Source organism: Perna viridis, chromosome 4 (assembly GCF_037379345.1).
Source record: "Perna viridis isolate PV_CMFRI_1.1 ecotype Kerala chromosome 4, ASM3737934v1, whole genome shotgun sequence".
Classification (NCBI taxonomy): Eukaryota; Metazoa; Mollusca; class Bivalvia; order Mytilida; family Mytilidae; genus Perna; species Perna viridis.
This window is the reverse complement of record NC_142448.1, coordinates 9,812,737-9,884,825: the sequence shown is the minus strand read 5'-3', so window position 1 is coordinate 9,884,825 and position 72,089 is coordinate 9,812,737. Positions and strand designations below refer to the sequence as shown.

General features: G+C 32.9%; 2 protein-coding genes across 5 annotated transcripts; one reads left to right on the top strand and one right to left on the bottom strand.

The window, feature by feature from the left end:
- Nucleotides 1-10,094: 10,094 nt before the first annotated feature.
- On the top strand, nucleotides 10,095-12,886 carry LOC148618777 (uncharacterized). Its single transcript, XM_088577982.1, has 2 exons — nucleotides 10,095-10,224; nucleotides 11,085-12,886. Exon 2 carries the CDS (start codon nucleotides 11,092-11,094, stop codon nucleotides 12,733-12,735), a length of 1,644 nt encoding a protein of 547 aa, XP_088434108.1. The 5' UTR covers nucleotides 10,095-10,224; nucleotides 11,085-11,091; the 3' UTR covers nucleotides 12,736-12,886.
- A 26,201-nt stretch (nucleotides 12,887-39,087) lies between these two features.
- On the bottom strand, nucleotides 39,088-49,954 carry LOC148618776 (somatostatin receptor type 2-like). 4 transcript variants are annotated; one of them, XM_088577978.1, is made up of 2 exons: nucleotides 49,628-49,954; nucleotides 39,088-40,490 (listed from the first exon to the last, which is right to left on the bottom strand). In XM_088577978.1, exon 2 carries the CDS (start codon nucleotides 40,469-40,471, stop codon nucleotides 39,263-39,265), a length of 1,209 nt encoding a protein of 402 aa, XP_088434104.1. In that variant the 5' UTR covers nucleotides 40,472-40,490; nucleotides 49,628-49,954; the 3' UTR covers nucleotides 39,088-39,262. The 4 variants fall into 4 exon arrangements, with proteins under 4 accessions (XP_088434104.1, XP_088434103.1, XP_088434106.1 ...); XM_088577977.1 differs by lacking the exon at nucleotides 49,628-49,954 and adding an exon at nucleotides 46,920-47,116; XM_088577980.1 differs by lacking the exon at nucleotides 49,628-49,954 and adding an exon at nucleotides 46,248-46,434.
- Nucleotides 49,955-72,089: the final 22,135 nt, after the last annotated feature.

Below are 72,089 nucleotides of genomic sequence, written 5' to 3'. Positions count from 1 at the left end.
TTTCCATGGCATTATTTAAGTGTACAACACAAAAGCCAAAACTAAATGATATATAATTGACTTAGTATCATTTCATGTTATTGCTGAAACAATTTGTTTTCGTTATCGTGATCATAAGCACGTAATTCTCTAGAGAAATTTCTCATGGTGGTGGCTGATGCTGTGGTTTGTATTGATTTACAAGCTATTTATGAGACTTATTGGTAGAAGAAAGGAAAAATAAACTGTATGCATATTTCGATGATAAGATGTTCTGAGTACCTTCAAGTAAGATGATGGTGGAGGAGTTCAAATGAACTTCCATCATTGCCCCATTGCATTATAAAGGTTTAAATTATCTCCATCACGCACAGTTTGATGTATTGCTTAGAACATGCCATGCCTGTTGATTGTATTGTCCTAATCTTTGGAAGTACAGGAAAACCTTTATAGACTTTATTTAAAGAAACACATATTATTGCCTGATGGTTTAATATTTTGGAGATTGTTTTTTCAATATAAAAAAAAGAAACTGATTACATCATACAATGTAAGATCCCATTAACATGAACTTACTATACCTGATTGGTATTATACACAGTTATTACACATAACAAAACTAGGAACAAATATTAATGTTTAGATTTAGTTTACAAGATAAGAATTCGGACCTAAGATATGAAAAGTGGTATTATTTAAGATTTATCAAAAAAGGGGGATTATGTGGATTATTGAAGTCTTGTTAGGAACATCCAGAAGATAAGAAACAGAACAAGTAGTACAGAGTAAAGCTGTATCACCTCACTGAAGTCATGGTTGAACTAATGTGCTATGCTCTACAACACTTCAAATGTGTTGCTTGTTAAATATTAACAGGGAAAATGGAAAAAGTTTCTATGACAGGTGGAGGTTGTCACTGTAGCTGAAATATTGCTGCTCGGACGTTAAACCCAAATAATCAATCAATCAATCAATCAATCCAATTTTACACAGACACTTAGTATCAGATAATAGTTGCGACTCCTTTATTGATTGATTTTATGGTGACGATGTATTCGGTTATAAGAAAAACTAGCGAATTACAAAAAGGAACATTTATATAAACAAAAACAGGTAGTATGACGTTTTGGGTAGATAAAGTCAAATTGTCAAATCGAAGTTGATAACTCTGCAATTATTCCTTCAGTCTGCGATAACTATTTCATAATGAATATTTCCTAGTACACGCAACTGCTAAATTTCAATGCCATAGTTAATCAGTTTAACAAATGTGTTTGATCTTTATGGAATGAAATTAAGTTTGACCAATTAAACAACATCATATAAACAGTCATGGAAAGGTTAATATACACCCTAAAATACCAAGAAACATTCAACGCTATCGACACTTAAATAGAAATAATAAAAACAACGAAAAACAGTGAGTTACAATTGTTTTACTGTTCCATTTACCTGTGATATCCGCCCGTCTTGTGACATGTGCCGCCCCAAACTAGTCTTGGTATCCAAATGGAAACCAGGAAATGTTATTCTCGAACAGACCATATGGACTTGTCGTTGCTTCATACGACTTAGATTAATCTCCTGCAGGACTGTGAGCTAAGAGCAGCAATGACCCAAGAATATACAGTAAATATGTGTGCTGATGTGTAAATAAGTCGTAGTACCTGGTTATGTATTACATTGAATCTGAAGGCAGATCCTTAGCATCATCTCATATGGGAGCTCTATTACATAAAAAAATCATTTTAATAATCGACACAGCAGAGACGCTAGACAAAAAAGTATTTATTTAATACGATACTAAAACGAGAACCGGTTTTTTATGTTACTAACATCAAGTCCCTGGAAGAAAGTACGATTTTACAAGTAGGTAATTCTCAACAGGAGTATTAAACATGCAGCGACCTATGCGTCTATAAACAAATTAATTAGGCAGTCTTCAACAGCAAGACCATATTAAGATCGCGCCTTAACCAACTGTAAGAATTTTGACAATAAAATGAACAAGGATGTTGGTGATGACGATTGAACTTCATTTCAGCAAGATTAGGAGTTTTGAACTTCATTGAAAGCCCGATGGCTGTTTTGAAGAATAATCATGGGAACCAAGATTCAAGCGGAAATCAAAAGAACAGAATAAGATGCAGTATAAACAAACTAGATGAAGTGTCTCTGTATTATATTGATACTATATGCAAATAAAAATGTACATTGTTTACTGCTTATAAAAAAATCTAATTCCTTATACCCTAATATACACAAATCTTTCCTACAAATCCTTGCGAATCACCAAAAGGATTCGTAGAACTTATACAAATCCTTGCGAAATAAGCATCATTTACGAGTGACGTGAGTGCTTAACAATTGGTAACTAGTAAGTAAGAACGATCGCTTTACGATTTACTAAGAATTAATGCGATGCATTTACGATTGAATACAAACGATTTACGAATGCATACGATATTTATCTTCTTCCTTTTTCAATATTTGCATATAAAAAAGTATTGTAGGCAAGGTATTTTTGGTTCGTAGGAAGCCGGAAACAGCTTTTGAAAGAGAAATAAATCGATGGATATTTGATTATAGAATACAAGGTGGCAGTTCAACATTCATTCCAACTTTCAATGTTCATTTCAAAATTTCACCGTTTTAGGTGCCACTGAGTTTAGAATGGTTAACACAGACTCGGGAATAGTCAAAGTTTGGCTTTCTTTTTCAACATTCCTTTCAACATTTTCCATGTTAGGTTGTACATACTTGGGAATTGCGGTTTATTCGGTTTGGATCAGGGGCCAAATTGCAATATTCATTTCAATATTTGCCATTTTAGGTCTTACAGAGCTGAAGAATTGTTTGAATCCCAACTTTCTCGACAGACAGCTTAAATCAAAGTGCTAACATTTTTATTGTTGGATTTTTTCAGATAAGGTCAGATAAGGTCAGAAAGGTCAGAAACGAAATACACAAAGTAACTCTGTCTAATAATACATGCTCTTGTGCTTAAACTAATTACATATTGTACTTTTAGGTTTAAACAACACTGGTGTTGTAAATTATGTTTAGTTTTGTGGTAGCTAGCTACATCTGATATTTCTTACCATTTCTTTCCCTTGTTCTTAAATTCTTCTATTTTTATTGTAGAAGTTAGCAGTAGTCTAGATGGTAAATAAATAGTGTATCTTCATGTGACAATCACTCAATCAATCAACTCAGTGCCTAATAATACTTCAACTAGCATAATCAAAACCCTTCCTTTTAAAAATGGCCACTGTGGAAACATATTTTACAATTAAATACACTTAAAAATCAGTTTAAAAGTTAAAACAGAAATAAACTGATTGTACGTTACACAAATGCACAAAGAATGGAATATTACCAGTTAACAGACATACCAGCTCCAGACAATTTAAAACCTACAAAAGTTATGTCCTCATCTAATGTAAACTTTGGCGACGTCACAACTTTAGAAAGTACACCTGAGACAAAAAAATGATACTTTTTATGAACCTATATGACTATACTTTTTTTAGAATACAACAGCAGGGTTCATTGTTGTTATATGCAAATAAAATTGTACCTTGTATTACTTCTGATAAACACTTCTTTTTTTTCAGTAAGTTTTTAAGTAAACAATGTAGCACTTAATCGATAGAAAAACATGTACATGTAATTAAACAAGTTTCGCATGCTTATTTTTATCATTCAGTTCATCGTCGAGTTATATTGTTTATAATTAAAATATATATGCATCGGCTCTGTAATCGGCTGCTGGCTCATGCCCGACTATATGAGATGGAAAGGAGGGAATACGTCTCGTATGGATGTCAACCAGAGCTTCCTCGTGATGTTTATGTCACTGAATCCTCAAGCCTCTCCGTTGTTGTTGACGAGAACGGTAGTTTCAATGTTTGCAAGTCTCTTCAATAGTTACAGGTATAACTACAAAAGTGACGCAAACGTTATTGCAATATGAATGGTCTGATATAGTCTAAAAAATGACTCGATACATGAGCAATGTTTTCTACAATTTGTTCCGCTTTTATTTTCAATCTCACTGGAAATATATGTTTAACACTTGCATACAGCAACAATGAAGTAATGGCATACTTTGTATTATTAGGAAAAGTTGCAAAATATGTTAGAAGCTGATGATATCTTTGATTGCCAGACTTGTTATCTGATAATATTGGCATTCAGAATACAAAATATATTTACTACACGTATTACTATACACTTCTAAGCAATGTGCAGTCGATCGTTCGTGTGCAATTGCTACCCTTTGCATAAAAAAATGGGAGTACAATGCCTGAATCAATCCGTCATCACCCAAAGGAAAAGCTGAATGGTAAAAAACCAATGGTAACACATTCTATAGAATGAAAACATACATATTAATATCCAATGAAACTTGTATCTTCCCTCAAATTCACAGAGAAATGCAGACTTCTATTCAAAATACAAAACATACCAGTTTTATATATTGTAAATTTCCATATGCTGTACACGTGTTTCAAGGAGTAACCTCTCATCAGCAGCATTAAAATCAAATATGTAGGAAGATCAAAGTTACTCATCTTCAAATGATACAACCTTAAAGAACTTGTGATAATAACTACTACATGTATATTGAGACGGTCAAAAACTACGACTCAAATTGACGTAGACTCTTTATGTCTAATTGAATAAGCAAACGGCTGTAGTCAAACACTCTGAAGATGATATCAACAGAAAGTAATGTACTGACGTATTCAATTCTCAATTACTCACAAGCACATAGATTTGATCAGCTCATGCAACATAGTTTAATAAAAAATCTGATAATTACACACTTAACCTGCCCTTACAATGAATACAAATTCATGCATGCATTTTATCGACAATGCATCATACAACACTCATCAACCATAATCCTCTCTACGTACTGATCTAGTTTGCTCCCTCCCACACTTTACAAAAATTAAACCAATTCTCACTTCTCAATTCTTACTGAATCATACTAATATCGGATCCTATCCTTAATAAATCCACTCATCAAATCATACAACTGATGCTGAATTATATTACATGCTGTCTAGGAAGTCACATTGTTGTCTCTGAATCACACACTCACGACACGCTTACAGGTTACAGACCACCAATTCAACCAATGCGCATTTGGAACGTACGCAAAAATAATCCTACGCAGAAATTACCCCTGTTCCTCGTAGTGCTGTGAAAAAAGTTCTCATCTTATTAAAAAAAAATTAAACAGTGTCTGAAAGGAAAAACATTTATGTACATTTTATTGGTGCATTTTGCTTCTTGTGATGTGAAGCCTAATCTCCATAATGGTTTCTAAATATACCCCTATCTTTTGAAAACACTGGGATTTCCCATGCTATTTATAGACCCTTCACTTCCGGTGACCAGTACTGCACTGCAAGTTTGCTAATCACACATGCCATTCTGAGGATTGTGAGCTGACATATGTAGAATCATGCTGATATATAGTCCTCTGCAGGTTAAAGTTAAGGTAAAGTCCAGAGAAGCCTTGAATATTGTAAAATTAGCGTAGAAGCCTATGGGAAGTGAAATTTGTGGTTTCTAGCGTACATGATATTATAATCAATGGCATTCGCACAATTTAAGATACGCAAGCACAACAAGTTCCTGACGCTCACACACACACACACACACACACACACAAACAGAGTCATGCACAAACTCAGTGTTACAATATACATGCATAGAAAACTTATAAATTACGTACAAAATGTCAATGAGACCCGATATCAAACAGTTTTGTTTACAGTCGGCTGTTCTGATAGATATAGATATTGTTTAACAGTGATCGACAAGTTTCTGTAATGTTCCGCAAAAAGTGTATACATAACGAATGCATATACACTGAAATTTATCCATATTGTCATCATCCAGTTCGAAATCTGTACTGCATGAGAGTAGAATTATACATACATCATCATCAAGTTTAGAGCCTAGATGTGCAGCAAAAGCTATTGCGTCAATGTCCATCACTTCAATCCAGAACTCATCATGAATGTCAGTTAGGTACTCGCAAGATGAATGGTAAAACTTAAGATTGATTGGCAGTATTGGCCACAGCTTTATGATTATCATTATTAAAATCAAATTAGATAATATATACAGATAATAGATTTGTTCAACTTTAATTAACACATATGCAGATAACTATACTATTATATTGAAATAAATGTCAACTCTAGTTAGATAATTAACTCATTTTTTGGTTACCTCATCGCTAAGGCAAGCTATAGATGCTAACTAGATAAAGACAGATATATATGATCCTGGGATACAGCGATCCATAAAATGTACTTTATCAATACAAACTAAAGATTAACTGTAACTATAACTTATCACACGCAGCGAAGTTGCCATATTATGATTCCAAAAAAAAAAAAATAATAATAATGAGTTTGCAACGGTTTTAAAACTTCAAAGTTTTCATCATGAAATTCCATCGTTACACTGTCGACGTGAATGTATTTGGAGCCATCACTCTCTACTATTAAGGAACTACTGCATCTTACACTGGTACCTCCATTTTACCTGAAAATAAAGAGCAAACCCAAAGCAGTATCTGACCCAATACAAATGAAATATATGGGAGGGTGTGGTGGGTTTCATTAAAACTTCTCTAACAATTGTTCCGTCTTTTCTGTCCCAAGTTGAACGCTGAAAGAACGCTCCCGTCGAATTAACGTCACAATTCTTTAGGCAATCTTATTACCATATGCATGACAAATAATCTGAAGCACAACTACGGACGGATGAAGTATTCCCCTTGAATAACCAAATTTATGTAGAATTACATAAATTCCATTATTGCAATTTTGACGATTGATTTCCAAACACGGCATGGCGGAAAATGTCCATTTCTGACGATGTCATCTCAGAATTCTAACAGATTGTATTTCGCCATTATGTCAAAACAGTCTGCTGCAAAACCTGGAGTGATGGTATTACGATTAATGAACCGCAAACTGAAAAGCCTTCGAGCTAAAACCTTTGTTGTAAATATGCAGTTTCGACCGAAAAATAAAAGTTTATTTCATTGCCTCTGGTGAAAACCATCCTATTAATGATAGGCACTTGTCCGTTATTGTGAGTCTCGGAAGGCCCTGAATAAATTTACAGATATGTATAGGCAGCCATATACATTTTTAATGGATTAAAAACACAAGTCATTTCGAGCACAATACACTAAAGAATTAATATGCTGTATTTCCATTAACTGATCTTAAATGGTTTTAGAGAAGAAGATTTTCAAAATATCATATGTACATGTGGAAAAATTAGGAATTGTTTCAGGAGCCATAACTCCTACATTAGTAGACGAATCGTTTCGAAAATGTCGGTATTGGTCAATGATGATTGGGGGTTTTTACGGTCTTGACTATCCTTACGGATCTCACACGCCACGTGGGTCTGAGAGCTTTTCCCCAATCTAACTGTTTGGGAGTACGTCAACATGAAGAGTGAAATGTTGGCCAATCTTATAATGCTGAACTATATAACCCTCCAAAAAGGGCAACAACCTTTGAGTTGTTTGCAAAAAAATGCCTTCTGACACCTATGTTCTATTTTTAGTAACAGGGCTTATGTTTTTGTCATGGACCAAGAATCCCAACATTTATTTTGTGTGGAATACCTTACAGAATAATTGTTTTTGAGGAGAATATTTTCAAAGTTGTATATACGAGGAATGCCAAAAACATTTATAGGGGTCATAACTCCTACATCAGTTGTAAATATCATTTGCAGAATTTCGGCAAACTATGTTTTCTCTTAATCCTGGACAATATTATCCCCTGCCAGAATTTCGCTAAAGGCAACGGTTTTTTAGTTATTTAAAAAACAAATACCTTTAGACACCTATGTTATATTTCTAGTAACGGCGGCTATGTTTTTTTTTACGGATCATAAATCCTAACGGTCATTTTGTGCACAATTATCTAGAGGAGGAGAATTTCGAAAATTTGTCGATGACGAGGGACGCCAAGTGATGGCACAAGCTTACTTGGCCTTTGCCAAGGAAAGCTAAAAATAACAAATGTTTGTTTACTGGCCGTTACCCTACATCTATTACATGTAGCTGTCTAGAAACTATGTGAGAACCAAACATGGGTAACCTAAAATTATACATTTCATTTTGTAGTGGCATTTAAGAATAAATTGCATAATTATAAAGTGCGAACTACTTTAATTTATAATCAACAAGTTTACATGATCTTCCTACTTATTATTGCCCATACGTGAGATCAGGAGTAAACTTTACTACACTCTATGAAATGTAAAATATAGGTTGCAGACTTCGTTTGGATGCTGATTCAATATCCTTGATGCATCCCCATATGACTTCAGTTATATAATCCTGCCTTTTATATTTAATGAGGTATGATACCAAAAGTACTAAATCGGGATATTTGTACAAAAAATCAAGTTTTTTTTGTCTTCTTTGGCATATTCCTTTATATATTTTTCCATATATTAACTTTGTTTCCCTTTTCAACATTCGTTTAAAGATTTTCTTTGTTAGGTGGCACATACTTTGGAATGATTTCGATGTTTTCGAGTGGGATATGAGGTCAAATTTCAATATTTATTTTATTATTTGCCATCTTTGGTCGCACGGAGTTGAAGAATTGTTTGAGTCCCATTTTTCTGTACAGACGTCAGCTTAAAGTTTAGTGCTAAGACCCTTAGTTTTTGGTTAGGTAAAGTCTGCAATAAAACTTGTAAAGTAACTGTTTTTAAAAAGTCATGTTCTTGCGCTTAAATTGCATACAAGCGTATAACAAACATATTATGGCTTAAACAGCACTGTATCCATCGGTCTGAAATTTGAATGATTGTCGATTTCTGATCTTTAAAATGTAAATCCGACACAAAGAGAAAACTTTGTATGAACCTTAATGACCACGAACATGCTCGAAAGCAGGCAAATCCAGAACAAAAGCTGCCTATTGACTATAGTTAAGAAGTATGATAATAATATAAACAAGGGTATTGTTGACGATTGAAGCAGGATGAGGTTTTGTACTTCATTGTTAGTTGTAATGTTGTTGGCTGTTGAGAAGAAGTATAAAACTAGATGAGGTGTTTCTCTGCTTCATTGTTGTTATGTGCAAATAAAAATTTTCTTTGTATTACTGCTGATAAAAATGTAATTTCTTAAGCTATAAAGTAAAAAAATGTATCACTTAATTGATAGAAAAACATGCAATCAAACATGTTTCGTCTGTTCATTTTATCATTATTCAGTTAATCGTCGATGATATATGCATCGGCTCTGTGATTGGCTGTTGGATCCTGCCCGACTGCATGCGTTAAAAAGGAGGGAATACGTCTTGTGCGGATGTCAACCAGAGCTTCCTCTTGTCGTTTATGGACTCTCCATTGTTGTTGACGAGGACGGTCAACTAGTCTTATCGATAGTTATAGATATAACTACCAACGCTTGTAAAAGAGGTCTTCTTAAAACGTTACTGATGTTATTGCAATATGAATGGTCTGAAAAAGTCTCTAGAAAATTATTCGATATACATGACACAACGTATTACCGACTTGTATTTATTTGTTTTAACCCGGCGAATACGATATATTGCCGTGTACACCGCTTGTCAGGTTAGAAGCAGTTTTGATTATTGTGCTCACATACTTTAAGGGCCTATAGAATGTAGCTGATATAGAAAAAACTAAATGTATGACACCACAAACAAATAAAAATATATCATTCATGAAAACTGATTTGTTCATCGTGTCATAGTTTTACTTTCCTCTTTCGTCTACTCCAGACGGGACTTTTTTTTAAGAGAAACTCGGCGGGTTTTCTAGAAAAGCAGAGGACGCTTTCCCTACCGGTGCACCTGGTCCATGCTCCCAGTTTTTAGTGGAGTCCGAGTTTCTCATTTGCTTTTGTTACTTTGTATGTATGATTTTAGTTACTTTATGTTCTTTGTTGTGTGTGTCTGTTTTCCATGTCTGGTCTTCGTCCCTGGATTACATTCTTTTGATTACCGCTATAACCTTGGTTCCCTTGGTTACTTTTAAATATAAAACCAACACCATCTGATTACAATTCTAAATATAGAAAATGATGTATATGTATTTTCCTGTCAAAGGACGTGAGAAGGGGAAATAGAAAGGGAAATTATTCTCTACTTTCGACAAACAAGGAAATTTTTAATTGCAATTCTCTCGTTGTTCTGAAATAAACGGGTGAGTTACCGATTTGACTATGAAATCATCAAATATTTACTTATTTCGTTGATTATGTTTTTTTTTCTGCTCTGTTAATATCATACATTGTATATTTTATTGCACTGTCATAGCATAAGTTTGGTCGAATGGAAGAGAATATAAAGTACATCACTCTATGATGTCGTTCTGATAACATGCAGTTTGCTTGTTAATTTCAATTCCCAATTGGCGAATGACTAATAATGTTTAAACCTACTTCTTAGCCCGTAAATATAGTGTTCATTTATAAAAAAAAGTTCATAAACTAATGTGTGATGATTAAATGAATTGTAGAGAGATATTTAAATTCTTGGAGTCAATATTTCATTGCCCTTTTAAAATTTATAAGTATCTGCGCATGTGATGTCTGAAATCATCTCCATACCGTTCCTATGAAAATTGTACAGGAGATTACAATGGGAGGACCTACCAAAATTATCCTGCACAATTTTTGTGTACTTACCAATTAAGTTATAAAAAAACTTTTAGATATGAATAACTAGTACAAGTTAATTTTGGTCTAAGCTTGTAGACTTCTCTGTACTGTCTGTCGTGGATTAAACTATTTTGCTATGTATTACTTCTAGATAATACATTGTCTAAACCTTTCTTCTGTGATCGGGGCCTTATTATAGTTGTATTTACACTTGCTGGAAACCTTTTAGTGATCTCGGAAAGTATTTACTATATTGTATTTAGGTTATACGTTTGCACATATGTTGCGTTTAACTATATCTGTTCTTTTTTTTTCGCTTGTCTCTTGATTTTATCCTTAATAATTCTGTTTACCAATGTTTTCTTATATGAAATTTTAAGTAGAAATGTTCTTTTTATTTCAGATGAAAAATGCTTAGAATTGTTAGATCAGTTTTTGTAATTCCGTTTACCGCTGGTCAAACGTTTCAAAGAAATGACGGAACTTTTTCACGTGACGGAAGTATTTCCGGCATTGTTTTACTTCTTGGGATACTTGTGATGGTCGTAGAAGTACTTCTGGCTGGGTCATCTTCAGAGGCTGAAAAAATAAGTTCCGTTGATATTGTACAAGTAATTTCAAATATCTGGACGATCTTAGCAACTGGCTCCTGTCTTGTTGTAACTGCTTACTTCTCACACAATAGGAACATTGTCATGAATAATACAAACTGGGATACTTGTACCAAAATAAAGCTTCGATTCCTGTGGATTTTTACCCTTGCTCGAACTGCACATGGATGTTTGTACTTGACTTCATCTGTCGATTGTCTTCATATGCGATACTCAGATGAAAAAAATGAGCAAGAGATAGTTTCCATTGTTTTCATTGTGATTTTTTCCCTTATTCAAACAGGTTTTTTGACTTTCTTTTGTCAATATAAATTTCACAGTAACCTTACTGTCTATTACTCACTTCTGGTCATCTTTATGGGAAATATTTCCATATTTGTAAGTGCATTTGTCAACACATTGAAAGAAATACAAGAGGATACAAACAATGTTACAATAAATTCGCATACAGATAATATATCGTGTAGTGAAACTTCATCTTTCCACAAAGTTGTTCAGAAAGTCAGACCGTTCTTAGAGCCGACAGTTTGTGAAAATGCCTTGTTATCCATCCTTTTTTTAATTGAAATGTGGCCGAATACCAACATACACTCCTTTACATATGATCAATTAAATCGACGACCACATGACTCTCACACGTACCTCACCATTAACGAGACCCATGGCGGCGATGAAGATCCATATGAAGAAGTTGTTATTGATGAGAATAGTCCAATTTATAGGAGACATTCGTACAAAAGAAATGATATACTGTCAAGGCATTTCTCATATGTTAACTCAAGCCATCGAACCAGGAAATTTTTGGGTATTTCTTTTCCTGTGTTGATCAACATTCCAGCAATCGTCTTATATGGCTTAAAAATCAATGGTAATAAGAACTTGACAATGCCTCTGAATGTTTACAACGATGTGGCTTTAACTCTGACATTTATTTTTGTTGTTAAGTGCTTTTATGATATGCAGGCACAATGCATACCGACATCAAACTTCCAAAGCCTCAATGGACATGATAAAATGTTGATTACAAGTTACCTAGGAACTTTGGCATATTACACGATGCGGTTATCGTCAAATATATTCCTAATTCCCTCTGGAGACATTCGTTATGCTGTCATTTACCAGTATATTGTGTACATATTTTCAACGTATTTTCAAACTATATTCTTACTTCAGATGAGAAATTACGAGAAGATTGGGTCCCGCTCTACTCTGTTCTCCATTGAATATACCACTATCTTATTGTCATCTGACAACCTTATCACATGGTTTATTGATACCTTTATATCCTCTCAGTATGTTTTCAGATCCGACGCTTCCTTTCAGTTATACGGACGTGCAATGTGGATAGGGTTTTATACATTTTTGTTTCCGTTTGTTATATTTTTCAGATTTAAATGTTTTGTGTTATATTATGGATTGTTTGATAGATTGCGACAACGATGAGAAATCAATTGTTGTCGATGCTGACTTCAATGTTCACTTTATAAGCATTTAACAAGTAAATATAGTATAAATAATGTATACAACACACGTCGCGGAGTAACAAATGATAAAACAATTTTTTTTACTTATTTTACGTAACTGTTTCAAATTTACGATCAAGCAACAATGATAGTTCCAAGACTTACAATTTTAAAGATTGGTAGCTCACATGACCAAAATTTTACAAAAGGTAATTAAATTGTGAAGGTTTCGTCCACAAACATATGTAAGTTGTATTTTGATGTATGACTTATTATATCAGACAATTTTCATTTTTTAGTGTTTTTACAGAATGATAATCTACTAAACACGTTTTGAATTTGAATCTTAAAAGTCAAGAAAGGTCTACGCTACCCTGTAATTTGTGAATAGCCTAACATATTTTATTGTGTTTTAGTGAAGATATCCTGGCTTTTGATATCAAAAAATAAAATAAAATAAATAGATAAATAAAAAAAAGGCAACAATACTATAACTTCTTGTATACATCCAGTACACTGGGTAATTTAAGTTGAACGAAGTCATATAACGGTTATCAATATATACGAATTAAACCTTACAACCCTAGCAATGAGAGCCTGATTTCAGTCTGACAGGAAGGAATCTAGTTATACACCAGGTGATACTAAAATAAGGATCTTTGACCTTTAACTAAGAAATATATTCAATTTCGTCTTATTACAAGTTACACCTGCCCCATATTCAATTATCATTTTAAGATTTGTACGATAATGCCAGTTTTTAACGCCCTTTACCACTCTTTTTAATCACACATTGACTGTCCAATTTAAGTTGAATGAAAGTATGCATGCCCCAATATTTATGAATAGTCATTGCCAGTTGCTTAATCTGAATCCTTAACCGATTCCCAGGTCAATATCATAAGCGACCCAAAAGATCGCTACAACGTTCCTCTTTTAAAACACATAAACGTGTCTATGCGTGTTTTTTTTAATGTTTGTATTAGAAGTTTACATTAAAAGATAAAATGATCGGTTAGCATTGAATTTATGTTATATTACCCAGTTTCCGATTCAAACACAGAAGTAAGTTACAATTGACTATGACATAGCGTACGGTGTTGGTGTCATTGTTGGTAACGTCGAAATCGACAAAATTTGACGTCTTTTTTTGTATTGCGACGTACATCGTTCTATAATTGTCATATGTAAAAAGAAGTGTTCTTATTTAATTGTTTACATAAAATAACACACACGACATGTTTTATTATTAATTATCCGATTCGACATTAATTTTTCGTACGTTTTGGTCACCTGAAATGATCAGATTACATCCTGATATGGTAAATGGTTTGGCATCATTTGAAAATGATTTGAAGGAAATTTTATCCTATGAGAAAAATGTTAGGAATTATGAAAACAAATTTCGTAATGCGCTAGTAAAAAGTAAAGCACCCTCACTAAAACAGAAAGCCAAAACAAACCTACAAGCAAACAAGTCAGTAGCACCCCCCCTCCCCCCCGGAAATCATATTGCGAAAGCGTATAAAGTGCGTCTTTCCTTTTTGGTTTTATATCTCTTATGTAGATGTATGGCAAATCTCCTTCTTTGAGAAAATTTGAGAGCGAAATTTCCCGTTTTTATTATACGAAGAAAAAAAACTTGAGGTCGTATAATGTTATGGCGCAGTCGCCGTCAGCGTCGTCGTCGTGGTCTGGAGACACTTCATTTCCGATAACTTTAGTTGTGGTTGATATGATTTTCCCAACGACTTATTTAATTCGGACTCTGTTGCCCCTGCCGCTTTAGAAAAAGGGGCCAAAAAGGGTAGAAATACGTATTTTATTAAAACCCATGTAGATTGGTTTCTTTTTCGATTTTAAATATTCTGTTTTTAATGTGTTCTTTATTTAATTCGGCTAAACAAATGTACAGCAGATTTTATGTGTTTTGGACCGTTTTCAAGTTATAGGGGGTCAAAGTTGGGCAACGCCTAAAACATTTTCATAACTTTTTGTCTTTTTTTTCTTGTCCGATTTCGAAATTTTTTATTTCATTGGATTATTCAATGGATTCCTCAATAATAATCCAATCAGATTTTGGATATGTCTTACGGTTTTCGAGTCATAAGGGGTCAAAAAGACCACACCAGAAAAAAATATTCTTTAGTTTTGTTTTTGGTCCGATTTGAAAAAAAATGAAAATAATAAAAATGTTTTTGCAATATTTGTACAGCTTATTATATCTTATAGCTAAACTAATGGTCAAGAGGTAATTAGGCGATCATGAAATACGTTGACTTCACAATATTTTACTAGCGCACGTCTACAGATTTCAAAATACTTTGTTGCAGGCACGCTGATCCCGATTTCACCAGGACATCATTGCATATGAACAGATAGGACTGAGCGCAAAGGGAGGGGGGGGGGCTTTCTTTTTCCTGTTTTCTTTTCAACATTTCTTTCATTATTTCATCAGATTCGCTAAAATCGTGATTTTCTTTTATTCATTACGTCCACAGTCGTAATTATTTAATCTAGAATCATAACTTTTCAATACTTTTTATTGTTTTTACAATTGACGTTAAAAGAGTTTTTACGTCGCAAAACAGAACGTTACTTTGGAAACGTCAAAAATGCGCTTTGTGACATTTTTGTAAGACATGATTTACATATATATATACACAAATTTTAGGTGTTGCGACATTTTGGTTTGACACAGACAAAATGCTGGGCTTAGATACATGTTCAAACAAGTACAGTTATTTTTAGTATAAACTATCTGCAACATATATACATGTAAAATTCAAAATTTCATAGTTATTAGTTCACTCAAAGCTAACAAAAAAAGCTTTTGATGAAGACTGGTAGAACGCAACGTGTAGAAAACGTCGGAAAAAAGACAACGTGACATCACAACATACATGCGTATTTATTTACTATTAGACAATAAAACTCATTATTTTTAGAACAAACATGATATTGTGAATATTTATACAGTCCTTTAAGCGTGAATATACTTTGGTAAAAACACTATTCGTTGTTATATTTTACAACCGTAAGCAAGAAAGTAGCCAATGGCCAACGTCGAAAAAATTAAGATTTGTGACATAATTGAAATACGGACAAAAAGGTTTTTAATAAAAAGACTGATTGAACATTTTATATATATTTTCATTGGGGTTATGTAATAAATTGTCAATATAGATAACAAATGTCCCGATTTAAAAAATCTGTTCGCATAACTTTAAAAAAAAAATATTTAACATTTTGTCTTCAAATCGCTTTCTTTTCATTTTTACAATGTCAACATCAAAGGGGTGACATTTTTACAATGTCCACATCAAAGGGGTGACATTTTTACAATGTCCACATCAAAGGGGTGACATTTTTACAATGTCCACATCAAAGGGGTGACATTTTTACAATGTCCACATCAAAGGGGTGACATTTGTAATATTGTAATACGCTTTGGTCTTATCATTACGCCATGAAAAATATGACATAGTCTGCAGCACAAACTGATCTTTCCAAAAAAGTTTGTTTTATCAAAATACGTCAAGAAACAACTTAGATATATTGGTGAAATGGGAAACAAGCATTTCTTAATGTTACCCGTCCATATATGGAAATGGACGTTCCATCCACAATTAACGGCATCTTTCAAAGATTTATGATTGTAATCTTAAAACAACAACCATTTTCGATCATTTTAATACATTTATTGCCTTTGATAACTCCACATTCTAATAGCAATATTTCGGTTTTCGTAACCAGCCCCGGTGCAATCGAAAGTGACACCAACAATGTACACAACGTCTATATACTGTAAAGGTCAAATGTATTATCAGGACCCGATATCTATATGTAGCCATTGCCAGTTGTTCATTAATAATCTTCTTCCGGATGATTGAAAACATTCGGGTCATCACGGTTACGAAAGAGTACGCAATCATATCAAGAGAACCAAGATTTTAGCGGAAGTTACCAGATTTTAGAGCATATCACATTCGTACAATTTCGGATGTTGAAAGTAAGACAAAATCAGTGAAAGTGAATATTTGACGATTAGCGACTTCGAAGACTTCAGGTTAATACATGTTCATTGAAAATCTTATTTCATTTTACTTTACCCTTGGGATTGATTATTATCAATTAAATTATATAAAAAGCAATATTTTCTGTATTGTTAAGAACATTTATATACCAGTTGATCATACTCTGGATACAATTGCCTGGTTTATGTAACAATATACTGAGTACTATTTTTCTTAGCAGTCTATTATATTAAAATAAACCGGTACATTAAAAAATTAGGCCTTGTTATATCATCATCACTAAACAAAACTGGTGCAAGTATTTACGATTTTTTTGTGAAAAGACTGCAGTTGTATATATTCTTGATCGGTAATCAAAGTACTGACGTACTGAGTCAATGAAGGCCTTCATAGGTTGCTCAGTGCAAAGAAGACTACAATTATTGTACATTGATTGTATAAAAAGTTTTCCATAATTACAATATTTTATAAATTGAAATATAGACTGACTGACACAATGCATGTACTTGAAAGTATTGCAATTAATTTTAAGTTGATGTTCTCTGAAAAGGTATTTGAAAAAAAAAAGAAATGGCACATTTGTTCAAAAGTATCAAAGTACAGTACTGTCTAATGAAGTAGACATTTTCTTACCGAAGTAGAGAATTATTTAAATGGTATATTATCAAATAAAACCTGTTATATTCATATATGTTGCATCATATTTCAACAATTTAGCATTACATTTTCGCAGAAATTATGTTGCGTTATTTGCATAAGAACCTTTGTTTAAGGCCGTTTATCATCCACATCTTGGAATAATCCGGCAAATTAAAACAAAAAAAAAAAAAAAAAAAAACATCAAAATTTGACATGATGCTCATCTGGTGAAGGATGACGCGAAGGTACTAATTAACGGTGGCCACAGGTGTAGATAATTAAAACTTGTTCGCAACTCATGGAGCATTAATGAAGAAAGAATGATGTCTACATTAGGGATGCTTTTGTGAAGTTACCGATCTTAAAAAAAATAGTTGCAACTTTTCTCCTTAACCTAGCCTGACAACCCGGTAATATTTTTGTTCCACAAGTTTCTCTTAAATATATATATTTAGCGATCCTAGGGTCGCTTATGATATTGACCTGTAGGGAACCAGTGAGATTTCCTTTCTCCAAAGGTCACGTGATAAATTAATACGCATGGGATGGTTGGCGACTGTTCGACTGTCACCACGTGATCAAACAGTCCGATGAAATAAGTTGTAAAATAGTGCGAACTTATTATACGGACTTCTAAATGAAATGAAAGATGCGGAATTTCTCTTGCATGCTCGTTTTGATAAACTATGTATGTTATGGTTATTTTCAATCCTTTCCAATTCACATTTCGCTCTTTTCCATTGACAATTATCTGTGCCTAGACACTTGATCGCGGATGCTTGTGAGTGTTACTGTAGGAGTAATCAAGGGAACCAAGGTTATAGCGGTAATCAAAAGAATGCAATCCAGGGACAAAGACCAGACATGGAAAACAGACATACACAACAAAGAACATAAAGTAACTAAAATCATACATACAAAGTAACAAAAGCAAATGGGCAACTCGGACTCCACTAAAAAATGGGAGCAAGGACCAGGTGCACCGGTAGGGTAAGCGTCTTCTGCTTTTCTAGAAACACCCGCCGAGTTGCTCATAAAAAGTCAAGTCCGGGGTAGACAAACGAGGAAAGGAAAACTATGAACCGTTGAATAAATCAGTTTTCATGGTGCAGATGGATATACCATAACGATCCACGAGTTCATGATGACGACCATACAACTTCTGTAATGATGACTTCAATCTTGTAGCAACATAACCCTATTCCAGAAACCTATTTGTTAGAGTTCTAGCGCGATACAAAAAGTCTGCGTAGTTTCGGCAAGCTCTGGCATAACGTATGAGTTGTGATATGAACACTCCATACGCAGGTGCTGAAGGGATGTTGCCACAGATGAAAGAATTCAAATAATAATTCAAATTTCAGATGTAAAATAAAATATCTCCTCAACGAAGCAAGATTTCGTGTGATACCTAGGTCAATTTCAGCCGCTGTCGTGGCTTCATTGACAAAAATGACCCTCGGAAGACTCGTTGCATTGGACCATTGCGGTATTCCTGGGCCCATTATTACAGACATTTATGACAAAATAAGATGCAGGTATAAACATTGAATATATTGATATCTTTATAAATAATAACGGCTTTTACAGTTTTACATCAACTAGGATTTATTTTCTTCATAATTTACAAAACATTTAAGATGTGAGCTATAAACAGATAAACATTCTGTTTTTGTTAAAGATACAAAACTAGTAAAAACACTGAATTGTTGAATTCTGGAATAATTTTGAATAATGGACTTGGAGTAAATTTGTTGCAAACGAAAATAATGGATGTAATTGCTGTTTCCTGGAATGTTTTAAATGGAAGATTTATAACCCTTAGTAACTCATTTGAGCTGTATATTGTTGAATCATTTTTCATGTGTCTAACCCTTCGCCATGCATGTAGGACGCTAGTCTTTCGTATAACTACATGCATTGTGATAAAAATACTGTTCTTATTTTTTCTATAATATGTCCGCAAAGATTCCAAAATACATCATGACTAATGAAATCGACTGGTGTCATAGCTAATGGTAATACCATATAATTACAGCTTGGTTAAATCCAAGTAAAATGTACTACGGGAAAGTTTGTAAGACCTACCACTAAAAGAGTATAAAATTATAATGAATTAGGTAGAACACTCTTTGGATAAGCCACGCATGTCTAAGGGAAAGTTCATAATAATCCCTTTCGAAAGAGAAAAAAGTGTGGCTATATATAATGGCTAGAATTATGAAGTGAAAGTAGTAAAAATTTTGACTAAGGGTTAGAAATATGAAATATAATTGGTATAAATATTTGATTAAGAGTTAGCCATGCATGCATGGATAAGGGTTAGAAATATGAAACATAATTGGCATGAATATTTGACTAAGGGTTAGCCATGCATGCATGGCTAAGGGTTATAACACATGAAAAATGATTCAACAATATACAGCTGAAATGAGTTACTAAGGGTTATAAATCTTCCATTTAAAAAAATCCAGGAAACAACAATTCTACCCATTGTTTTCGTTTGCAACAAATTTACTCCAAGTCCATTATTCAAAATTATTACAGAATTCAACAATTTAGTGTTTAAAGATCATTACTCTGTATAACAGGTCAACTTAGACTGGAATCTTGCTCTTAGTGCTTATAAGGCAAAAGTTCGTTTTGATTACTGTTTTATTTATTCTAATTATAGTATAAGAAGTTTATTTAAGATCACCTTAGATCATTTTTTTTCTGCAATAAAGGATGAACTAAATACTGAATAGAAACGTTAAAACAGCAATGGTGGTTACAAATCCTCGTATGAAAGCGCGAATACCGTTCATATGATTTACATACATTCATAGAGAGAACAATGTAGCATATTTGTCTTTGGATATTTTCTTCTAAAGATACATGTACACTAATTATTTATTTTCTACAATTTCTCGTTGTCGATCAATAGTGATAACACGTGATTACCTGGATTTACATTAGAGCTATATACGGATACTCTAAATGATATGTCTTGACTTAATCCCCATATCAATCTTGGATACGTTGCACCGTTATCAATGTAAACCATAAGTTTGTTTGTTTTTTATTTCATTATTTTTTCAGTAGCTGCTGCAAATGCATGTTTATAGTTTGTTTTGTTTGCACTGCACTGTTCAATAGTTTGGGACAAAATAAAAATTCTCCATTTGTATTTCTTTTCTGTATTGACATTTACTTTAAACTGAGACCATTTCTTTAGCTTAAGAAGTATTTATTTTGACTTCTACGGGGCTGTTCAGAGACAGGATTGTCTTCGTATGTTGTACTGACTTATTCCATTAATTCATGTTGCTCACGCCTACTTAAAGGAAGAAAAATTAGCATGATAGAACAAATCATATCGTGTTATAGTTTGGGGAAATCATAACGGATCTTTCTGGGGCCGGAAAATCTCATTCACATTGCTTGAAATCGTAATTTGCTAGTTGCAATTCATTGTACATTTGTTGTAAATTGATTTACCAGAGGAGGAAAGATAATTCAAAGTCCCCATGTGTTAACACAGCAACGTCATCGTGTCAGTAGAAATGTCATTTGTTATTTCAGTAAAAATAATACCACCAGTTTAGGAGAAAAAAATATTCACTGTGAATAAATTGAATCGTTGAATAACAGAGTATCGAATGAGAGAGAGAGAGAGTTTATAACGTTGCCTAGCAAGAAAGAAATGTTACTTTTTTCATTATTGATAACCGCTAAACCTCTGCTGCCATAAAGTACAAATAAATCTTCAAAAATAATTTAAACAGGATGAAGAAATCTGATTAAAAAGATTTTTTTAGACGCATTTCAATATTCATCATAATGTTCTCGACACAGCAAGGGAAAACTATTGTTTGATTTTAGTTCTAAGGACATCTGGATTATCAAACTCCATGGTGATTAGTCACGTGACGCGTTTACATATTTAATATAACATTTAAGCTGCTAAACGCATGACTACATTATTTTCCAATCGAAAACAAATTTAATATGTTTTTATTTTGTGCATTACCTTTTTATGTCTTATTAGGTAAAACGCTAATTGTAAAAATGAACTAAACCTTAGCACAATAAATACTACAGATATAGAGCATTTTTAGGACACAGTTACTGTTTACAAGTTGTTCTTGGATAATTGTTTTTTCTGTTGAAACTGAAGAGACTGTACGATAACAGGAATAACATTCCATTCAGTCTTGTCATAAGTCCTTGATCTAGTCCTAATATGGTGTATTCAATTCAACCTTTGTCATGTTTCCAAGTCTTCTGATCACAATATTTCATGTCTTTTTTCTTATGTAGTTCTGATATAGCGTCAAGATCGAGAAGAAAACAATAAAAGCTATGCAAACTTTTGTATATTTACTGATAATTGTTTCATGAATACATTTACATGTACATAGCCTATATGCCATACTGGTGACAAGTTTAAACAAAAGGCTAACAAGAGCAGGAGTCGCTCACCTGTTCAGTATTGGAAGTTATGCCATATTCAACGCTTTCTATCAATATGTATTTTGGGTTTTTGGATAACAGAAAAATAAAACAAAAAAAAACAAAAACAAAAAAACTGGAAAAACTGTCAAAAGTGCATTTTAAGGGGATACACTCCATGAAAAAGAAACAGATTTTTCTGAAATTTGTACCAAAACTAGATCTTATTATACTGAATATTTTCAATTCTTTCAAAAACTATAGCTCTAACAATGAATCCTACTACAACTTCGTCCAAGGGGACTTTTGTAGGGCTTATCATAAAGACCATTTCATCAATTGAAAGTGTTTTCCCATCTACTACAGTTTTCAAGGTTTTGGCTGAAAACTACAAAAACATCATATTTCGCCTTATAGCAATAATTCAACAAGGAGTCCTCCGACAATTTTGATCCGGGAAGAATTTTGTACGCCCTTTTATGAAGATAATTTATGAAATCATTTAAAACTTTGTGTGTACGGGTTGATATGCTTTGTGATGCAATGTTATCTTCTGGTAAATTTTAGAATATTTGTTATTAAGGTACATTGTTGCCATCTACTAATCACACACAATGTGAATTTTTAAAACATCTGTGTCAAAATAATAGGCCAGCAGCAGCGCTAAGCTTGTCGTAAAAGGTGACTAAATAGTGCATGGAAATCTAGCCGGGGGCTAGGCGCTCAGCCCATAGAGCAACTGGGATGTGTGCCCCAGGTTGTGGAATGGGGTACCCCTGGCGTGTTATATGCTGGGGTTGTCAGGCTATAATACGGAAAATCGGACCACAAACCACAGTGGTGCACCGTGTTGGCAAATATGCCACGTTCCTCGCACGTTAAAGAACCCTGCTGTGGTATTCGATAGGAGTAGGAACCTTTGCGTTACGCCACAGGAGGCTAAATTGCCCGACCCTACCCACTTCTCCCTTCTTTCTTGTCACAATCAAAGTATGCCGACCTAATTATCTTTGTGTCCCATCCTTTTTTTCATTTCATCATCATCATTTCATGTTCATTTTATCATCCCTTTCATGTTCATCGCCTGAATATAGCTAAAATATTGCTGCTCGGACGTTAAACCCCAACAATCAATCAAACATTTAAAACATCTAGATTTTCTGTCATGTGTTTTGATATTATGTGCAGGGACTTTCTTACTATTATTGGAAATGATTTTAAAATTGATATTACGCATGATGCTTTAAATACAAAGCATACGGTTTTCTAACATTTTCTACAAGATTGGGACCTAAAGGCAGCACCTTCTGAAGAGACAAATCTAATCGGCTGTATAAGGAATATAAAGATAAGGAAAGAGAATTCCGGAAGCGGAAACGACGAATCGAAAAACTATGGAAGAAAAAAATACGAAGACGTTAGAAAGGCTGTCGAGATTGATATTAAAATTTTACAATAGTGTCCGAAAGTCGAAAAGCAAAAGTCCATCAGGGAGTAAACTAGCAAAAGGTGAACTACGCGATTCATGGGGTAAATACTTTGAACATTTGAAGTACTTTTCATACTAAAGTTGCCTCCAAGGTACATACATTATTTAACAGATCTGATAAAAAATATATTAGGATACTGGACACACAATCCTAGCGGAAGAAACATTTAACCAGGTGCGGACTTTGAAAAGAAATAAATCACCTAGGTAAGACAGAATTTTGAACGAACATATTAGGAACGGCGGAAAACCTGTCTTTAAACATCAGTGTAACTTTTTAACCTGATACTTGAACACGGATTGGAATCCCTTCATACAAAGGCCACAATAAGAATAAAATGGATCCGAACAAGTATCACACTGTAACTATAACATCATATTTAAGAAAGCTGTTTGAGAATGTTCTTTTAAACCGTATTCAAAAACATTTACAAATTTCTACCGTTATTGTATCTCATCCATTACAATTCGGGTTTGTAAAAGAACATGAAGCGATTCCAGCTTTTTGCACTTTAACGGAAGCGATCCAGTACAACGCAAAATGGAGTTCAAGTGTTTACTTATAAACCAAGGTAATGTTGTTGGTTCACAACAAATCCCGTGTATATTACTAGTCTACTACACAACTCTCCTGGGAGCGTCACTAAGTGACAGTCAGGTTAAGCTTCAGACTGTTTTCGATTATGCCAAAAAGTGGAGACTAAAATACAAATAAAAAAAAATCCTGATGGAAACGTGTCATACTTCCAACGGTGCACTATACCTGTGAAACCTCGGGAACCAATAGACAAACACGAAAAGGAAATGCTAGGCGTCACGCAAAGGTACTTTTCACGGTTGATATTGTAGTCCGACAGAATCATGTAACTCTAACGTGTACCTGTGCTCAGTTGAAGGTTATGTGGATAAAATTAAACTTCTACTATTTAATAGACTGTGTCATGCTCAAAGAGTATATTTTTATAAACAGCTGTTTAATTTGCATGTCGTACAAGTATTAACTGGCAAATGCAATGAATTATCAATTACATTTGAGTTTATTGAATTGTTACGCAAGTGTGACTTACTTTCATTCTTCGAAAATTATTTGAAGCACATTTTTATCCCACAAAAATACTCTATGGAAAATAAATGTAATTCGTTCTTTAGGCATTTCCGAAGAAAATAAATTGGAAACGTAGTGTTGAACGACGTCATGACTTACAGAGATCTACTTTAATTCATACAGTTTCATCTGAGCATAGGCTTTAAAGGCTGCGATATAATTTTCTCAAACATATTATTTATATATACATGGATTTTGCATGAATGGGTGCAAACTACAATGTATATTATGATTTTAAATATATTGTATCAACAAATGCAATCACAACATGGACTTAGTGTCTATTTTAACTACGAAGAGACGAGAAATTTTGTGATCAATTGCTCGATGACTTATTATTTTCTTAATCTCCGGCCAAAAAGAAAAAAACTCAAACTGATGTGCAATTTTTTTCGGTATTATACAAAAATCAAGGAAACATACATTTCAATTGAGCATATAACGTTTTTATTTCAATCAATCACAATTTTATGGAATTTTAAATTTATAAAACTACTGAAAATAAAGAATTTTGAGGAAAATCTTACGCGGTTTAGTATTTACAGGAAATTACTTTTTTATCCGCAATTCTTTGTAATAACTGACTCACGATTATAAACAAGGACTTGATATTCATAATTCGGAGACAAATATACTACTAAAATAACGACTTCATGACATCAAAGCGAAAAATCAAAACTATAAAAAAATTGCACAACATGTATGCGACCGTGCCAAACCTTTTTGTTTTCCTGTTTACCTCATAACCAAAATAAACAAGGCCTGGTATGAATCCGATACATATCTAATAGAAAATATCACCTATTTTCTTTTTGAATGAAAACTCCATAATATTTCACAAATACTGTCTAGTTAAACACATATTTACATTTTTGTTTAATAAAATGCACAGGAAATTAGACTTTTCAACCAATGAAGTAACTAGTGCATTTCAATCCATTCTCAAACCACATTCAATTTGTTACATTTTAAATACGATTTTGATCAGTGCTTTAACCCTGTTCATCCACTAAACATGCTGTAACTTATCATATTTGACTGAAGTCATTGAAGACTTAGCTGTGAAATGACACAACACAGAATATTAAGTGAACTTGTTGTTGAAATGTACAATGAAAAAAAAAAGATTTTGAACAAATATAAGATACCATTGAATCTCACTCATTCGACATTGGCCATCGACAATTTTTTGTATGGGGGGGGGGGGATTTTTTTTGTAGAACAAATATTAATTTCACTTTAAAGTAAATTGAAAAATAAAATTTTCTACGGCAAGAAAAAAATAAATTTAGTTCCACAATGGTAAAAAAAAATAATAATGTCGTATTCTGTTTTTAATAAATAAAAACGTTTAGGTACTTAAAAAATAAAAAAGAAGAGGAGAGGAGAGGAATGGCTACATCATAAACTGTCGTTCAACATTCATTTATAGTAATCCAGTATTTTAAACAAACTAATGAATGATACTCAGATTTAACACACATTAGACAAAGATCAGAATAAGAAAAAAAGTGTTTATAGGAAAAGTTTAAACAGGGGATAAACGAGGGGTTAAAAATAACAAATGTGGCAGACCGTATTTCTACCAAAAATACGCACACTACACTAAATATTATAACCAATTAAGATTTTATCTCGAACAGAAAAAAGATAAGAATACCAGGCCGTCCGATTATTTCTCGATGTGGTTTTCCAACGGAATACTTGGGTAGACCTCTTGACTATTTTCTGCTACCTATAGTTAGATGCCAGAAACTTATATACGCGACAGATTCGAACTTTTACAGTTTCTGAATGACTACAAATATCCTATGTACTTATGATATAACAAGCATGTATACAAACATGTTCAGCCATGAACAAATTACGGCGGCTGAAAACGTCTACTTGGGAATGTAAAAAAAGACTATGCTATTCCACTTTCGAGCAAAGAGAACTTACTTCTTATTTTAGAATTAATTCTAAATGCTTATGAATTTAAATTTTCTCAATCTTATTTCATCTAGCGTATGGAGAGCCCTGTGCGGGTCCGGGTGTCAAAAAACTAGACCCACAGCAGCGCTAGGCTTGTAAAAGGCGACTAAATTGTGCTCACAACCCTGCTGGGGCCAGGGCGCTCTGCCCACAGAGTAACTTGTTTGTGTGCCCCAGGTGGTGGAATGGGGAACCCCTGGCATGCAACAAGCTGTGGTCGTCAGGCCATAATACGGAAAACCTGACCGCAAACTATAAAACTACAGTGGTGCGTCATGTTGGGAAAGATGCCACGTTCCTTGCACGTTGGAGAACCCTGCTATGGTAATCTATCGGAGTAGGAACCTTTGCGCTCCGCAACAGGAGGCTAAATGGTCCGACACTACCCACCTCTGCCTATTTCCAGTGGCTATCGAAATTTGTCAACCCGATTATCCTTGTGTCTTACCCCATTTTTCATTTCATCATCATTTTATGTTCGTCGCCTGAATATAGCTGAAATATTGCTGCTCGGGCGTTAAACCCCAACAATTAATTAATCAATCAATCAATCAATCATGTTCATCGCCTGGATATAGCTGAAATATTGCTGCTTGGACGTTAAACCCCAACAATCAATCAATCAATCTAGCGTATGGGATGTGCAATGAGGTCAGTCCATAGCCCTCAAGTATGTGGCATATGAGCGTGTAAATTTATTAACTTAAGTCGGTGTTGGAAAGTTCCAAAACAAGCACAACATAACTATACATTGATACATCGAAAGCTGTGTTGTCTTTCATGGATCTTTTGAGCATCTTCAAATGTATTTGATTGCTAATAAAGATCATGAACTACGCAAATTTACTTGTACGTTCTCTAAGTCCTCACTAAATTTCTAAGACTTTAACTAATTACAAGGGCATAATGTTTGAAGCAATCAACCTACTAGATTCCAACATAAAGGAAACTGAAAGTTTCCTATACCTGCATAACAAAATATTAACATTAGTAACGACCACCCATAGTAGCCTTTAAACGAGGAAATAGCAGTCTGTGGTCAAGTTTTAATACACACGTCTATCAAGAAATAATGCTCCATAGCTCTGTTTATCTGATAAAATAATCACTTGTATATACTGTTCTTAAATATTCATCTTTGACATTATACATGTGTTTATGAAACTAATTAATACTTTTATTATTTTTTGTGTGTGGTGGCTGATGATCGGAATCCAATAAAATATCTGTGAAATATACTTGTTATATGTGTATATGTATTACAAAATGATTGAAATACAATCATGAAGTTATTAATAGATAACTTCCTGTATAATTAATATATTTCGGGATGCTAAAAAGACAAAATATACAAGGTTATCAATCTAGATTGACCATACATTGACTGTGGCGTGGGCTCTGTTGTTATAGAAGAGGCAAGTTAGAAAAGCTCCTCGTCCAATTTTTGGCTACAGACAAAGTCATGTCTTGTTTAGGCAATAAAATATAATAAATAAAATAATTTTCATTCAACCTTAATTAATTTTAGTTCGCCTAACTTGGCCTTATTAAGAATAAAATATCTGACTGAGCCGAATCTTTATTACTTTAATATATTCTTTGATTTTTTTTATAATATTTTCCATTTATTGTTTATTGTGAAGTCGCCTGGCAAAAAAATCTGTCATATACCTGAAAAAAAAATTCATTTCCTATTTAAAAACAAATAAGTAGAGCATAATAAAATATTTTAGCAACATTGAAAATCACAAGCCTCGCCCCTACCCCCACCTCAGTATAAAAACGGTCGGTGTGTTTTTGTAGTAGATTGTAAGACATTTTTGTCTAAGGTATATAAAGTAGTGTACACTTTGCATCCTGATGGTTTTGTCGATTCCATTGTCTAAGGTATATTAAGTACTGTACACTCTGCACCCTGGTGGTTATGTCGATTCTATTGTCTAAGGTATGTATAGTAATGTACACTTTATATGGTAATGGTTATATATACTCTATTTATTTATGAATTTTATTACAAACAGTCTTGATGACATTGATTTCAGATTTATATTTCATTCCCCAGGTGCCAGTGAACACTGTTTAGATAAAAAAATATTTAACAAACACTTTTACAAATAAATTAACCAATTCTTTCAAAAGTTTAGAAGTGATCTTGCCCTATCTTCACGAGAACGTTTTCCTTCGAAGAACGATTCACGTTAAGGGCTGGGAGACAAGCAACGATTTTAAAATAAAAATTTAGGTTAAGTAATTTTTAAATTTCTTTTGAGAATGGGGGGGGGGGTGATTAAACATTGAAAAAGACAATCGAGAGTGTACCAAAATTTCTACAAGCTGCTATTGGAGACCAATTCCATTACTGTTTTAAATTATGAAATACTAGTAAGTAACTGACAAGAAATTAGCCCCGTGCAGGTCCGGGTGTTAAAAGAATAGGCCAGCAGCAGCGCTAAGCTTGTCGTATAAGGCGACTAAATAGTGCTCAGAAACCTAGCCGGGGCTAGGCGCTCTGCCCACAGAGCAACTGGGATGTGTGCCCCAGGTGGTTGAATGGGGTACCCCTGGCGTGTTACATGCTGGGGTTGTCAGGCTATAATACGGAAAACCTGACCGCAAACCATAGTGGTGCACCGTGTTGGGAAAGATGCCACGTTCCTCGCACGTTAAAGAACCCTGCTGAGGTATTCGATAGGAGTAGGAACCTTTGCGCTCCGCCACAGGAGGCTAAATTGCCCGAACTTACCCATCCCCCCTTTTTCCAGTGGCAATCAAAATTTGTCGATCCTATTATCCTTGTGTCCCATCGTTTTTTTTCTTTTCATGTTCATTTTATCATCCATTTCATGTTCATCGTCTGAATATAGCTGAAATATTGCTGCTCGGACGTTAAACCCCAACAAACAAAAGACAAGAAATTATATTCCTCAGTACTATACGAGGTTTTATAGAATGACCAAAATGGCTGGAATGTTATTATGTAATCCGAAATTGTTAAAAATTATTTTTATTTCTGAAAGCTTACCGTAATGTTTATTTAATAATGTGCCGTCTCTGTCTTTCCTTAAGCATGACTATTTTGTTCTGCAACTTTGTAAGTATTTTTTGGATTTTCGTAACGCACTCTGAGTTCCCAATGTTTTGTGGAGTCCGAGTTGCTCATTGACTTTTGTTACTTTGTATGTATTATTTTAGTTATTTTCTGTTCTTTGTTGTGTTTGTCTGTTTTCCATGTCTGGTCTTTGTTCCTGGATTACATTCTTTTGATTTCCGCTAGAATCTTGATTTCCTTGATGATTAAAAAAAAATTGAATCTTGAAACCGAATATTGGCGGTCACAAGGAGCAAAAGTGACAGTATTTTCTTTCCTTTTGGTAAGCTTCATATTTAAATATGAAATCAGTGAAGTAAGTTTATAGTCATATAAGTATTACAAATTTCAAAATACCACAGAGGCTTCATTCCTTGTATTACATACACATGGTTGAACTTCTTGATAATTAATTTAACTTCTATATTATAGTTTTGATTTTGAGTATGTGTTGTATATAATAAATGTTTGGACTTTTGTTGCCAATGGTTACTCCTTGAAACACGTGTACAGCATATCGAAATTAATTGATTTTTGGTATTTAATACATGGCAATTGCTTTTTGCGTAATGGCAGGAATTTACTATTTTTGTTTCGAGAGTTGTTGTCTATTGTTGCATCAACAAATAAACTCAGTATCCAACAATACAACAAGTTTCCAAAAATCATTTATATAGATCATTCGTTTGAAATGACTAAAATAAGCATTTACTTACAAGACAAGTAATGTCAATAAAAGTATTCAAATAAAATCTCCGTAATTGCAAATAAAGAATACAGACTTGTAAGAAAACAAAAAGTGAAACGAAATGACAAACGAAATGACAAACGAAATGACACAAAATCATCACTTAGATGAGTACTCTAATATCAAATGATTTTTTTACGTAAAGCAGTGGGTTTGTCATTTTGGGACACACCTGCTTATTTTAACAAATAACATTACAAACAAACGTGCAATGTTTTTTTTGTATATATATTTTTTGTGTGATGTTACACCGATGTTAAAGGTCAGAGACATAACAATGCCTAAAACCTACTGAAAATAGAACAAAGATAATCAAAGAAAAATAAACAAAATCATTTTGTGGAGTCAAGATTGACATAAACAATAATAATGAGATATTAGCAGTATCGTTTTAGCTAGTTAAATCTTCCGGATTAGTGGTGAAAAGTTAAGTACAAATGATTTTTTCGATTTAATCCCTCACGCACTGTATGTAAATTACCTACGAAAAAAACTGCACCAAAACCTGGTTCATTAGAAAGTTTGAAAAACTAGTAGTGTATGACACGCAATTAAATACCAGAAAATGACTTGATGAGGAGTCGTCGAAGAAGTTCATTTGTTTGCATGAATTTATTAATAGATTACTTCCTGCTTAATTGATATATTTCGGGTTGCTAAAGGACAAAATATACAAGTTGACCAATCTAGATTGACTGTGGTGTGGGCTCTGTTATGTTATAGGAGAGGCAAGAATAAAATATCTGACTGAGCTGAATCTTTACTTTTGTATTCCCTCCCTTAATATTTATACAATACATTTCATTTATTGTTTATCGTAAACTTGACTGAAAAAAAAATCTGCCATATGCCTAAAAAAGAATTTTATAATTCATTTGCTATTGAAAAAAATAAGATAAATAAATAAATGGTTTTAAGAAGAGCAAAATAAAGCTATTTAGCAGCATTGAAAATTCCAAGCCCCTCCCCAGAGTATAAATATAGTCGGTGCCTAAAGACTTGTGGTTGTTTATGATGAATTCAGTTTAATCATTTGGCAACCAAGTTCAAATGAAGAAACTAATGACCGTAAATTCGCTCAGAAAAGTAACCGTTAACCTTTGACTTCGTTAATAATGTTATACCGTTGATATTTTGACGCTTTAAATATGTTGTGCGTCTGCGTATGAAGTCAAAAACAAATAATTCCTGAATGCATACGACATTTCCCAATAATGTCAATTATGACAGAACGATTTTGAAAAAAATATGTTTCAGTGCATCTACATATTGTACCTCACTGACGCTCCCTCTCTACCTCTACTTTTGATTTTAGTCCATTTATGCGGCGTAGGTTAACTAACATTTAAAGACTAATTATATTACGAAGTTGACATATCCCTTACTCAGCGATTGTTTCATCAATTGTGTAAGCAGCATCCATCTCGTAAATCAATTTATTCCCCATACTCAGTTAAAATCCCGACTAAACACATTATACATCGTTGTTACTAAAAAAAAGACGGCACATCGACTTACAAATATGTAGTTCTTGGTAGACATTCCTCATACTTTGTCAAAACAATTCCACTTCATCTTCCAAATATACTGATGAAGATAATTCCAAAATGCTGGAATTTGTAATCGACAACATATTTGTCCATCGTGATGAACGCGTTTTTCACTAAACGGTCGGCATTCCAATGGGAACAAATTGTGCTCCTCCTTGCCGACGTATTCCTTAACCCTTATGAGGCTGATCCAAAAGAAGGAACATCGTTCAGTTAGATCCTTTATTCTCAATTTCCACTATATAAATGACGTTATTCCGCTATGTAAATATAGTTAAACAATACTAGTTTTGGAAATTTCTGAGACTTTTTATATCGCGCTAGACTTCGTGCAATTATGCTTCTGGAACAGGGTTATGTTGCTATGTTTATGACTGTCATAACGAACTCATGGGTCGTTACGGTGTATCCATCTGCATCATAAAAACTAATTTGTTCAACTTGTCAAAGTTCTTTTCCTCTTTCGTCTACCCTGGACATGACTACAAAAGCAGAGGACGCTTACCCTACACCTGGTACCTACTACCGGTACACCTGGTATATGCTTCCAGTTTTGTGGCGTCCTAGTTGCTCATTTATCTTTGTTACATTGTATGTGTTATTTTGGTTATTTTATGCTCTTTGTTGTCTGTGTCTGTTTTCCATGTCTGGTCATTGTCCATGGACAACATTCATTTAATTTCCGCTAGAATCTTGGTTCTTGATTACTCTTGTAGCTAAATGTCACCGAAAAAAGTTCGTTTAAATGTATCGATTTAGGGAAAGTGTTCGTTTTGTATCTCTCAAACCATCAGCAATAATATGAAATAAAGATCAGAAACTCTTTACCGTAATCATGACTAACATTTTTGTACATAACTGTAAGGTGAGAAAATTGAAATTTATGAATAAATTCAGTTGAATTATTTGGCAAATAAAACAAAAATTTGGAGACTCTAAATCCACTCAGAAAAAAACATGGCAGCATTTGACAGTGATATATCGCAGATATTTCGACATTTTGGGATAGTAAGACTTCATATAACACTATGCCTATGCGTCAGTGTGTGTTGTCAAAAACAGTCATTTCCTGTCTGTATACGTCATTTCCTAATAATGTCACGTATGATAGACCGTTTATGTTGTAGTGCATCTATGTATAGTCTGTTGCGTCTCTACCTCTACTTTATTTTGTAGTCCACCAAGGAGACGTAGGATTATTAATATTTAAAGACTAATTATATAACAAATTTGGCATTTCCTATACACACCGATTGTTTCATCAATTGTGTAAGCAGCCTCCGCCTCGTATCAATTTGCAGCTAAATGTCACCGACAAAGTTCGTTTAAATGTATCGATTGAGGAAAAGTGTTCGTTTCATCAACAATAAAATAAAATACAGATCGAGCTTCGTGAACAATTCAGCATGATGGATTTAACATTTTTTGTAACCAAATGTAAGGTGAAATGAGAATAAACGTACATCGACAGAAAATACAAAAGTATGAACATTGCTTACCTCATCCAAATTTCAATGTCCTCACATTTCAATGTTTGCTAAATTTTGTAACTGAGTGTCTCACTATACATTGCACGTGTCATGTTTCTTTTTTTTCAAGTGTTCTTCTTTGGCCATTTGTCTTTATCACAACAAAATATATGCAACGTATTTGAAATCACATCTAATGATACGCATCATGCCTTCTACTAAATTAGAGAAAACAGACGTAGCATGGGCATTCTTGATTTATCTTCATATTAGAATATTCCATCTTCACAACTGAAAAAAAAATGTTCTGTCAATCTTCCCACGTCAGATGCTCCAATGATGCCGCTTATCAGCGCTGATAAAAATGAGGATTCAACAAAAGGGACAACATTTTTTTTTAACCACTTGCCGTTAATGTTGCATCAAAAGGAAAATTGGTATACAATTTATTGCTGGCGTGAGAGGGTAATCAAGGGAACCAAGATTCTATCGGATAGCAAAACAAAAAATTCCAGGGACAAATGCCAGACGGGGAAAACAGACACACACAACAAAGAACATAAAATAACCAAAATAATACCTACAAAGAAACGAAGCCAAATGAGGAACTCCGATTTAACTAAAAACTGGGAGCATGGACCAGGTGCACCGGTAGGGTAAGCGTCCTTTGCGTTTCAGAAACACTTACAGAGTTGTTCATAAAAAATATTTGATTAGGAGGGAATAAATAACCAAGCAGTGGGAGGTACATGACAAATTTTGTTTCAAAAAGAATTCTCCATATCATATCACGAATGCATATTTTCTCAAAGTTTAATATTGATTTATAATTTACTTCAAGGAATAAAAAGAGATAAATTGCATACAAAGGTCTGAAATTCATTGGAAAAGGAAGATAAAACTTTTATTTGAGTAAAATTTGTTCGCTTTGTTAAGAAACTTTAAAATCATTTTCTGTGCCATCCATTGTTGATTTAAAACAATTTTATTTACTATTTGACTTACATATGATATATCAATTACACTGGAACAAAAAAAAACATCCGTGAGATAAAGTTTACCATGTGCCACCCATATCATAGGATTTGCCTGATAATTACCAGAACGTTGTTTTTCAAATGTTATCCTTGTTATCAGCCCTTTTCAACTGATATCGTCCATCATGCCTATGCAACAGGGTTATGTTGCTACAAGATCATAATCAATACAACTGTTTCATGGTCAAGAGAAACAATTTGTTCACTGTGTCATAATTGTTCTTTCCTTTTAAATCAAAACCAGACCTGACATTTTATGAGCAACTCGGGCCCTGTTTCTAGAGAAGCAAATGACGCCATTAGTGTGGTTTCCCCTTGACTGGCCAGATCGTTGATAATTGAAATTTACTTGAGATACTTTTAATTACGATAACTGTTTATGTCATGTTTCATGAAAAGGACTTTTTTTATTGATGTTATCCAGGTAATTTTTCATATTTTAAAAAATAAACTCGATGTCCTGTATGTATAGTTGCATATTGGCGACCGCTGATCGTGTGTTCTAGAATTATTAGAACGTTTTGGTTAGTTGTTTACATGTAGTACAAAAACATGTATGCAAAAAGACAATGCATTTCACGATACCGAACTACAATGATTAACTGTATTTCTAAAAATAAAACAGTAGGAAGATAAAAACATATACAAACGAAATAACTGAATAGTAGCAAAGCAACAGGTCATGAAGTGCACCTATCTTCTACTAATTATTGTTGCGCAAATTAAAGCACATATTGACCGAATGTTATATTGAAGTAATTACCATTAAACATTTGACCTTTTAATATCATATTTCTGTATGTCATCATATAAAAGTTCATATCACAGACAAACTTTGGCATAACATAAATTTTATCGCTTTAATAAGGATGGTATATTGTTATTTATTTCGGAATATCTAGCATTTATATTGATAACTTGCTGTTGCTTGGCTTTAAATGATAAACGTTAATTGTGCATGTTCCTTGGTTTTGTCTTTTTAAAAATTTTCGAATTCTTTTTATTGTTCTTTCTGCAAAGATACTTAATATAAAAAAAACATTAACTGAATAAATTTAAATTGACTTTTTAACAAGTCTTTAAAAATTTTCAACATATTTTGATGCTTACATGTACTATAATTAAAACAGATGATTTATGTGCATAGTCAAAACATAGATGCAATGCAAGCTAATTTTTATTCTTAAGGTTTCAGCATTTTGACATGTGATGAAATAATTCCTAATCATCTTTCTCGCAGTCTTTACATGTATGATTCTGACTGATAGGGAACACGCTGAATGTTAAAGAAAATATACATCGTGCAATATGTTTTTAATATATAACAATTTTGATAAAAATCAAACTTTTAATGATTTCTTCCGGTTGATAAATATACAGTTAAGAATAAACAGAGCAAAGAATATGCATCATCGATAGAATTTTTTGACGTTTTTGACGTAAGTTTAAAATATCCCTCTGTATTCACTAATCTGAAGAATTTTCAGGCTACAGTTTCGTAATTACCAAGAGGATGTCTATGTAAAAATCAGGCGAGTCCTGTGATATTGGTAGTACAACATAATTGTTTCCAACTGAATTTTTGGTTCCAACGTACCGTTTATATAATACAAAAGTTATGTATGTCAAAGATTATTTAATCGATAAAGGATGGCACATAAAATTATTTTAAAGTTTCCTAACATAGCAAACATTTTTTGCACAAATTAAAGTATTGTCTCCCTTTTCAATTGATTTCAAAGCTTTTTTATGTAGTTCATTTCTCTTTTTATTCATTGAGTCAATCGAAAGCCAATTTTCAACTTTGATAGATATGAAATGGATGAATTTTTCTTTAGAAGAAAATTTATCATGTGCTACTCACTGCTTGGTTTTGGCATGGACACCCTCTTTAATGTTTGCTTTCTTGTAATAGATCTCGACCTCAGTTTAATGCTTGGCGGAAAATGCTTGAAATTTATTTACTTCTTTGGTATAACAAAGCCACTTCATCGTCTAATTTTCTTATAACTTACAGAATAAATCGTCTGGGCTTTACTGAGCGAAATGGTCAGATGATGATGGGACATTCGGCTTCTTAAAAATATGTGTCAGCTTATATTTCGATTTTTTTCTTCTGTGTCACATGTACCTAAGAGTTCGTATGGTCTTTTTCGTTTGCATGTACCAGACTGCTCGGGGATTTAGTTTTTCAGAGCTATTGTGTAAAATATTTTTTGAAAGTCTGCGTACAATCGGTGAGTTTGGTGTTAAATGTATGTTGCATATTCGAGATCATGTTTCTGATATTATCCCTTAATTAGCTCGTCCTTATGTATTCCCGATACTGGGAGTATCATCCTTGTTTTTGTTAATACACAGATGGAGCACATTATTGGCAAATGAAATAAACAGTAGTCTGCCACTTAATTTCGCGCTGTAAATATCATACTCCAATATTCGTCTTTCTTATTACCCAATTTTTTTTCTCTCGACGTTACATTTTTCCTGCACTTTCCAAGAGTGTTGACTGCAGCATATGGACTAAACAGTTACATTTAGGTGCACTGTTTCGCACACCAAGGTACCCCCGTCAAATTTTGTAAAACTTAAAATTAAAAGTTTAAATTTGGTGGATATATTGTTTAAATGTAGATAAGCATTTATACATAGACAGATGTAATATATGTTATGGTAAACAGGTGTAATTTAAATGAAGAATGGTATCCGGAACGTTTCAGTCCCCTGCCGTATTAGGTTCTCTCCTCAGCATCAGATGGCCGAGTTTTTCAAAATACCTTATTTCGCACGAACTTTTGGGACTAAAATTGTGAGAGAATGAATCGAAAAGGGTCTTATTATTTTTACCTTTTTTCCACCTACTCCATGCATGCTTTCATTCTGTGGTAGTGTGTAAGTGCCTGATATTTTATAAAACATAGTATTTGGCTGTTAGTTTTGGAAAGCCACCCCTGAGTTAAACTAAACCTAAGTAATATTTTTTCAGTATGTTACCATGGATTTTATAAGAATAATCACTAAACTACTTATAAATGGCTTGAACCTCCACACACCAATGATTTCAAAAATATGCACATTAATATGACATAATGCTAGAAATTTCTTTGCGGACTGCCTCAAAACAGTTTTATTTATATAAAACGACACCAAATTTTCTTAAATGACCTAATCGTATTGTACTACCTGAGTTTCGAACAAAAGACGCAGTTCCTGGCTAGTCCATGAAATTGCCTGTTCCAGGTCCACTTCTCTGAGGTTTGCTTTGATTTTGTCTGGTAATTGCATAATACAATATTGTACTTAGACCACACACATGATAAAACCATTTCATAAACAGGAAAGTTGCACGCATCAAATTTCATTAAATTATTGACTTATTTCCAACCATACACGAATAAAATCATGCAAAAATTACATTTAAGCTTGTCTTATGGATGTTTTTTTTTGTCCAAAAAGAAATATGAAAAGTTAATATACTTTTACGCAGGGTGAGGCTAATAGAGTAAGACACTCCTATAAATGAGTCATTTTCAATATGTAATTTGGACTGTTATATGCACCGGATACTGACTATAGTTAAATTCAGGGTAAATAAAGAATTGCCACACGCAATCTTTACCTTTTTAAAAATTATACTCTTTATTTAACATTTTAGACCACCATAGAATTAAAATACTGTAACTGTCATATCAAAATCGGAATAATTCACAAAGACTAAATTTTAATTAAAATAATCATATCTTTTGTTTTAACGTCGTTATTTCACCTCTCGCTCTAGCTCAGGGAAATTCGATATAAATTGCCCGTCCATGGTATAACTAATGATCAGTTTTGACCACTCATTTTGACTTCGGCTTTGATATTTAGATTTTTAACCTTATGGTTATTAGGTGGTTCAAATGGCATCGTTTGACTGTGTTGACTACTGCTTGATCATTCAACCTTAAATAGTTTATGAAATGTACAGTTCCATAAATTAAAGGTTCCAAAACATGCTTTCAAATGTTGTAAAGGTAGTCTTGACTAGCTACGACTACTCGGTAAAGGACCATATTTTTTGTATCTGGTATAGGATTAAACGCTCTTTATTGTGTCTATTTTGGCTGGTCTTTGTCCCTTGGTTACATTATTTTGATTGCCACTAGAACATTGGTTCCCTTGACTACTCTTTCAAGAAATTTATAGACCGACACAATGTACCTGTGCTATAGTTTGACTTATTAATAATAATGACATTGAATATAAATCCAAACCTATAAATGAAAGAGAAACTGAAAGTTATTGGTAAGCCTGTATATAACATGTGTCATAGTTATCGAGCTATGGCTGACATTAATGGAACCAAAATATAAAAAAAAAAAAAAAAAAAAAAAAAAAAAAAAAAAAAAAAAAAAAAAAAAAAATACGCTTTTTGACGTCCCGATTAGATAAGAACAAAAATGCTTTTAACTGAGTACGATAATTAATTAAGTATGATTTTAATTGAAACAAATGTGTTAAAGGAAGCGGTAGAGTGGTTTTCTCACCGCATGTTATTTTGTTGTACTAAAAGGATCATTTTTTTCCTTTGCATAATTTCTCGATAGCATTTAGTTGCTGAATGCAGATAATTAGATGAATGATTAATTTTAGATAAATACCATACATTGGTATATTTCAAGTGTTTTTGTGGTTTGATTAATTATTTCTATGGATATGACTAGAATATAATTTACACTATCACCACGGCAAACAAGGGTATTCAGTCATATCGATGTCAATATTAAAGTACTCATTTTATTTCAGAAAGTTCACTTGGAACAACATTAACTTAATTCTCCCTCTTCCATCAATGTATGTTAAGGAAAACACGAAATAACAAAAATGTATTATTGTACTTGATGCAAAAAGGCATGTTCTGCACATTTTCTTCAAAACTGAATCTTGTCTGTTCCTCTTTAGTTTGTCTGAATTTCTTTGTCTACGTAAAGACTCGTTGTTTCCTGATGCGATTGTGGTAAAATTCCTTCTGTTGGCAAAATCAAGGCACTCCCTATAGCTGTTGTGAGAGTAGCAAGCTCGTACCGAGCTCTACCATGCAGCGTCGGAGTTGTTTTTGTTTTCTGTTTACTACTTCTTCTCATTACGCTGTTTTCAACTGTAATTCGACGGTCAAGATCTGTTTGGTCTGTACATTTAAATGCTTTTCGGAAGCACCGTCGGAAATTGTCACTTAGAAATGCGTATAGTAGAGGATTCAGCATACTGTTCACGTAAGTCAGTACGGTTAGACCGTTAAATAAGTAAATTTCCCAATCTTTGAGTCGATAGTTCTCTGGTTGGAATGTAAGGTTTACTTGAAACACCCAGTGTGGTAGCCAACAGCATATATAAACGGATATAACAGCAAATACCAGACGAGTCACTTTGCGTCTAGACCTTTTTTTATTCGTTGTACGGACTCCTTGACCTACACAAGACAAGTTCAGGACCACGGAGAGGTAAAAGACAAAAATCAAACTAACAGGAATAGCAAAGCCCAGAAGAAACGTGTACCAGGTGAAAGCTTTATCAGGGGGAATCAATTGGTCATCCGGCCATTTTACGGTACATGTGTCATGATTCTTATCCTTGAAATTTGGTACGGTAGTTGAGTAAAGTATAATTGGTAACATGACAAAGAAAGATACAGACCAAATTAACAAACAAACAAAAAATGCTATCTTAGTAGTCCTGTAGCGCCCGGATGATACCGGATGACAAACTGCTAAGTAACGATCGCCGCTCAAGGCCGTAAGCGTCAGTACGCTGGTAACAAAGTTAATTGAATACAAAACAAAATATATCTTACACATTGCTGTATCAAATATCCAATGTTCTATAATTGTAGTCGTAATGAGAAATGGTAGACTAATGAGGAATAAAGCGTCCGACATAGCAAGGTTTAATATGTACAAATTTGTGACAGTTTTCATTTTGGCGAATCTAAGAACAACGTATATAACCATGGCATTTCCAATTAAACCTGCTATGCAGATAATTGTGTAAGATGAGACCAAGAAGGTTGTTATGGCAGTTTTGTTGTCTTTATTACTAGTTTGGTCCGTAACATTGTCTGATTCATTCTGTCCTAACTCATCACAGTAGTACAATGCTGAATAATTCATTGCTAAGTCTATAACTTCCCTGAAATAATGATTAAAAAGTTTGAAAAGGACAGTGATAAGGAATGGGCACTAGACATTACAACCATGTTTATTGGAGTATTGTATTGTTATTGTCTTTATACTTCAACACTTTCTGTTTTAAACAACTTGGTAAAAATGTCTAAAATGTCTAAAATGTTGACCCACGGGGAATAAAATTAAAGCGAAATACTCCTCCGAATTGTGGAACAATTATTTCACAGGGTATCACTGAAGCGTTGAATTTATTAAAATAGTTTCATTCTTTAATTTCTAACTGGTGTTAAAGTAAAATCAAAATTATAATATATAAATTTTTTCTCGTTTATTGCATTACTAATTGCAAATGACGACATCATTTTCTGTTACGATCAAATAAATGAAGATCATTAACATCTGTACTGGGATTGGATAGCTTATTTATAGTCCAAAAATGTTTACATCAAATAGATTCCTAATATGTTTGAACTGATCTTGTAATTTCGTTATACATGCATAATGTATTTGTAAGACGGTTTGTAGGTTTGTTCTATAAAGTTTTACTCAACGTCGACTACATGTGAAAATATTCACCAAAACAAAAACATCTCAGCATGCACTAATAACGCATGGAAAATAAATTAAATATCCCTTTGACTTACAAAAATTTACAGACCAAACCAGTACGCCAGTATGGTAGTAAGGACGGATTCAGACATACTACATCAAAATAGAATTATAGATTCCTTTACTTGCTGATCAAATACAGAGAGTAAAATATACGCTTAAAGTTTAGGAAAAGTGCTGAGTAATAAAGCTTGAAAAGTCTGCGAGTTCGTATTAAGTTGTCGGATTACAGCTGATACTTGATCAATTACATCATACGATGTCAGAGAACTTGACTCGGTGGCGCGGGAAACTAATTTACACTTCCAGAAAACAATTAATTGTAATTTATTTTAATGTGAAATCAGAATTCTGATGTAAATTTCACAATTGTTGAGATAATTTTGTTTCCTAGAATTGATTTAATTGTTCTTTAGTGTGCAACGTTAAATTGACAATCTAAATATGCTATGAAAATAACAATATAAAAAATCCATTTAATGGTGATAAAATTTGCTAAAAGACAAGGAAACCTTTTTATTTGGAAATAACGTGTTTCCCATGTCATCCTATTCATCAGATTACAGTAACTCATTAAAACAAGAAAGCTATGTGTTTTGTGATACATTTTTACTTCGCATCTTTCCTAAATAGTAATTGAAGGTTGATTCAGTTCTATATGTATATACTTACCATATCAATTACTATGCATCTTTACATCCGTGTATCCAAAGATGTCATTTTTTAATGGCACAACCTGATACATCATGTACCAAAGCACGTAGTAGACAAACGCAGTTAACAGTCTATTATAGAATTCACATACCGTTTTACAATTAATTACTTTTCATGTCTTTCAGAAGAAGAATCTGGCAACATTTATTATGACTAGTAATATAAAACCAGCCATCTATTTTTTCATATGTTTTTTACATGAACAAAAGATTTGATCGATTAGTTGTGTCTACAATATCCCACGTTTGCCAAATACACGTGCACAATTTCTATTGAGTTATCTTCAAGTGTCTATTTCCTTAACATTGGTAAAAAAAGGTTTCCCTAGATTGATTTTATTTGATACCACATTAAATGCACCTTATATTTTGTGCGTTTTCTCAGTTATCCAGTTTTTTTCGTTCTAAATGTTGCTGTTTGTGGTGAAAGTTAACATTGTTTTAATTATTAAAAATGTTAAATGGCTGTTGAATAGCCCTGCATTTTTTGTCATTAAGTTTAAAGTCCACATTTGAATGAATTCTTAACTCTCAATATTTTTTTTATATTTCTAGAGGAACGAATGAGTGTACAATGGCCTTATATTAAAGTAGTTTTCAAGCGTATGATATAAAACTGCGTTTCAATGTCAAATAGCTACATGCATTAAAAAAATTAAAATTAAAAACTTTCATGGCTGGTTGCATTTTGCAGTTATTTACAACGTTATAGTTTTCTGTATGTCTCTGTGAGAGTCATAGGAAGAGGATTACCATTTCAGTAATTAACGATTAATTCTTTTCTGTGATAATTTCCTACAAGTCTTATACAACCCTTGTGTACTTCCTATCCCGACTAAGGACATAATTTTATCCAATTAGTTCATAAAGAGACTCCATGGGTTGATTTAGAGCTGACAATGTCGATAATGTGTTAATCGGAGCAGTTACACGGAGGAGTTCATTCTTAGACAAGCATCTATTGTGTAACAGTAAAGATATTTGTGATAATTATTAACTCGGAATGACAGTCTATTGAGCTTCATACAATAGAATATCTCTATGTCTTAATACTGTATTTTCGTCACTGCGAAAACCCCTTTAACGTGTTGACTGTGATCTATTGTCCAATTTGTAGTTACTGTAGAATTATTGTCAGTAGAACCAATATATCACATTAAGACTTATTTACTACATGTTGAAATATCACGCCTTTAAATTGTGGCGTTTTTCACAAGAGTTTGGGGATGTAGTATAGCTGCAACCGAATATAAAACAACATTATCAGTTCATCGTAATGTATTTCTAATTAATGTTATAGAGCAACTTCGCAACTTAACAACGTCCAAGCAATTTGGATACTTACATACAACATTGTTGTTATAACATACACTTTGGCCTTAATATGGCCTGATAATGAGAAATGCTAATGCTTTTTTCAATATCTTACTGTTTTGTTTAAACAATATACATTTAGCAAATCCCCTTGTGGGCTCGTATTGCGTTGTAATTGAACATTTGTCACGGAATTTCCGTAACTTTCCTTGTCTAATTTTTACCAAATGTGACAATAAAAGTTCCTTTGGAATATTACGAATGAAGTCCTATGGATATGGCTCTATTGAAATGGTAAAACAGATAATATGCCTGTACATTGCTTTTAATGTTTGATATCAAACTGATTTTTGATTTTTTAACCTAAGAGCTAATTGAAATACACCTTCTTTTTAACATAAGAGAGATGAAATACATTTTTAATAATAATAATAATAAAAAAAAAAAAAAAAAAAAAAAAAAAAACAGACCAATAGCGTCTATTACTTTGGTACCAAATAGGTTTTGAGAGAGACAAGGAAAAACAGCCAAATGATTTGATAAAGAATCTTTCGCGGCAATTGATATCCTAACAAGTGTTGGGTTTATAAATTAGTTTTCCCTATACATTACTTGCAACGGGTCACAAAAAAGGTGCGTCGTAATATTTGCGAATATTTCTTAAAGAAGAATATTTTTACCAATCATTTTTTTTCTGATTGCAGTATTTGTTTTTGTCTTATACGACGCATGAAAGATGAGGCCAAAAAATGTAAGAAAATAAGAAAAAATATAGTTAAAATATTTGATTATTTTCTCTTCTTTGCCATAACGGGCTTACACGAGGTTTAGATGAAAAAACATTACCAGTTAAATGCTTTGTTTTATGTATTGTAAAATAATCATAGGCTTAAAAAAGTTAAATAATTGTATATACTTTTCTTTGCAAAAGTGCTATATGTAAATGAATTAATCGATTTTCATACTTCAGACACATGTTTTTTTCAAACGTAGAACGTTGATCACCGCTTTACATGTGTCAACAGAAATAAGAGATATACTGGGTAATATCCTTCGTTAACACAGCTGTGCCATAGGTTGAACGACCAAATCAAAGCTGTGACGTCCAGTTGGTTAATAAGGGCATTTAACTGTTGTAACTTATTGATCTGGCTTCTGGTACAGTAAGTCAAATGTCTAATACTAACACATTGATCACCAAACAGTTGTAATATTCTACTGTCGACGGTATTCCATTTATACTATGTACAGATGATGCATTTCGAAATACAAATAAATGTTTCATCTTGTCAAAACATGATCATATTATACAACCTTTTATGTACAACTTGATGCTAACGAAAGCGAATACTGCAATGATACTGTTTCCGATTGTTGCCAAAGGAAGGCGTTGTTCATAAGCAATCTTCTCCATAGACCTGTAACCGCTTGGTGATTAAAACTCTGATATACAAGACGTGAAAATATTCACAGGGCAAGAGCACAACTCATAGTAAATTGTCGAAGTCGTTTACAGTGCACTATATTTGCATAAATAGGCAAGGTTTAGTACTGAATGTTGTAGATGGGTTAAACATAAAATAACAAGTGTACCTCCTATGTAGAAGGTTGATCAAGAGATAAATTACCGACTTGACTGAACAATGTGTCATTCTGTTTGTCCTTAAGATAAAGAAAAGTAGAAATAACAATATTGAACTTATTTTTTTTTATCGAAACTACCATTTTTTTCAAAACTACATCGTCTGGTGATATAAGAAAAAAAATCTGTCAAAAAAGAATTAAAATTTCTGATACAATGTTCGAGAGCAAGTGAAAAACTATAATTATGGCAATGTAAGACTTTGAAAGAAATTCAGGGTGGAAACAACGCCATTAGGGTAGAACCCAATTCACCGTAACAACTCCATCTGTAGTCAGGAGCTCAGTTTGGCTAGTATGAACATTCTTTTTAGTCTATTATTTTTATTCATGCATTTCTCTGCCCCTGACTTGACTTTTCATGAGCAAGACGGCGGGTGTTTCTTGAAGAGCAAAGGACGGTAATCTTACTGATTAATTTGGTTAAACTTCAGGATGCAGTTGATGTATTCGAAAAGTCAAACAATTTTCACGTGACTTTCACATCAATTTTACGTAACCTCCCACAAGAAAAGGAAATTATGACGGACTTTACGTTAATTTCATTAGAATTGTACAAGGAAATCGGATTAATTTATTGTTAAATTTAATTTAAATTGCAAAAGTGAATTCCATGTAAAAATCAGATCGAAGTCTTTTGAAGTATATTTACGCAGTGCTATGCTAGTTTCCGCTTTAAAGCTCGTTTGATTCCTGTGAAATCAGATACATGCCAGTACCGTATTAACACTCCTACTGCTGGTCAATTCTTTCTTGAAGAATGAATTTGTACAGTGAAATTAATTAAACATTTTACAAGCATTTTGGTGTTCACCTTCAATGAAAATTAACATTATGCAACACTACTACAGATATTTGTGTGCATCAGTTGGCTGTTGGTAGCATTAGATCTCGTTTTAAACGACTCACTCTCTTTTACTGATTTGTACGAGATTTTTAAAAGAAAAAAATCTCAAATAAGATTGATTTGAAATCTGCCATATCATTTTCAACAGCCAGAAGTTAATCATGCACAAATATAAAGAAAAAAAAACACCACCTTGCTACACAACGTATGAATAATTATTCAAACGAGTTAAATGCTGATAATATATGATGTTTGAATTCATTTGAAACCAATAAAGCAGAACATTGTCGACACATCTTTCAAATAGACAATAGATTATCAATTTGATATTGTGCAATAAAACTTCTAATGATCCAAATCAGGGCCATACACTATTTAAAGCTTAACGTGCATGTATCAGCATAATTAAACACACAAGAGTAGACCAAATCATAAGAAAAAGAAAAACCGAGAATTTAAGCGGAGAGGCAAAAAATAAAAACATAGAACAATAATCTGCACATAGCAAATTATTAATTGATTATATATTTATCCTTGAATTTAAATTATTTATGTTTTATCAAATTTATCTCAAAGACTATTTTTGATAATATATCAAGTAAAGAAATGCAATAATTCGATGCTTACTTCTTCTTACCTGTAATGTGGTACTCCAATGATGTTGAAGAAGATGTTTTATTCTATTTATACGTGATAATAGAACAGTGGTAAGCTGGAACCACTGTGGATATATAACCTTTAATGGAACACGTCGGTAACATTAGCGTCCTTTCTTCACACAAATTGAAACGTAATTATGTTATTGTTTCCCTGATGTACAGATCACTCAGCAACAGGTATACATACATTATAGACATTAAAGATTTGTGCTATAAATCTGCAATTCACTCTTTAATATTCTAAATACTAATTTTTAGTATTAAATAATTAATACAACAACAATAATAAAACAAAAACACTACTTTTTTACATGAAATGTTACTTTTCTTGTTGAATTATTCTTCCATGAATGATTATTATATTGTTAAAATAGAAATATATTATTTAATGTATGAAACTTAACTTTGACACTTTAGTTGGCAGTTAAAATCATTTATAAAAAAGAAATCGATTTAGAATAACTAGGGACAACTGTTGTTGTACGTTTTACCTTATAATTAAACTTTCAATCCTCATCGGCTGAGTCACATCTAAAACTCTGAAGTTGAATCTCACTACTTTTTTGTCATTTGTAATTTAAGAGATTGAGTGACGACTGTAGGCTATGAGTCAGAATAGTCAGAATAATGCGTCCGGATGACATTCTTACCTTTTAGCTGGTGCCTCTGTTAGCGTATACATCAAAAATCATAATTCAAACGTATCGGACTGGTTTAACGCAGGATATGTTCGATCGAGCAATCGTACTTATATGCGTTATATACCTTCCAAAATAACATTAAATTACATTTTATCAATGAAGCAACAAACAGTAAGTAAACTTAAGTATGTACCATTATTGTCATGATTATTATTGACAATATAACTTCTAAAGATCGAACTTTCCTCCTATTTATTGAGTATTCAAACAAATTATACCTCCCTTACAGTACCATCATATTCATATTTCTAGTTTAAATTCTATAGGTTAAGAGATTTAATTACAATATATACGCGGATATATTTGTTTATTTAGATAAGCTGAGAAACCGACACATGATATGTACTGAACCATGTATATTCACCGACAGACGAGTGATATGAACTAAACGTACTCATAATTATGTTTTATTTCATTATAAAAACGTGAGTTAGAAATAATGAACAATTATAATTCATCAATAACGCTTTATCGATAAAGGAAATAATTAGTTTCTTTCATGCTTCATTCTTTCTATTTTCTGTAATTATTCTGAATACGCATATATTCCACAAGTTTCTGTGTGTCGTATTGCCAGTCATTCAGTACAACTTTTGGATGGTTTTGTAGGTAATGTTACTTACCACACGTTACGTTTATGATTGCCATTAGAGAATTTGTGACTATTGTTACGAATGTGAGGGATAGCACTTAATTAAACATTAATTCCACATTTGAAACATACCACTCCTTATTTTAAGATATTGTGGTTACTTAAAATTGTGTACTAATGTTTAATGTCGCAACTTTTTTTCCAAATAAAATCAATGTAAATCAAATGGTAACAAAATTTTTTAAAAAATCCTTCGACCGTGAATAGGCTTCACTAACAATGAAAACATCAAAACAGAAAAAAAAAAAACAACAAACAAACCAAAAAACAAAAAACAAAAAACAAAACAAAACAAAACAAAACATTTCAAAAAGATAAAACCAAAACCAAAAAATATAAAACAATACAATACAAAAAATTGTAAAAAAAAAAAAAAACCAATTTATTTCAAGGAATTTCTTTTTCTAACATTATAGAAGTAATGTTAGTCAATGAATTAGAGAAATATTAGGATAAAAGCACAATCCAATTCAGAAACAAAAGCTAGTTATATATAAAGTAATCAATAACATGTTTCATCGTCAACGATTAATGATTGCTTTCAGCTTTATCTAATCATCATTTCTCTATACATTAAGGTGTGTTTCATATGTCGACATTGTCTATAGAAGTTGCCTAGTAGTAATGTTTCGATGATTATTTACAGTATCGGCATGTATAGATGGAATAGATGGTATGAATGTTTCTGTATGCTATAATTTATATTTACGTGCTCAATTTCAAAAGTGTTAAAGACAGAATTTATTTACGTAAAGTATTTTTGTGCACAAAAATCAAATTGAAAAAATCCTGTATTGAGACGGTAAAATTACCATGCTAATTAGTAAGACTTGTATCGTCAATGTTTTTTTTTTTAACTTTAATTGAAATATTGTTTTTAAATAAAGCAACATACCGGGTATCAAATTTTACCTCTGATACATGGTAAAGACATGTCAATAGTGTCAAACAATAGAGGTTTTAGAAGCTGAGCTACATTGAATGTTATTTCAAATTGACAGCATAAACCTGAATGTTTTCATTAAGGAGTTATAGAAGTGCCGAAATTAATACGAAAAATAGGGGCTTTACAACTATGTAGAGAGAATGTAATTTAGATTTATACATAGATTTTCATAAAAGTGTAATACCGCAGATAGAGGATATATTGTTTGACAAATACAAACATGAATGGCAAACAAGAATTTTGTCTCAAAATTTAGGTGAAAAGTTAAAAACTTATAACGTGTTTAAAAATGTTTTTGAAATAGTAATGTATTTGAGTAAGGCAATCTTAGATATAGAAGTACTTTTGCAATATTTAGGTGCGGTGTTGTCCCCTTCCGAACAAAGACAGGTCATTATGACAAAAGGAAGTGAATGAGAGATGTTGTTTTGTTTGCAATGACATTGAAGATGAGCAACCTGTATTAACATGTCCAATTTATACGTTATGAAATAATTTATGAAATGAGAAATTTTAACATTCAGTCCGATAGTTTATCGGATATTTGATAGACTTGTATATATTTTCCAAAGTAGTGAATGCTGAGAAACTGTTTTAATATTCACACTAGAAAGCATAGCTGTTTATGTTCTTAATGAATCTTTTACTTATACTATTTAAGTCATATAAATATATAGTTACATTTTACAGTCTTTCCTAATTCTTTGTAGAATGGCACTTGTACTTTAGATAAATGATAATCCTTTAGTTTATAACTGTGTTGTCATATGTTTGTTGTACACTTGGTGACACTTTAATAAAACAATTAATTAAAATCTGCTAAACATATTTTACTTTTCTCTATGAAGGTTTATTTTATGCTCTCTGTTAATACATTTGAAGGAATTGAGATATATATGTCATTTTTGTTTTGTATTTGATATTTCAATTTGATACGTTAAAATCCTCGGATCAGCAATGCGGCATCTAATTGCAGAATTCCTAAAATAATATACAAAGGATAACAGTTTCAGTTTGACCAATAATGAACAAAATATTAAGTATAATGTCGATTCTTACCTTTTAAATCGAAATGATATTCCCCTGTTATTCAAAAGTAAGCATCTCGAATTCACAAGTCCCTCTGAACATTACTTGTCTAAATAACACTAATTGATAACGGCGTCAGAAATCACTGCCACTTACTAATTATTCATAGAAAATAATTACGGTTGCTGGTTTAGTCTTCTTATACCCTGAAGAATTCTTGTGTAATTGAATTGCTCATTCAATATCATCACAGCGCCAATCACATTGTCACGGCTCTAAAATGAAGGAGGCATCGACCAAATTCTATTTAAAATATTGAACACAGAACAAAAAGCTGGAAATTTAGGAATGTGTACAAGTACTTTACCAGAAAGATCAATGAATGATTATACAACGTATATCTTGATTATATTATTTTGCCTTCATTTGATTTACTTGCGATGTAAATATAACACCTCATTTCTGTTGAGAATTACCATTACAGGCTATTTAAAGCTAAACAATAAAATTCATAATGTTTGTTTAATTATCATTAATTCTATTTCAATAGAACTTAGTGCCAAAGGTGCAAAAGCAACTCAGACAAAACGTCACGGGAAACCCAAAAATAACACAACAAATAGAGTACATAAAAAGCAAAAGACTAAAAAAGAGAAAAACGAATAGCACGACCCACAATAAAGTTCGAGGTAGTGAATCAAGATGCTCAGCTTCTTGCAGGACAGAAGCAGTATGTTTAGATAAATTAAGGTTAAAACATTACAATCACAGTTCAATTTTTCAGGACAAAGTAGAGAAACAAAACATATTATTGTTATTGTTGTCAGACAAAACTATTCATATGATATTTTTGACATATTGTGTCTGTGCGAATTTAATTAAGTGATATACAACAAATAAAAGAAATGTAACAATACATATGTTTTCTTGCATATAATAACAATTAAAATAATGACTAACAATTTATTATGGACACAATATTACTCAATTTGAAATTAGATTAAAATTGAACTAAGCTCTGCTTTAAGAGTGCTAATCAGAGCCACTGACTCCCCAAAACTAAAACCGTAGGAGATAACTAATATCTGATTGAGAAACGCATGCAGTAAAAAAAAAAGAAATCTTATAAAAAAAAATCAAAGATAAGACCAAACCTTTTTCAAAAGTTGGCTTTTTGTGCGAATCTCATATTGACCAATAATACCTGACATCTGATAGAAAAACGCCAGTAACGCATTGGTTTCTATAAGGAATATAAAAATTGGACCAGAAATTAAAATCAGGTAAACAATAAATTTGTTCTATAAATTTTAATCACAACACCTATCCTACTTTTAACCCTTTGTTTTCAAAGGGGATGGGGCAAAAATCTTCATAAACAATAGGACTCTCTGTCAAGTCTCTATGAACAATGTGTTATTATCGTAAATAAATTAACGGACGTCAACGACGATAAACAACAATGATTGAAATATACGACTGCAAAATTTTGCGGTTGTATAAATAGTTCAATGTTGTCATACTGTGTTTCATCGTGGACCAATCAAAAATCTGATTGAAAAAAAAAAAAAAAAAAAAAAACAGCTGCTGATAAGACAGTCTGATTAAGTCTAAGTTAGATCTGTTTTTTTTAGGAAACCAACATTGAAATGAGAAACATTTGATTAAAAAGATCAATTCAGAATACTGGAAACTTAAAAAAAACTATTTTTAAAGAGTAATCAAGGGAACCAAGGTTATAGCGGTAACCGAATTAAATTAAAATTTGTATTCCATTATTTTCTTGAAATTCAATAGTATTAAACTTAAAATGTAACAAGAACAGACCCACACGATTCATTGCTTTCCTTCAAACACACTGATCTGTTTCCAATGTTTAAACAAGACACCAGGAACAAAATGATTAAGCTATACTTAACTCTACTATGAGTAACAAAAACATCTGCATTACCATGTCAAGGCCGCATATTAAAACAAATTCGCGCTTCCTTGTCGATGCTTGGAGTTCATGGCCCGACCATCCTTATAAGACATGTACTTACAATATGGTGAATGACTTGTCAAAGAAGCGGTAAAATATTTTGAATGAAAAAGAAACTTGGCAGATTTGATAACAAAGCTACGAATGAAAAAAAGAAACTTGGCAGATTTGATAACAAAGCTACGAATGAAAAAGAAAGTTGGCAGATGTAATAACAAAGCTATGAATAAAAAAGAAAGTTGGCAGATGTAATAACAAAGCTATGAATAAAAAAGAAAGTTGGCAGATTTGATAACAAATCTACGAACGAAAAAGAAAGTTGGCAGATTTGATAAAGCTACATTGTAATATGTGAAATCAGTAAGAAGGCAATTTATTGTTCATGTACAAAGCTACATGGAATATGATACGTATAAATTAACACACGTGAAAGAATTCTCATGTCAACATAACAATAAAAATGAAGTCGTACAAAATGTACTTTCATCTAGATAGCAAACCTTGTTACGCGAGAGTTAATGGAAAATCAATGGTTATCATGGCGTGTGTGACATAAAAATTACTTTAATGTATTAAATTATATTTATAATGTATCTATGTTTATATTTCTCCATCTTTTATAATTTACAATTTTGAATATAAGTCGAGAATAAACGATTTACAACATGCTATGCCCTACAACCGTTAATTACTATTAAGAATATATTAACAAGTGTAATAAATGTTGACAAAGGTGACAATATAAACCTGTAGATTGCCATAAAAATATCTGGACCGAAGAGTAAATGAGGGCTATTTAATTTTTGTAGGGCGATCAACCGATCCCTATGTTGCAATTTTCTCCGAATTATAACGAACTATTGGTTTGATTGTGCTTTTCAAATATAGTTTACTCTGAAAGAACACTCACTTGGAAGATATGAGAAAAAAATGCATCACTTTTCAAATATCTTGACGTGACGTTTTTCTTTATTAGAAACGATGCGGTCGATAACTTTTCAGCTTTTCATATAACGTTAGTTTGACTAACATATTATAAATAAAAATATTATAAATATAATATTGAAGCTTACAGTATGCATATTGTACAAGTCCGAGTCTAGTCAGACAAACATAATGCATGACAATTTACCCTAGCTCTTTATAAGAACCATTCACATCCTTTATTAATAGTAGTACATCAAGAAAGAAATTTATATTGCAGAGATAAATTCGTTTCTTTCCTTAGAAAGATCCCCTTTAATACTTTGAAGTGGATATCCATAAGGTTGAAGAAAACACTTCATTTGAAAATTTATTCAAAAATACAATTCAATTTTCCTGTCATTTTCCCTTGAACAAACTATCTGCACCACACTGAACATGATCATTTGTCTTTTATGTGTGTATATTACGACCTGCCTCTTTCATAAAAGGACACGTGCTTAAATACATGACGTTTTGTATACGAACGATTTGATTTTAGTCAACAATAGGTTTCTTTTTAAATTTGACACAGTACTAGTATTGTATCCGGATTGATAAAAAAAATCAATGACCAGTATTAGATGACTACATGTTACAGTTAACAAAAGTTGTTCATCAGCTATATCAACTATGCATTCTAATGTCTTATCACAAACAACGACTCCAGGAAGCAAAATAAAACGTGTAGGCACAAATTACACTGCTCTGGTAAATGTCAAAAACCTGTGATCAAAAGTGTAAGTCCGTTTAAGTTTCCAAAATGGATTTAATTACACATATTAGCTTTCAATATAACTTCCTTCAAGTCATTTGATCCAATGTCATCTTTTATGATTAAGTAAGTGTTCTATGTACATGCACAAAATCTATAAAATTTCTGAATTTAGTTTTTATCAATTTAATATGTGTTTCTGTACATATTAAACAGTGAATATTTTTTATGATATTGTAAAATAATACAAAGCAATATTTAACAGTGTAAAAACGTTCCTATTTTCATAACATAGACTATATATAGTATCTTCCAATGATTATGTATCTCTGTTTAATTATCTTAAAGTATGAATCAATTTTGTTTCTAACTCAAATCTACATGCTTTATACCTGATTAAAACCCATATCTTTTTTATTTTTTTATTTATCTAAAATAAACTAAGAATAAGAACTTTCGTTATTATACCCATGATTTGTATCTTTTTGAAATGACATGTGTCAGATCTTATGTTCTATGCATTGTTTGTTATCTCTAATGTTTGTAATTGTATCATGATATTCACCTTTTTAAGCGTTCGTATTACAGACCCACAGAAATTCTTATGATGGGAAACTGGCTATTACTTGTCTGGTAATCTTTTTGTGTTGGATCTTTTAACTTGAACAAGAACAAGATACAATTTAAATCAAATTTAACCAGATTTATATCAATATATATATCGGAGATATAAAAGTTAAAAGTAATAAATCTTAAAACTAATAATTTTATTATTAGTTTTAAAAATTTATTTGGTGTTGCTGTTTCTGTAAATGTGTTTTTTTTTCTATTCGTATGGCGTTAAAAAGAGACAGACAGAGATGACTGTAAACATACGGTAGACACAGTTTAATATAAAACAAATCGTGATAAAACAGCATCACATAATGAATTGAACTTATAAATTATCTAAAATTTCCACCACTCTTAATACAATAGCAGAAAAAATCGAATACCTAAACGTTATAACGCATTCTATATTACTATAGTACTATATTTTATTTGATTCATGAACAGTAATTATCTATAAAAAGGTCAAAAAAGAGTTTTCTTATACCGGATATTTGAAAACATATTTTCTCTGATACAACTTCAATGGGCATACTACACTTAAGAAGATATGATATACTAATGAAGCCGAAAAGGAAGATTATAATTATATCCATCTTGAAAATGGAGTGACTTCCGCACGAAGTCCAAGACATATCTTGAAGCTGGTCTGTATTATAATTGTATTGAGTTTTTGTTTTACATTTACTTATCTTCTGTACTAATTCTACCAAAGTTGGACTGGTGACAGTTTTATTCTGGCGTTTTGTATTGTAATATATCGGAAATATTTAACAGTTTTGGAGGCGGGAGGATAATTGCGCTATAAAAATTTCAACCAAACATTAAAATGCGACCATTGCGGAGATTATCGCTGAATTCTGCTGTTTGTTTTATGACTTTCCTTTCCGAGTATTCCTTTAGATTATTGCCTAAGGTTTATTTACAGCAAACTTCAGGTTTGTAAGAGTGTACACAGGCAAACTTATTTCACATGATTTTAACACGAATTTTACATGATTTTCACCAGAATTGAGCATATAAACTTTGTGATAGAGTTCACATGAAATTAAAGTGAATCGAGCCTGCACGTGAAATTCACGTGAATTGTCCACATGAAAGTCGTTTTAAGTAAATTTCATGCGGAAATCACGTTTATTTCATGTGAAGTTTACATGAATTTTATCTGAAACTCTATTAACATGAACTTCACATGAAAAATATTTGCCTGTGTATGGTCTTTGTCTATAGATAATTATAAGATAGTATTTATAGTATGGTTAATTGATTTGAAACCTTTCAAGCCAACATAACAATAGCATAAATATGATGAATTTATTTGACAGAAATCCAAGACGGGAAAGGAGTCATGGCCATCGTCACTATACGTGTCACCTACGTTACATGATGTCTCTATAGATGGTCTCCTTCCTTTCATACAAAAACCTCTTGGACTTCATCACATTAGAACCAAACTTTATTCTATACCTCTCAATGTACTACACTCCCTTTACAAAACAAGTCTTGACACTCCTGTTTCGGACCCCACCTCATCATTATACAGACTTATTGCCATCATTTGGATATTGGTTTCCACAGACTCTTTAAACCAGTTTGTGTGAAAAATCAAGATGAAGAAAAACGACCATTTCTTCCACTACCGTTTGTCAACAAAGGTATAGATGCAATTAATTTGGCTAACATCCTCCATCACAAAAACGTTACCAACAAAATTCCCCCATATTTCAAAGACAAATCCATACCAATTATTTCATATTCCTATACTTCACCCTTGCATCCAAAATTTTCAATTATAAAAAGCAATTGCAAAACCTCGAGATTGAGGACTTCAAGGCTAAACCACCTGACTGTTTTTGCGAAAACTCTCCATTCAAATATGGTCCCTCTGATCACGTCGTTACAGGAGATCTAACAATCATCGAAAACGAATCTCTGCGTAGTATCCTTTCTAAAGATCCCATGTACCGTGAACCACGCTCCATAAATTGGATTTACAACTTTAAAGTTCTTATGGATGTCGTGGAGGACTATGCAAAAAAAAATGGATAAAACGAGAAGAAGACATTGATTCTTTTTCAGAGTGGTTGAAGGCCGTGAGGTCTTTAATTTTGAAACGAATGAAAGTTTTAAGTAGGTCAATGAGTGCCAAGGCTACATCAAAGACCCCGATGTAGCAAAAACAATGTCTACTATACATGACAAATATGTTGTCGTACCAGCAGACAATGCCCAAAACAACACTATTTTTGTTTGCAAAACGTTTTACATCCAATATTTATTATCAGAGGTAGACGTAGAACATAATAGCAGTGATAAGACCTATACTGCTACCACACTCTCCAAAGAAGAGATTGTGGAAAACCATAAATCTGTGCTATCCTCTTTTGGACTCTCTATCAAGGACAATGATTGTGATTTACCGTCTATGTACTGGATTCCTAAACTCCACAAGAATCCATACAAACAACGTTTCATAGCTGGATCTGCAAAATGTACCACCAAACCTCTTTCAAAACTTTTAACTTCTATACTCACAACTGTCAAAGAGGGTCTGCAGTCTTACCACAAACTTGTTACTCCCGTAATGGTATTAATTCAATGTGGATCCTGAAAAATTCGAAAGATCTTTTGGAGACAATAAGTCCAAGACTATTATCTAAATATAATAGCATTAAAACCTATGATTTTTTTTAACACTATACTTCTATTCGCCATACTCAGTTAAAATCCCGACTTAAAACATTATGCATCGTTGTTTTTTTCCGAAAAGATGTAACACCTAGATACAAATATATAATTCTTGGTAGAGACTCTCATACTCTGTAACAAATAATTCCAAATCATCTTCCAAAATACAGAGGAAGATGTTAACAAAATTCTGGAATTTTCAATCGAAAACATTTCTGTCCGGCGTGGTGGACGCATTTTTCAACAAATGGTCGGCATACCTATGGGAACAAACTGTGCTCCTTTACTTCCTGACCTATTCCTTCACTCCTATGAGGCTGATTTTATAGTTGATCTGATCCGAAAGAATATTGTTTGGCTAGATCCTTTAATCTCAGTTTCCGCTATATTGATGACGTATTATCTTAAAACAATCCTAATTTCGTGGATTTGATACATCGCATCTACCCCAGAAAACTTGAGATAAAGGATAATACAGACACTGTGAAGTCAGCTTCATATCTTGACCTAAACATAGAACTCGATGGTGAAGGAGAACTATTGACCAAACTTTACGACAAACGTGATGACTTTTCATTCAGAATTATCAATTTTCCTTTCATCTGTGATAACATTCCTTCGGCACCTGCATATGGAGTGTCACAACTAATACTTTTTGCCAGAGCTTGCCGAACCTACGCCGACGTTTTGTATCGCGCTAGAACTCTAACAAATAGTCTTCTGGAACAGGGTTATGTTGCTACAAGATTGAAGTCATCACTACAGAAGTTTTATGGTCGTCATCATGAATTCGTGAATCGTTATGGTGTATCCGTCTGTACCATGAAGACTGATTTATTCAGCGGGTCATAATTTATCTTTCCTCGTTTGTCTACCCCGGACTTGACTTTTTATGAGCAACTCGGCCGGTGTTTCTAGAGTGGCAGAGGACGCTTGCACTGTCGTTACACCTGGTCCATGCTCCCGGTTTTCAGTGGAGTCCGAGTTGCTCATTTTATTTTGTTACTTTGTATGTATGATTTGAGTTACTTTATTTTCTTTGTTGTGTATGTCTGTTTTCTTTGTCTGGTCTTTGACCCTGGATTACATTCTTTTGATTACCGCAATAACCTTGGTTTCCTTGATTACTCTTCCTCATACTTTGTAAACAATGAAAAAAAAGATTCCAAATCACAACTCATAAGTCATGCCAGACCATGGACTTGTACATTTACGAAGTTTTTACGTCCTCACCATGAACTCGTGGATCCTTATGATATATCCACCAGCACAATGACGATCGATTCGTTCACCGCGTCACAGTTTGTTTTCCCCTTCTCTTTTTCGTTTACTTCGAACGTGACATTTTATGAGCAACTCGGCAGGTTTTTTCTAGAAAGGCAGAAGACGTTTATTCTACCGGTGCACATGGTTCATGCTCCCAGTTTTAAGTATAGTCCGGGATGCTCATTAACTTTTGTTTCTTCACCCTTCACTTCTTTTGATTTCTTTATCGTTTATCATTTTGATTTCCGCTCAAATTATGGTTTCTTTGATTACTCGTTGAACAAACTATTTCTTATGTGTAGCATAATAGTATATAAACCAATTTCTTCAGAAAGCATTTATTAAATATACAGTTCAAAATTTTTAGTTTTATTCTAACCAAGTATAATGCATTTTTTTAAGTAACCGGGTAGAATATATGTTTTGTTTACTTCAAATGTCACATGGAAATATGAACGGTATAATTGTATTGATTTTATTTTGCTTTACATTTTATCTGACAATGCTATTCAGCATCCGAAATCATAATTTTAGTATATGAAATTTAGGGATGTGAGTAAAATCAATGACAAATATCGGGGAAACAAGTTAAATGTAAACACTAGAGGCTCTAGAAAGCTTAGATCGATCACCTGGTCAAAATAATTGACCTTATTGTACTATTGGCACAAAAATCATTTAATTAATAGAGAGCATCTTAGTTATCTCGTAGTCATGTTTTGACACTTCAAGGACAATAACTCCGACACTAGTCAACAGATCTTTATGAAATTTTCGACAAAGGTCGGTCTCACCACTCTGATCACTTTTATCCTGTCAGAATTTAGATCAACCCATTTGTTAACGAGTTATTTCCAAAAAACTTCAATTTGATCCCTATGGTCTATTTTTAGTAACACTGGCCATGATTTTTGCCAGATAAAAAATCCACACATACGAATTGTTAAGGATATAGTAAGGTACATTTGTGCCAAGTTTAGTTACAATCCATCCGGTAGCGTAGCAGAAGATTTTCAAATATGGAAATGAAAATTTTTGGAAAAAAACATTTTATGACCAATACATCGTTCATCCGTCAATGGATCTTTCTGAAAATTTCGGCATAGGTCAAAGTCATCATGCTGGACAATTTAATTCCCTGCCAGGTTTAACCTAAATCCAACATTTTTTTTAGTTATGTACAGAATTCTGCAATTTGATCCCATGGGCTATTTTTAGTAAAGGCAGCTATGTTTTTCGGAAGATAAAAATCCACACGCATTGTTTGTTTGTTCTATTGAACATTTATGGTAAGTGTTATTTCAATCCATCCAGTTGTTTCAGAGGAGAGTTTTTAAAGTTTGAAATGTAATATTCCGTAAAAAATCATTTCAGAACCCATAACTCATTCATCCATCAACGAGACTTTCTGAAAATTATGGCAAAGGTCCATTCAATTCTGCTAAACAATTTAATACTCAGCCAGATTTTAGCTAACGCAACTCTTTTGAGTTATTTCCAAAATTCTGCAATTTGACCTCTATGATTTAGTTTTAGTAATGACGGCCATGTTTTTGGCCAGATCAAAAATCCCCACTAAAGGATTGTTAAAAATAATCGGCCAAATGCGTTGATAAAACACGACCCAAAAATGTAAACGTTACTGACCAACACAAACTCGAACGAGGACAAGATAGGGATTTCAGCAGTGAGACGAAAATAGATAAAGGGTTTTGCTTGAGTATCATTCCTGAACTGTGATTCTTAATTTCTTAAACATCATTTAAAAAAACAATGTTTGATAAGTAAACCAAAAAGAATACAATAATTGGAAGCTTATTGTATAATTTAGCTTCAATATTAACAGAGTCATATTTTATGATTAGGAGTTATAGAATCCATGAGTGTATAGGATTATTCAATTTAAGTACAAATTCATTCTATGCCGAAGTAAAGTAGCATTTAAAATAACTCATTTCAGATCACTTTTCTGAAATAAATGACAACCTTGCTACCATTGAAGTGCAAAGATATTTTTTCTTCTTGTATATTTCCATTTTCAGAGCAGTTAAATTGCCATATTGGCATCGCATGTACATCGCAAAACTATCACTTTACAACCCGTTTCTATATAGAATTATACGGTAGCAGCCATAAGGGACATGCTTTAACATTAAAATCGATTAAAGAGCAATCTTCTCTATCAGTATTTTGCCTGTTGAGATTTGCCATTTATGTTTGGAAGTAATGATAGTGGATGGTTTTCCCTATACGGCACTTTGCCATTTAATTATATCTTACGTTCTTGGTTAGGATTTATGCAGCTATAACTATGTATCTACTATTAGTTTGGCCGACAAATAGCTGGATAGGGGATGTTTAAATCATCATTAAAGCCCGAAAACGATCATGTCTTTATTTAGCAGTCGTCTGTTTTATTGGTACTATACATCAACTTGTAAAGCGCTAAGTGGTATCCATACATCAGCGACCTCTGACAAATGATAATAAACTGGTAGACTGTAATGTTGTATCTGTATTCTCGACAGGATTCATTTTTAGTTTTTCATGTCTATCACATTGCGTGATATTGCAAAGCCTATGTCATTCATTGTCTCCTGATACTTTGAGCTTTTCTCTCACTTCTATAAGAGTAACAAACTATGATCTAATACAAAATGATAAAGACACTATACGATGTCCTCTGACGATCCAAAGAAGAAGAACTTAGATTAAATATTTTAGTAAGATCTATGTCTAACTACTCAACTTTATATAAAGAATTATCAAAAAGGAAATAAATTCTTGTTCTCGTGATGTTCCTTTCCTTTTATGAACAACATGTTACAAACCACACAGATGGAATTGATTATATACATTAACCCCCCCCCAAAAAAAAAATAAAATAAAGAACAAAAACACAAAAATTATTAACAAAAATAAAAACAAAAACAAAATGATTACATTCACGTTTTTGGTTTGTCTTGTTATTGAATTCCAAGAATGTATGTATTCCATCATTCTTCATCTTTTAATCCACAGGATCTTAAACTATGTCAAATAGTTTCTTTGTCTTGTTCTATTAATAAATGTATCTTATATAGTATTGTTTCAAAGCCATCATGTGCAGTAACAGGTAATGGAAAATAATGTATCATTTCAAATCTTTATCTCTTTGTAGTCAAATACTGTACCACTTCAGTTTCAACTAAACAAATTAGACAAAACTTGTCTGCATTGGATTTAAGATAAACTAATTAAGTTTTGTATCAAACTAGATTTTCTACACATAACACGCTCACGCAATTTATGTCAACTCATTCCAATATTCCTGCCATTAGTCATTACAAAATAACATTAGCAGTTATCAATAAAGTTTGCTCTGAATTAAAGAATGACAATTAATTGTACACAGAACCCCACGACAGGATGTATGCAACAAACATATTGCATTGTATGTATATATAACTATCGTTGTAAACAAGTAACAATTTTCATTACATAGATAAATAACTTTTCACACACACACACACACACACACACACACACACACACACACACACACACACACACACACACACACACACACACACACACACCAAAAAATTCTCTTCCACTGTTAGGCTGTTTCAGTTCTATATATTTTCTCGAATATTATAAGTGTAACGGAAAAGTTTTTTTTGTAATTATGTTATTAATACACACAAAAACTCTCACAAACAATAAAAAATCAAAGCAATCCAAAACAAATTTTATAAAGCAAACACTTAATAGCTAACCCACGCTCATAGTTCAAAGAAAGTTTGTGACACCACATTAAGGTATTTTTAAAATGGCATGCCTTTTACAAAGTATTTTTTCAATACTAGGTAACATCAAGTACCTTGTTAGAACAAGACTACATCGAGGTGTTCCAAAGTTTCAGCGATATAGTCAATTATTATTAAACCTAAGGCTTCGTAATGCCCTTACTCGATTTAAACAACTTTTTTTCAAAATATAAATCACCTTCCACATTGCATTACTTTCACTACTGCTCGTACTCTAGTGCTTTTATATTGCGGAAAATGTAAACTGAAAAAAAATCAGTTACGCGTATCAATTCTATTTTAAATGGAGTCACAATCAATCTCGGAATACCAAGCATTAAGAAATTTTCATTTTCCCTTTCTTAATTAAAACCCCTAGTGATATCATAGATTATTTACCAAGATTATTAACCAAAATTCGCAGATCTTCCTAAAAGCAGTATGGCTTTATTCCTTCTATTTTACATGGTAAAACTTCTTCTCTGTGCTTGATTTGTCTTCCTATTTCGTTATTTTTTAACCTTGTTCGATATAATTTATTTATGTGTTTATACTTCTATTTCCCATAGTCATTTAAAAATATTGACTCAATATGATACACCAAGAAACGAATGTATAGTTCTTGGTAGAGATTCCTCATACTTTGTAAAAATGATACAAAATAATCTTCCAAATGTAGAGAAGAAGATGTTTTCAAAATGCTGAAATTTTTTTATTGATAACATTTTTGTCCAGTGAAGTGGACGCATTTTTAAACAAACGATCCGTATTCAAACTGGAACACAGTGTGCTACTTTACTCGCAGACGTATTCCTTCACTCTTATGAAGCTGACTTTATAGCTTATCCGATCCGAAAGACAGAACATCTTTTAGCCAGATCCTTTGATCTCAGTTTCCGCTATAAAGATGACGTTGAACAACACTTGTTTCGGGGATTTGGTACAACGCATCTACCACTAAAGAACTTGAGATAAAGAATACTATAGACACTGTGTAGTCAGCCTCATATCTTGACCTACACTAAGAGCTCGATGGTAAAGGAAAACTACTGATCAAACTTTACGACAAACGTGATGACTTTTCATTCAGAATATTGTCAACTTTCCTGTGGCCATATCCCTTCAGCACCTGCGTTTGGAGTTTTCAAATCACAACTCAAACGTTATGCCAGCGCTTGCCATAACTACGCAGACTTTTTGTATCGCGCAAGACTTCTTACAATTAGGTTTCTGGAACAGGGCTATGTTGCTAGAGGATTGAAGTCGTCACTAAAAAAAGGTTTATGGTCGTCATCAGGAACTCGTGGATCATTGCAGTGTATCCATTTGCACCATAAATTTATCTGTTCAACGCTTACCCTACCGGTGCACCTAGTCCATGCTCCTAGGTTTATAGTGGACTCTGAGCTGCTCATTTACTTTTGTTAATTTGTATGTCTTATTTTAGTTACTTTATGTTCTTTGTTGTGTGTTTGTCTGTTTTCCTTTTCTGGTCTTTGTCCCTGGATTACATTTTTTTTTTATTTCCGCTAGAATCTTGGTAGCCTTGATTACTCTTTCTTTTTTGTCTCTTTATAAACTTATGTTTTGTCAAAAAAATATGAACAAAAACTTATATGATATAGCAAACATAACACCACTGTTAAATGAAAAACCCTTTTTTTAAAAAAAAATAACATTCCAACATGAAATTGTTCCTCTGAAAAGATTGCAAAACAAAAGTATATGTAGAGAAAATGGCTATTTATAGTTCAAGACTAGCTATCTTTCCGATCTTTGTGGACTCACCCTACTTACTTTGCGACAAATGAGTTTTTAACATGTCCTAGAAATGCTACATATGTTGAATTTTTTTCTGAATCCTAAAGATAAGCACTTCATAAAGGAAATTTATTGGAGTATGAAGAGGATAGCATTTAGTGAAAAAGTCACACTAAGAAAAAAATCCACCATGAACGAAATTAGTATTTTTAGGATTTCAATTCCTATCATGTGCCATTCAGTTTTAACTTTTATCATTTATCATCATTGCACCAATCTAACATCATTTATCATTGTTTGATGTTCTGTTAATAAAGGCTGTCAACTTTATCTTTTCTGTGGAGCTTAAGTAAATAAGAATTCCCTTGACTACAGACATATCAGTGATTTTCCGGATATAGAGTCTAGTATTGACCTTTTAATGCAAAATCAATTTGTTCATTGGTAAAGAGTTCATCCAGGTCATTTGTCAATACCAGGGAGATTATTAATGGCAGATAACCCAAGGTCAGAGGGTAAAAATAGAGAACACGTTCCCTGAAATGTGCACATTTGCATGTGTTCTTTTTTCACATTTGATTGACAAATATTTGGCGTGGAGTTTACTGTATTAAAATAAAACCACTTATCTGTTCGTTAGAAGTGCATTTAGAAGTGGTATGCACAAATATCAGCACGAATTTTAAAACAAAACAGGAACATACTATTAAAGACCAACGAAGAGCGTAAATAAATCAATGTAATCCGACAAAACATATACAACACTAGTTACTGAAATATTTGTCAAGCAGTATATTAAAAATTGTACATAATTTTATTGCACCATTGATAAAAAGCATTCTGATTGTACATCGCGAAAATGGCGAAAAAATAAAATGAAAACGACATAGAAAATCCTACTCTTAATTATTGGCTACCGGTAAACTGACAAACAACATATTAAAAAGCCTGTCTTTGATCAGTTGTGCTCTGACATTCTGTAGTTTCGATATAATGCTTCTCTATACTACACGTTTGATGAAATATCACGGTATTGTTGCTTCAACAGCAAGGCGACAATTGTCATTACCACACCAACAGTTTTGATTGAATAAACACTGAATTGTCCCGTTTTACAGTTTGTGTGAAAGAGTAATCAAGAGAACCAAGGTTACAACGGTAATCAAAAGAATGTATTCCAGGGACAAAGACCGGACATGGAAAACAGACATACACAACAAAGAACATAAAGTAACTAAAATCATACACACAAAGTAACAAAAGTAAATGAGCAACTCGGACTCCACTAAAAACTGGGAGCATGGACCAGGTGCACCGGTAGGGTAAGCGTCCTCTGCTTTTCTAGAAACACCCGCCGAGTTGCTCATAAAAAGTCAAGTCCGGGGTAGACAAACGAGGAAAGGAAAACTATGACCCGTTGAATAATTCAGTTTTCATGGTGCCTATTTGTTAGAGTTCTAGCGCAATACAAAAAGTCTGCGTAGTTTCGGCAAACTCTGGCATAACGTATGAGTTGTGATATGAACACTCCATACGCAGGAGCCGAAGGGATGTTAAAATAGTTTTGTTTTATTTTTCCTTTTTCTATCCTAATATAAACATTGTGGCATTTACTTTACGTGATTGTTTCAATGTGATTGGTATAATCATGGAATATTTACAGTTCTTGCCTCATATCCTTGTCACTTTCTTTTTTACAAATATAACTATGTTTGATGGGTCATAAACATTCTGAGTGGCGTTTATAACAATACCTCGACTGCGTTTTTTATGTGGCAACAAATAGTATTTTTTGTGATAAATGAATTTCTATTATAATAATTGTTCTTTCTTTAGAATGAGTTAACCAAAATCAAAACAAAACAAAACAAAAAAATAATTCATGAATGTAAGAACGAACCAGTTACTAATGCAGCTCGGCGGTTTAAGCGTTTTGATTGAGCAATTTAGTGCCTTCCATTCAGCAATTTTATTATACCTGTTCCACAAGCTCTTAAAAATGAAGAGAAATAGATTAGTCAAGAAATACAAGGTAAACGGAAACTCACCAATAAAGGTTGTTGATAAGATGGTTAGCACGATGTCAGCAGCAAGACGAGGTAAAGATGGTTGAATCTCGTGTTCAGCTACCATATCGCATATCGTTTAATGACAATCTTTGCTTCCGTGACAGCCTCTATAAGATCGGCTTCTGCAAGTAGCTTGTAAGGGCGACTGTTGAATTCAATATATGCTCGGTATCTACAAAACTCAATATGAACTCAATACGGAGTATCGCGTTCATACTTACTGTTGCCTTTTCATCATTGTCGTTTAATGTTTCTAAGGCTGAAACAGCAACAGCAAATGCTGTACTAAATGTATAAAGAGTATGTTTGGCTGGACCACCCTGTCTTACATAAAGGTCAGTTTGTTCGCCAGTCTAACTGCTCTTTCACATTTTGATTGTCAGAGTTCTTCTGTGAAAGCCTTTAAACGTTTTGCCGAATAATGGAATTGACTATTTCCTGAACAGTTCCCATCATGTTTCCCACAAAGAGTTCTTTGCAGCCATGAACTAAGGCTAGGTGTAGCTGAAGTGCTTTACAATGTACATAAGTTGCTGCTGGTGACTGTTCAAGGACTTTTGCCTGTACCCGATTGTATTTACCAGACATACTCGCAGCTTCGTCATAACACCTCGCACGTAGGTTCCTGATATACAGATTGATCTTTTCCAGAAATTGGACGATAATATCTGATATTGCAACGCCCTTAACACTTTTGGTATGCTTAAAGCCTACGAACTCCTCTCGTTCACTAATGGTATTGTTCGTTTATCCAAGAACCTAAAGCAAAGAGACATCTGCTCTTTCGTTGAAACATCAGTGCATTCGTCGGCAATTATCACAAAGTATCTAGCATCACGACAGGCATTAATAATGCTGTTCTGTACCTGTTGTCCAACGATATTCATAATTTCGTTTTGAAAATCTGGACTCAAGTAAGTATTTCGACTACCCGCGCGCGACGCCAACGAGTCAAAGAGCTTACTGTCGACCTTGGCAATCTTGGCAAAATAGCGATGAAATTACTCCGTTCCTCTTTATTTCCACTCATGAGTATGACTTCGAATATTTTTCTAATACCGTATCTGTTGTCAGCAACAAATTTCTTATGACTTGGTGATGACATGCTAACGACGGAATATATAAATATGTATATGATTGTACAGTGTGTGCGGTAGCAAGAACCAAATATACAAGTAAAATATATGATAAAGTATGAGAAAAACGCACAGACCCATAAAAATACAGATGGTCAAGTCAAAGTAATGTATATATGAATCACACAAACGAAATACATGTCTCCTATACTTTTTTGAGATATTCCCCGTTTAAAGTTTATTTATCTTTTTTCATATAAGCACGCCGTTTATTAGGGTTAAACTTTTCATGCATTGTTACTACCTAGGCAATACAGCAGAGGACAATCAAGTCTGTTCTGAGACGCCAGGATATGAGAAATTTTACCCGTGTATTCGGGATTCACAATAGTTGGATTCGGGTATAAGCAAATCTTTATGATTATTTTCTTTCGGGAGTGTCACCAATAAGGAATTTAAAATTTACTTCAACGGGAAACAGAGAATACCCATATTATTTTGAAAATGTTGATTTTAACTTCATTAAGACCCGTATTCAATATCGCCTCGGGAATCCGTATTTTAAAATACTTACCGAGAAATTTTGACGGTTCATCCACTTTTCTGTTAAAAGAGCAATCTTTTTTTTTATCGTGGGGAATCAGGTATACCGTGAACCACGCTCCATAAATTGGAATTATAACTTTAAAGTTCTTATGGATGACGTCGACTATGCAAGAAAATGGATAAAACGAGAAGAAGATATTGATTCTCTGTCACAGTGGTTAAAGGCCGTGAGGTCTTTAATTTTGAAACGAATGAAATTTTTAAGTAGGTCAATGAGTGCCAAGGCTACATCAGTTTACAAAGACCCCGATGTAGCAAAAACAATGTCTACTATACATGACAAATATGCTGTCGTACCAGCAGACAAAGCCCAAAACAACATTGTTTTTGTCTGCAAAACGTTTTATATCCAATGTTTATTATCAGAGGTAGACGTAGAAAATAATAGCAGTGATAAGACCTATACTGCTACCACTCTCTCCAAAAAAAGAGATTGTGGAAAACCACAAATCTGTGTTTTCCTCTTTTGGTCTCTCTACCAAGGACGATGATTGTGATTTACCGTCTATGTACTGGATTCCTAAACTTCACAAGAATCCATACAAACAACGTTTCATAGCTGGATCTGCAAAATGTACCACCAAACCTCTTTCAAAACTTTTAACTTCTATACTCACAACTGTCAAAGAGGGTCTGCAGTCCTACTACAACACTTGTTACAGCCGTAGTGGTATTAATTCAATGTGGATCCTGAAAAATTCGAAAGATCTTTTGACAATCAGTTCAAGACTATTATCTGAATATAATAGCATTAAAATCTAAGATTTTTCAACACTGTATACACCCATACTCAGTTAAAATCCCGACTTAAAAACATTAATTTTATAAAGCTGTTCTGAGAGTATGTGAGTACTGCATGTGGATCCAGTTTGCAGGATGGAGGAGACATATGTTTTTTGCCGACAAATTATACATCGTTGTTTTTTCCAAAAAAGATAGTACACCTAGATACAAATATATCGTTCTTGGTAGATTCCTCATACTTAGTAAAAAATAATTCCAAATTATCTTCCAAGTATACAGAGGAAGATGTTTACAAAATGATGGAATTTTTAATCGACACCATATTTGTCCAGTGTGGTGGACGTGTTTTTCAACAAACGGTCGGCATACCTATGGGAACAAATTGTGCTCCTTTACTTGCTGACCTATTCCTTCACTCTAATGAGGTTGACTTTATAGCTGATCTGATCAGAAGGAAAGAATATCCTTTGGCTAGATCCTTCAATTTCAGTTTCCGCTATATAGATGACGTATTATCTTTAAACAATCCTAATTTCGGGGATTTGGTACATCGCATCTACCCAAAATAACTTGAGATAAAGGATACTACAGACACAGTGAAGTCAGCCTCATATCTTGACCTACACTTAGAAATCGATGGTAAAGGAAAACTATTGACCAAACTTTACGACAAACGTGATGACTTTTCATTCAGAATTGTCAACTTTCCTTTCATCTGTGGCAACATTCCTTCGGCTCCTGCGTATGGAATGTTCATATCACAACTCATACGTTATGCCAGCGCTTGCCGAAACTACGCAGACTTTTCGTATCGCGCTAGAACTCTAACAAATAGGCTTCTGGAACAGGGTTATGTTGCTACAAGATTGAAGTCATCACTACAGAAGTTTTATGGTCGTCATCATGAACTCGTGGATCGTTATGGTATATCCATCAGCATCATGAAAACTGATTTATTCAACAGGTCATAGTTTGCCTTTCCTCGTTTGGCTACCCCGGACTTGACTTTTTTATGAGCAACTCGGAAACGGATTATTTCAGGTTAAAATTCCGTAGAACGGAAATCAAAATGTCATAGGAAAGACAGACCTTAGAGCAACTATACGACAATCGAAAAAAGGAAAGGCTCAATATGTATGGGCGTACCGCCATATTTATAAATCCATGGAAAAAAAATATGCCAAATTTATGTTTAGACACATGCCTTGTCGTGCTTTATGCACCTACGGCCCTGCTTTATGTTGTATACTATGTACATACATACAGGGCCAAATTGTAAACTAGTCCACGGACTAAATATGATTTTCTGTTAAAATAAAGGAGATTATTATTAGTGGTATTATCATGCATTTTTGTTTAATTTTTGATACTTATGACTAGTTCCTAGTCACATAACATAAATTATGGTAAGTGTCCACCCCACATGGGTCATATGTCTCGATAAAACGTTGATAGGTATAATATATCATCAAACCAATCTTTTTCCATTGATAGCAGTCATTTTTATTGTTTATAGTTAACATATAGTTACTTATAATACATGAAATTCCTACAAATACTGGACCGTTATCAGCAGTCAAATTAAAAAAATAATAATTAAAAAAATTATCAAAAGCACTTTGTAATGTATATAGCCTTTCACCAAGGATTGATTTCATCGAGTGTAAACTTGAAGATCAAGGTATCCTAGCTATCACTGAGACTCGTTTAGATAAAATCATTTCAGATGATGATATATTAATTGCTGGTTTTCAAAACCTTGCTAGATTAGACCGTAATAGGGCAGATGGCGGTGTTGCTGATTATGTAAAAAATATGTTTCCACTTTGAAGTCATTGTAGATCTGTATAATCCAAATTTGGAACTCTTATGGGTTAAGGTGTCGCACAGTGAATGACCTAGATTTCGGATATTGTATAAGATTAATACCACTTTGCAAGTACAGTTTGGCAGTGTGCCTTCTGTTCCTCTTTCATTGCTGTATTTTGTTTGTAAACTGAAGTGACCATTCTTTAATCGAATATGTTGATGGCAGTGTATCTCTTTGTATAGAGTTTTATGGAATTTAGGTATACAATAGAGCTAAGGAAGTCATCTTATCTACCCCCATGGGTATATTTGATCATGGCAAGATTAAATTCAAATACTTTTGCAATATCGGAATTTCATTTGATCTGTACGGAAATCCTGTGTTGTAGTGTTTGAAAAATGGTAACTCCCCTTAAAGTTTTTTTTCAAATTATTGACGTGAGAAATAATAAACAAACCTCAGCAAATGTTTAAATATACAATTAAATCGAGAGTACTACCGGTTAACCACGCTTACGACAGACAAATAACAAGTTTCATAGTGTCACCCAAACAAATGTTTGCAGACAGCTTCTAATCTTATGTAAAATTTTGGAGGTGCCTCTCGAACTACTTCTCAGTTATATACCAATGTCATTTAGCCGACGCTCAATGACATTTGTCTAGCAACTCCTTATTTGACATAAACCGGTATACTTTTATTATAGTCACGTAATAACATAAGACTTTGATTTGTTATTCAATTGGCTAAGTATGGATGTATTTTGTCTAAACCTTAGACGGTTGACAGGAATTACGCTCTGTTTTTTATCTAAAGTTGGTGATTTCTTAGCTGAATGTGACAAATAAAGGCAAAATACAAATTTCAGCTTTCAACATGATTTTTACTATTTTCTGTCTTTGATTTTGAACACTATGAATATACAACTAGCTCTCTTTACCTATCAAAACTTATTATATATCAGTGATTCTGTTTTCATTTGCTTTTAGTGGTTTGCTTAATGTCGTTTCTAATAAATTCTTTCTTGTTTAAAACTAATACAAAATTACACGCAAAGTTTAGCATGATAATGGATATTGCTCAAAATATATATACTTGATTATAGTATTTTGTTAGTCAGCAAGTTAAGAGAAATTTGTCTCAGTTTTGCACCTGCTTCCATCTAACGATTGCTTCATAACGGATGTACTCTGCAACGTGTTATATGGATCTCATGCAGAAAAATACGTCTTTTTTAATGGTTTGACATCTCTGAAATATCCAATATTATGGGGGAATAAAACGAAGCTGAACACCGTTGACAAAAATCCACGTTCTTTTTTATCTATGCTTTAAAAGCCTATAATTGAAAAATTGCAAAAAATATCAATGCTTAAAATTATCATAGCATTATCACAATTTAAAAACATAGCACCAAGCATTACTTTCTAGCAAAGGAATAATACGTAGTTAATATATATATATATATTTTATAAGTACCTTCTAGATATTGCATAGATCTACATCTACAACGATTGTTGTAACAGAATAATTAACAAACATATTATTTTGAAAAAGTTGAACGCTTTAATTACAGACTATTAAAAGATACAGGGAATGCTTGATTTGAATCTGACAAATTTTTACCCTCTTTTGCCTTTTAAAAATACATGTTGTAAACCAATAAAATTCAGTACCAACAATTTTCAATTTCACTTTACCTTCTTTAGATGGACGTAATATATTTATCATTTTAATGCCATTCATACAAAGATTTCGATTACAAATAATAAATAAGTTTTCCTGAATTATAGCGAGCCGAAGTTTATAGTTATAATCGAAGATAACTTTGCACAAATTTTAACGGTTATCGAAAATAAAAAGTTTATGGCTGAAATGTTACTTACTTTTTACAAATTGCGTTTCTGACCAAGTACCTCTATACTTCACCCAGAGATTAAACACCTCGTTACAGCCTTCTTTCGATTCTGTGTAAAAATCTTATAATGATCGAAATGATTTTTTGGTTTAAAATAAAATGTTTTTTTTTCCTATTTAAACAGTCACCGAATATATTACTTATACTTTATATGTTTAAATAAGAAAGCAGTATACAGATCGTTGGATACCTTTTCAAGCGTCTGAAATAGACTAAATGTATTTAAGATTTAAATGTATGTGATATAAGCTGAATGATGGTCCTAAACCCGATAAGTAATCAAAATTGTATTATAGCAGAACATTGACATCTTCTAAGTATGTTTGGAGTACAAACAATTGTCTCTTTTGACCATCATTCAATCATCCATGGTTTTCGTTACGAGAATAGTAATATGTATATGTAAAGTTCAGTTAAATGAAGTTAAGCTTTGTTTAGTAGCTAAGAGTCATATTTGAAATCTTGCTATAAGTAAAGGAAACGGGGGAAAGGTCATGC

Coding starts and splice junctions, on each gene's coding strand:
- LOC148618776 (XM_088577977.1), bottom strand. CDS start 46,951: ATGTATACGCTAACAGAGGCACCAGCTAAAAG. Junction 40,491..46,919: donor ACAGAGGCACCAGCTAAAAG/GTAAGAATGTCA, acceptor TCATTATTTCAG/GGAAGTTATAGACTTAGCAA.
- LOC148618777 (XM_088577982.1), top strand. CDS start 11,092: ATGCTTAGAATTGTTAGATCAGTTTTTGTAATTCCGTTTACCGCTGGT.